Source organism: Rhyacophila brunnea, unplaced genomic scaffold (assembly GCF_057557595.1).
Source record: "Rhyacophila brunnea isolate RB1 unplaced genomic scaffold, BYU_Rbru_1.0 scaffold_13, whole genome shotgun sequence".
Taxonomy (NCBI): Eukaryota; Metazoa; Arthropoda; class Insecta; order Trichoptera; family Rhyacophilidae; genus Rhyacophila; species Rhyacophila brunnea.
The window spans coordinates 21,309,052-21,381,140 of record NW_028232785.1 but is presented as its reverse complement, the minus strand read 5'-3'; the positions used below and the strand labels follow the sequence as shown (position 1 = coordinate 21,381,140).

At 35.5% G+C, this 72,089-nt stretch overlaps 4 protein-coding genes and 1 long non-coding RNA gene across 6 annotated transcripts; 3 read left to right on the top strand and 2 right to left on the bottom strand.

Moving 5' to 3' along the window:
- The first annotated feature begins 7,225 nt into the window (after window positions 1-7,225).
- Window positions 7,226-11,181, top strand: LOC147076892 (uncharacterized). Its single transcript, XM_085941385.1, has one exon. It carries the CDS (start codon window positions 7,258-7,260, stop codon window positions 9,766-9,768), a length of 2,511 nt encoding a protein of 836 aa, XP_085797511.1. The 5' UTR covers window positions 7,226-7,257; the 3' UTR covers window positions 9,769-11,181.
- Window positions 11,182-32,097: 20,916 nt separating this feature from the next.
- Window positions 32,098-33,972, top strand: LOC147076891 (uncharacterized). Its single transcript, XM_085940941.1, has one exon. It carries the CDS (start codon window positions 32,171-32,173, stop codon window positions 33,392-33,394), a length of 1,224 nt encoding a protein of 407 aa, XP_085797067.1. The 5' UTR covers window positions 32,098-32,170; the 3' UTR covers window positions 33,395-33,972.
- A 5,341-nt stretch (window positions 33,973-39,313) lies between these two features.
- On the bottom strand, window positions 39,314-43,420 carry LOC147076890 (uncharacterized). Its single transcript, XM_085941384.1, has 2 exons — window positions 43,209-43,420; window positions 39,314-41,733 (listed from the first exon to the last, which is right to left on the bottom strand). The coding sequence occupies exons 1-2, from the start codon at window positions 43,404-43,406 to the stop codon at window positions 40,321-40,323; spliced, it is 1,611 nt and encodes a 536-aa protein (XP_085797510.1). The 5' UTR covers window positions 43,407-43,420; the 3' UTR covers window positions 39,314-40,320.
- Window positions 43,421-44,909: 1,489 nt separating this feature from the next.
- Window positions 44,910-51,720, bottom strand: LOC147076889 (uncharacterized). Of its 2 annotated transcripts, none has more exons than XR_015069729.1 (3): window positions 51,494-51,720; window positions 47,246-47,396; window positions 44,910-46,429 (listed from the first exon to the last, which is right to left on the bottom strand). It is a non-coding gene; the product is annotated as an uncharacterized LOC147076889 (long non-coding RNA). The 2 variants fall into 2 exon arrangements; XR_015069728.1 differs by having other exon boundaries at window positions 51,494-51,710.
- Window positions 51,721-52,375: 655 nt separating this feature from the next.
- Window positions 52,376-60,055, top strand: LOC147076888 (uncharacterized). Its single transcript, XM_085940562.1, has 4 exons — window positions 52,376-52,578; window positions 53,592-53,729; window positions 54,861-54,998; window positions 58,424-60,055. Exons 1-4 carry the CDS (start codon window positions 52,390-52,392, stop codon window positions 59,711-59,713), a joined length of 1,755 nt encoding a protein of 584 aa, XP_085796688.1. The 5' UTR covers window positions 52,376-52,389; the 3' UTR covers window positions 59,714-60,055.
- Window positions 60,056-72,089: the final 12,034 nt, after the last annotated feature.

Genomic DNA, 72,089 nt, shown 5'->3' with positions numbered 1-72,089 from the left:
ATAACTGACGTGTCCGGTATATCTTGTCAATAACTTTAGTTAAACTGTCATCACAATAATATGATACAAAAGAATCTATTGATCTCGTATGTTTTTTGGAAAATGTAGGTAGGTATGCATTTGTCATGTGTAATCCACTTTCAATACAAGAAAACCAAAATAAGGTGTTAAAGTAAGTATAATTATATTTTATGTTTAGTTATATGACGAAATGTATAATTACACAATGTGTAAAATTCTGAGTTTAACCAATATTTAACAATAATATTTGTTATAAAATAGGTAATCATCCATTTGAATAAAGTGAAGTCAAAATAATAGGTTATTATTAGTTACCTACTAGCAGAAATGCTTTGTTCTGCATGCTTTTTTATTAAGTCAAATTGAGACTACCTACTTTAAAGCGATTTTGTGGGCGATGGGGAAGAGGCATGGCAATATATTATGTTTAAGCTAGGAAACTCCAGCCAAGGATACCTATCCCAAATGTATGTAAGTATGTTTTTGTAACAATATGTCGGTAGATTCTTTCTTTTTTTCAATATTTTTGATAGCAAAATAAATTCTGCTGATAATGTGTTATGTTTATAATATTGTATTTCTGTGTATTTTTTAAAACAAAATAAAAACATGCTATATTTAACATAAACATACCTATCGCAGTTTTATTATTGTCAACATTCGCAACTTCATATTATTAATATTACACGTTTCATGTACCTAGGTAGGCACAGCTTAAGTGGATGGACGAGTATTTCAAACTTACCAATGTACATAACGAGTCCACTGACACCATAATCGATTGTGGTTACCCACCAATCATTCTATATTAATTATGTAAATATATGTCGCTGTACTTGGATGTTACAAGTACCTATTGTAATTTTAGTTGGTCATTCATTTACTTTTAGCGCTCGAAATAAAAAAAAAACGAACCGGAGCGCTTGACAGTTTTCTAAAAATATTTACATTATCAAATTTCATGGGTATTTCATAAAAATAAGTGTGTTCTAGTTTCAATTATATGGCCTATCTAGCTCAAACGGTCAAATTATTTTACCAATTTCACGATCAGGAACAGCGCTCCGGTCCATTTCGAGCCCTGTAATCAATTGTCATTTTAGTTGGAGAGTAGATGACGGATAATCATAGTAAATGCTCTGAGGACTCGTCAGTGAATTAAGTGATAGGTACCTGTGATAGGTACCTAACAACATTATTCATGCATGGGTTCGGTTATTACAACTTCCTGTACGATAGAATGTGACATGTTACTAAGTACTACATCTACCTACTAATATATGGTAAATTAATTTTAATAGATTTACCTCAAAATAGTACTAATGTTTTGAAGCAGGGTATTTTATGACGGTCAGGCCGTATAGCCCAAGTTTAACAAAGTATGCCGACGGCCGCAATATTGGAAGCACGTTACATTTACGTTGGCAATTTGAAAGCTTATTATTATTATCATACTATAGGCGCAACTATTTGAAATAACGTTTTCTTAATACCTACGTGTTTAAGTTTATGTACTTATTCCATATTTTTCCACACTACATCCGTACCCTTTATACAGCACCAAGTAGGGTAAGCCAGTTTCCGATATTTTTTTTTCGTTTCCCGGGATTTATATACCTAGGCATAGACCAAAATCTTATCCAAGCTTCTTTTTTGTTACAGTTTGTGGTGTTAGGTTTTGGTTTTTTTGTGGTCTCAAAAACTCACAACGATACGTAGGTAGTACCTAGTCAGTAGAGTACACGATTTGCCTAGCATGGTAACCAAACAAATTGTCAAGTGAAATAGAGAATAGAACTGGATCTAAATATTCAAATGATGGAATATTGTGTTCATTTGCAGAAACAAACATACCTCAGGCTGTCGACACGTGTATGGATAGGTATCAAATTGTTGTGTGCCCAAACTCCCCATATTATGTTGAGTCACTCCAATTCAATTCAATTTCGTATCAAATGCACATCGTCATTTTCTCTTGAATGACGGCAGTACATGCAACATTTTTTTATGTAACTTGCAAAACGGCTATTATTTATGCAATGTCCTACCTACATATCTACAGATAACGCCATTCTTCCTAGCCGTGAAAAGAACTTAAAAGGGAGTATTAACCAATATGACTTTTAACTGACGGTGTTTTAAACTAATTATTAGGGAGATAGATAATATAATAATATTTCTCTTAAAATTTTCAATTGTTATTAAACAGGTATAAATGTTATATTATTTACAACATTGTCAGTCAATACTTTAAGGAATAATAAATATTTAAAATGGTAATACCGTCAACAGCAATTTTGTCTATGGTAAAAAAGCTCGCGGTGACTGTTTCCTACAATTAAGTTTACATAATTCAGAAAAATGGACGTGAAATTTGAACCCGACGAATTGAACGCATATGATGCAGTAGACCAGCATGACGTGCAATTATTACATCCAAACTCTCCGGAAAACCAAGTAATAAAGCTAGAGGATGAGCAAGATGACAGTCGCACTTTTGAGGTTAGAATTTCAAATCGTATTTCAGTTTATTTTGCCGAAATGACCGATACGAAACAATCCGTCTTGTCGTCCTACCCTAGTAAAAGCAATGTACACATTGTGCAGTTAATAACCCATATAATACATAAATAATTTTAATATTATAACCGTGTTTTGTTGGGACAATTGGTGCAATCTAGGGCTACTATTTGGCATAACCCATCTCGGTATACATTTTATTCTTAACTTATCTTGGGACCGGTTTGTTCTTTCAATCAAGCTATCAAAAAACGAAGTAGGTTTAATGGTACCTATTCATAAACTTACTACCAAGTAGGTTGCTACCCACAATATGGATTTACAATTAATTTCCTAGATCAGATCAAATAATATATTTGTTCATATAAAATTGAAGATTGTATAATATTTGCCTTCGATTTTTACTTCTTCTTCTTCTTCCACGGTGCTACATCCCGGGGTGGGATTTGGCCTCTTCCAAAACCTACAGTTACCTCCACAACTATTTCAGTCCGATCGTAAATGTCGATTTTGTATGAAACTGAGCGGCCTACCTATAAACGAAGCTATAATGAAGCGACTTACAGCCACTCAGAGTGAACTATGGATTATTTCTTTCAGGTAGACCAAACGGTCTTGTAAGAAAAATATAAGTAATTAAAATGTCTAGAATTAAGGTTAAAAATAAACAATTATATGTAAACGACTTATGTTATATCATTAGCTAAATGTTGTAAACAAATGTCAATTCATAACTAATCCATTTTTGAATTATATAAAATCAAATTTTGTTCACTGCGATGTATTTGCCGCTGAACATTGTAAAATATCTTAAATAAATAAAATATGATAATCGTAATTGAAATCTAATGATTGAACATTGTCATTATTAGCTGCGCACACTAGATTTAAATAATAAATTAATGTTATTAATTATAATAAAGTCCGTACGAGTTTAGTACCTACTTTTGTAAAAAGTAGATAAAGGAATTTCGAGAATCAAAAATCTAACAATGTAAGTCTAAGGACATTATTATTTTTCTAATTTACAAATAAAAAATATTTCTTAGATCTGTCAATTAAGCCCTACAGATCATTTTCAAATTGTAAAAAGTTACTCTAAACAGGTAAATTTCAAACCTTATAGACCAATACTTGTAGGAATCTTACTTAGATCTAAAACTTTATCTCGAGTTTATAGTGCCTCATAAATGTCATTGTTTAAATTTGAATCGTACCTGCCCCCTGGCGGAGTAGAACAGGTGCGGAAGATACGGGTATAAAAGAAAAGACGAGATTGAATTTTGACTCATTCCTTTTACTATGATATGCCCGAAGAGTTGATTCTGTCATGCGTATTAGTAATACGCACCGTTTTAAACCGACAATTTTTCATTTTTCATTATTGTTATCCTGATTAATGAATCAGAAGATATTTATTCAATCTATGTCAAAAGTACCAGATGGACTTTTGCGATAATTACGAAACTTGTTTCACCTATAGATACCTGTGGGTCTATTCTATGCTTATCGACCGCTAAAGTGATAAAGTGATAAATATTATCAAACTTAGGGTAGGTTTGTATCAAAATATTAGCACTTATTGTAACAATTACACGAAGCTGGTTTTTATTGTTGCAATAAGTGCGATATTTTAACAGCAGCAAGATATGTGCTGTTAAAATATCGCACTTATTGCAACAATAAAAACCAGCTTCGTGTAATTGTTACAATAAGTGCTAATATTTTGATACAAACCTACCCTAAGTTTGATACTATTTATTAATTTAGTGTTCAATAAGTATAGAATAGACCCACTGTAGGCCGCTTATTTCTACCTTATTAAATACTCATAATTTTCCGAAAAAGCCGGGAAATAAACTGCTTTTCTGTAATTGGTCCAAGGATCTGGCTCTTGGTCTGATGGAGGAGGTAGAAAAACTGCCCCATTGGTCTACTTTTTGCGTGTGAACACGCCCCGAAAAGTCATGTACGACCTTTTCCTATCTTTTTCTGTATTTTAAGTTAATAAAATCTATATTTCAATGACAAGTATTTCTTAATCAAAATTATGAACGATTCTTGAGATAATCATTGAAAACATAAATTTAGAGTGGGTGATTTTTGCATCTGTGACGTCAATTTTCGGTGAGACGCCATCTGAAGGGTATAAAAAGACGTGTTTTTCTATACAAAGTCAGTCGTCGAACTTCATCATTAGAGGAAAGTCCTCTGAACCTGTGTAGCTGTTGATCAAAAACACAATAAAATCTCGTAGTTTTGAAAATTCATCGGGAATTTTCACACGAAAATAACGTCGCGTCATATTCGTGACGTCATCACACATTGTGACGTTCATCGTAAAACGCATCGGCGGAAAATATTCGTAGATAGACGGATACGTCATTAAGTACTTCGCGAATTATCTATAAATGGAACATGGTTTCCCAAACTTTATAGTCGGCGAATCATTTATATATAAGTGTGCAGCTATACACATAAATAAATATAAAAATAAGTACGATTAGTTTTTATATTATAAATTAATAAAATAAGTTTATAAAATAATTATAATAATTATTTAAAGTTAAAATATTATAATGTTAAAGCGTTTATAAATGTTAACTATAATAAATTGATCTATAGAAAGATAATTTAATAAATATTTAAAGCTGTGTTACCAAGGAGATTTATTTTGAAATAATTCCGCGATCTTTTTCACGGTGAAATAATCCGGTATAAGAACCGAGTGACAGTCAATCAGCTGTTTTTGACATTTCGTACATGTGGTTACGAAATAAAATTAAATTAGGAGTTAATAAAGTATTTAAAAGATCCTGGCGTCAACCTACTACTGGGTGGCGATTCTTTTTGGTCAATTAATTTAATAATATTGTTACGATGTGCTTAATATTGTCGAAAAGAACTTTAGTTGACTACTCCCTCCTACTTGAGACTGATCTAGCTTAAGCAAAGGTTCTCAACCTGGTCTAAGGGCTGGACGTATTTCATCACTATGTGTATGTATGTATTTGTAGAAGTTTATATAAAATATAAATCATTTTTTTTGACAATTTTAGAGCCATTTTGTGTGACAGAGGGAAAAACAATTACCTTTGTCTGAAAAATTGTATAATTATTACATCATATAATGTAGGTACTTACTAATGATTTCAGCGTGTACACCCATCGACTTTTTAGGCGGACAAACAAATGTATCAGCTTCTTGCGAATATTTGGTAAACGATTAGTTTTAGATCCGTTATTATGCATCGGCCTATAGCGTCGTGTGTCCCAGGTTCGAATACTGGGTCAATACATATTGTTTTTCAATTTGCGTATAGTTCAGAGTATAGAGCTAATAGGTTGAGCAAGTGGCTGACATCCATTCTTCGTAAAAACAAAATCTGTTAATACAAACCTTTACATTGTGGAGGCCGGTATGATCTTCTATAGGATCCATATGATCGGACATGGTCGGATAAAAATAATTATAAGTGCTTTCAAATGTAAGATCTCCAAAATGGGATAATCCGCGTTGATGGATAGTATCATCTAAATCGTGAGACCTCAAATACACAAATGAACGATCAGAACTAGCTTGAAATAAAAAAAAGTCTCTCGCCAAGATAGAATGTGAAACGGGATATTTAACATCATAAAGCAACGGTAGTAATTGCTGCACAAGAAACCCAATCTGCAGTCTGACATTGCGGACTGTTGCATTAGGGAGTGTAGGCTCTTTTCTGCATAATACATTTATTTCCCTTGGCACGCTGTGGGTGGGTATACTTACTCGCGACTTTCACCATTTGCTGACATATCAATTTATTTTCATTCCATTATATTTCACTAGTGCAGATCTGGCTCTCGAGAATTCATTTAGGAATAATTTATAGGTAATAAATAATATGTCATCTCACGAACTGGCGCTTTCAATATTTTTCCTTTTAGTTTGTCGCTGGAAGCTCAGTAACGGCCAGCATTGCGAGACGCAAATCATTGACGGAGAATACTGATGTACAAGACACTTGGGAGGACATACAGATTGACGAACAGGATATTAAGAAAGATGTCCGAGAATACATTGAAAGGTTTAGTGATATAAACGCCTGTCGGACTGCTAAACGTGATATTTTTCAATCGAATGTGGGAAACCCTGAACTATTAGAGGCTGTGATGAAATTGGAAAATAAATCATTTTATAAAAATAATTTTGTGTGTAGTATCTGTTTTGATTATTTCGGATCGTTCAAAAAAAATGCAAGACTGTTTAAATGTGACATATGCAATTATTCATGTGCAAGGTCAGATGCAATGAGTATACATAAAATGTGTCACTCTGGAGACAAGCAATTTAAATGTGATGAATGTCATTACTCCACTGCAAGATCAAGTGAGATGAAAGTACATAAAATGACTCATTCTGGAGACAAGCCATTTAAATGTGATGAATGTAATTACTCAACTGCAAGGTCAAATAACATAAGGATACTTAAAATGTCTCACTCTGGAGAGAAGCCATTTAAATGTGATGAATGTAATTACTCAACTGCAAGGTCAAGTAACATAAAAGAACATAAAATGACTCATTCTGGAAACAAGCCATTTAAATGTGATGTGTGTAACTACACAACTGCAAGGTCAAACAATGTGAAGATACATAAACTGTCTCATTCTGGAGACAAGCCATTTAAATGTGATGAATGTAATTACTCAACTGCATGGTCAAGAGAAATGAAGGTACATAAAATGACTCATTCCGGAGACAAGCCATTTAAATGTGATGAATGTAATTACTCAACTGCAAGGTCAAGTGACATGAAAGTACATAAAGTGACTCATTCTAGAGAGAAGCCATTTAAATGTGATGTGTGTAACTATTCAACTGCAAGGTCAAGTAACATGAAAGAACATAAAATGACTCATTCTGGATACAAGCCATTTAAATGTGATGTGTGTAACTACACAACTGCAAGGTCAAACAATATGAAGATACATAAACTGTCTCATTCTGGAGACAAGCCATTTAAATGTGATGAATGTAATTACTCAACTGCATGGTCAAGAGAAATGAAGGTACATAAAATGACTCATTCCGGAGACAAGCCATTTAAATGTGATGAATGTAATTACTCAACTGCAAGGTCAAGTGACATGAAAGTACATAAAATGACTCATTCTGGAGAGAAGCCATTTAAATGTGATGTGTGTAACTATTCAACTGCAAGGTCAAACAACATGAAGATGCATAAACTGTCTCACTGTGGAGACAAGCCATTTAAATGTGATGAATGTAATCACTCAACTGCAAGGTCAAGAGACATGATTGTACATAAAATGACTCATTCCGGGGACAAGCCATTTAAATGTGATGAATGTAATTACTCAACTGCAAGGTCAAGTGACATGAAAGTACATAAAGTGACTCATTCTAGAGAGAAGCCATTTAAATGTGATGTGTGTAACTATTCAACTGCAAGGTCAAGTAACATGAAAGAACATAAAATGACTCATTCTGGAAACAAGCCATTTAAATGTGATGTGTGTAACTACACAACTGCAAGGTCAAACAATATAAAGATACATAAACTGTCTCATTCTGGAGACAAGCCATTTAAATGTGATGAATGTAATTACTCAACTGCATGGTCAAGAGAAATAAAGGTACATAAAATGACTCATTCCGGAGACAAGCCATTTAAATGTGATGAATGTAATTACTCAACTGCAAGGTCAAGTGACATGAAAGTACATAAAGTGACTCATTCTAGAGAGAAGCCATTTAAATGTGATGTGTGTAACTATTCAACTGCAAGGTCAAGTAACATGAAAGAACATAAAATGACTCATTCTGGAAACAAGCCATTTAAATGTGATGTGTGTAACTACACAACTGCAAGGTCAAACTATATGAAGATACATAAACTGTCTCATTCTGGAGACAAGCCATTTAAATGTGATGAATGTAATTACTCAACTGCATGGTCAAGAGAAATGAAGGTACATAAAATGACTCATTCCGGAGACAAGCCATTTAAATGTGATGAATGTAATTACTCAACTGCAAGGTCAAGTGACATGAAAGTACATAAAATGACTCATTCTGGAGAGAAGCCATTTAAATGTGATGTGTGTAACTATTCAACTGCAAGGTCAAACAACATGAAGATGCATAAACTGTCTCACTGTGGAGACAAGCCATTTAAATGTGATGAATGTAATCACTCAACTGCAAGGTCAAGAGACATGATTGTACATAAAATGACTCATTCAGAAGACAAGCCATTTAAATGTGATGAATGTACTTACTCAACTGCAAGGTCAAATAACATAAGAATACATAAAATGTCTCACTCTGGAGACAAGCCATTTAAATGTGATGAATGTAATTACTCAACTGCAAGGTCAAGTAACATGAAAGAACATAAAATGACTCATTCTGGAAACAAGCCATTTAAATGTGATGTGTGTAACTACACAACTGCAAGGTCAAACAATATAAAGATACATAAACTGTCTCATTCTGGAGACAAGCCATTTAAATGTGATGAATGTAATTACTCAACTGCATGGTCAAGAGAAATAAAGGTACATAAAATGACTCATTCCGGGGACAAGCCATTTAAATGTGATGAATGTAATTACTCAACTGCAAGGTCAAGTGACATGAAAGTACATAAAGTGACTCATTCTAGAGAGAAGCCATTTAAATGTGATGTGTGTAACTATTCAACTGCAAGGTCAAGTAACATGAAAGAACATAAAATGACTCATTCTGGAAACAAGCCATTTAAATGTGATGTGTGTAACTACACAACTGCAAGGTCAAACTATATGAAGATACATAAACTGTCTCATTCTGGAGACAAGCCATTTAAATGTGATGAATGTAATTACTCAACTGCATGGTCAAGAGAAATGAAGGTACATAAAATGACTCATTCCGGAGACAAGCCATTTAAATGTGATGAATGTTATTACTCAACTGCAAGGTCAAGTGACATGAAAGTACATAAAATGACTCATTCTGGAGAGAAGCCATTTAAATGTGATGTGTGTAACTATTCAACTGCAAGGTCAAACAACATGAAGAAACATAAAATGACTCATTCTGGAGAGAAGCCATTTAAATGTGATGTGTGTAACTACACAACTGCAAGGTCAAACAATATGAAGATACATAAACTGTCTCATTCTGGAGACAAGCCATTTAAATGTGATGAATGTAATTACTCAACTGCATAGTCAAGAGAAATGAGGGTACATAAAATGACTCATTCCGGAGACAAGCCATTTAAATGTGATGAATGTAATTACTCAACTGCAAGGTCAAGTGACATGAAAGTACATAAAATGACTCATTCTGGAGAGAAGCCATTTAAATGTGATGTGTGTAACTATTCAACTGCAAGGTCAAACAACATGAAGAAACATAAAATGACTCATTCTGGGGAGAAGCCATTTAAATGTGATGAATGTAATCACTCAACTACAAGGTCAAGAGACATGATTGTACATAAAATGACTCATTCAGGAGACAAACCATTACAATGCGATGTGTGTAATTACTCATGTACACAGTCAAGTACCATGAAGAAACATAAAATGATTCACTCATGAGCTATGTAAATGTGCAGTTTTATTTATCCATATTGCGTACCGGCAGGTAGCATGTTCTTGCATAAACTGACTAATTCTGGTAAAAAGTCATTTAAAAATGATGTATTACAATTACAATGTGTATGGCCAACTAGCATTACAATGTAATAATTTAAATATTAAATTGTAAAGCCATTTGAATGTCAGGTATTCAATTACTAATCTGTATGGTAAAATTGGATCAATTTGGAGGAATTCGTACGTTTCAACAGAATATACTGTATATTAGCAGCGATCACTCCGAATTGTGGACATTAGAGCTTGGAAACTGTATTTTTCAATGCTCGTCGTCATAAACTATGGAGTGGCAAAAATCGGTTGTCCAGAAAACAATAAAATTAATTGAATTTTAAATATGCGTATGCAATATTTTGCATACGTAGGGTATTTGTAAAATTGATTATACTAAGACAATACGCGACTTTAGTCGTGTTTGGTCGTTTTGAATTTAAGGCTTTATCAATAACAAATATACCTCAGTAGATTAAAAATAACATGGCTTAACAATCTTATTGTTTAAATCGTATTTTAACATTTAAAGTAAATATATATATCGGTAGGAACCTTTCGATATTCGTTGAATTTGAGTCAGAACACACAGAACTATTGAGAATTGTGAATTTTCTGAAAAAGTATATTTGTTATTATAGTTCTCCTAAAAATATTTTACTCACATATAACTTGTCTAGATTTATAAATTTCTTTGATAGAATTTGCAATAGATCTCCGTTTAATAAAAAAATATATAAAATCAACACAGAAAAACCCAGTAATTGAACACAAAATCTTAATATTGAACATGAAAGAAACCAGTAAATGAACTAAGCATACTAAAATTACCTATTGAATCAAATTTCTTATATTATTAATAGTATCGACCGAAGCTACTTGATGGAATTTGAATTCAAATTGTAGGTAATACTTAATACAATTGGTTGCAATTAACTTTTTAATATTATATTTTAAATTTCTGTAATCAATATGTAACTGTTTGTTTTCCTTAATAAAAAAAAAAAAAAAAAACAAAAAAAAAATCCATTAGAATTCCAATTTCTTATGCATACAGGACTGGTCACACGAAAACACAAAATGAATAATTCTAGTGACAAGAGATGTATTTTTTTCTATTTATTATTTACCCATTGATTCGTTCTTTTTACCGGAAAGTTCAAAGAATGACCGTTCTGGTCAATAGCCGTTCGAATGTCTCCACACACCCTGTTGACACGAAATCACAATTTGCTCGACATAAAAAATAAACTTTAAATGCTATCACTACCCGGCAACGTAACTCAACTAACTAACATTAGTATATTGATTAATCCCCGTTAAATATCCATTTTTAAATGCATATTAAATACTTCTGACTAAATTGATAATAATTATGGAGCTTTCAAAATGGTTACTCATTCTAATGTTTGTTAAAACAAAGAACCAACTAGGAATATATTATTATCAATGATTTAAGTTAAACTGTCGACACATGATTCAAAGTATCTATCTGATTTTATTTTATTTCATTGCTTTTCTTATTTTATTTCTTATGGTATTAATTTCTTTTATTTTGTTAACTGTCAATTCATGGTGGAACCGCATTGTATTGTTGTTTTTATTTAATAAAACGCAATTTTTTTTTTTTTTTTTTAGTACTTATTCCACTTTAATTAATATATTTGGACCGGTTTCGTCCGCCTGTGATAATATTGTTTTATTTTATTGTTTATAAAATTTTTATTGTAAATTTTGACTAATCAGAAGTATTTGTTGATATTAATGTTATTGTAAGTCGCACCCCTAGTTTTAAAGTATGACAAGTCAAAAAACAGCATTCTGAGATAATTGGATTCAAAGATTCAAACCCCCTCAACTAAATCTAAAAATGTATGTATCAAACTGATTTTCTTGCTCAATGTGTATTAGGTCTTGTATTTTTGTATGAAATTATTATTATATTGAAAAATTATACAGAACACATATTTTTGGTAGTTTTTTTGAAATGTCATAGTCTAAAATTGGACTATTTTGATAAATTTTGAAATAACCCATCATGCACACAATACAAACTTATATGAAACAACATAAAATCTCTTCAATATATTATGCATATCAAGTAAAATAATAAACGAAATGGTTATTTGAAATTTTTATTTCAAAATAAAATAACTGGAACAGGTAAACCATCACATACCTACCGAATTTTTAAAATATATAATTGTATAAGATTATGATTACCTTTTCAACATTCTTGCATATTATGTAAAGCCGCGTTGACACGGTCCAAGTACGATACAAGTAGACTTGGATCGAGTGCCATCCAAGTGACAGCTTCATACTATTTATTCCTATCCAAGTTAACTTGGATGAGTAGGACGCGGTCCAAGTAGCTTGGATAGGAATAATTAGTATGAAGATGTCTCATCCAAGTGACAGCTTCATACTATTTATTCCTATCCAAGTTAACTTGGATGAGTAGGACGCGGTGTAAGTAGCTTGGATAAGAATTAGTATGAAGATGTCTCATACGAGTGCACTTGGATAGGAATAAATAGTATGAAGCTGTCACTTGGATGGCACTCGATCCAAGTGAACTTGGATCGGACGCCGTCATCCAAGTGCGCATCCGAGTAATTTGTATGAAGCTGTCTCATACAAATGCGTTTGGATGGCACTCTGTCCAAGTGTACTTGGATCGTACTTGGACCGTGTCAACGCGGCTTAATGAAAATTATTATATAATTTAGAATTAATCAGAGTAATTTCCATCACTCTCTTCGTGAACCAAGTCATTTCTTGCCACTTGAGTACTATTAGCGACTTTCAAATTATTGTAAAAATCGTGGTACGTCATCGGTATCAATTCTTTTGCATATAGTTAAAAGATCTTGCCTTTTCTGCATGGTTATTCCTGGTGGCTCATTATAAGCTTTCTGTAAAATTATCATATTCATGTGAACCGGACGACCCGTCATGCGATACATTATAATATTAATTTCCTCGTATGAAGAATCAATAAAATTGGAAATAATGAAAAAACTATACGGTGATTCTTTTTTCAAATGCATGACTTTGATTGCTTGCCATGTTACCTTCGTACCTACGGTGCTTATAACATAATTTTGTCCTAGCACGTCGGACAGCAATTTCAGGTCAAATATATTATCAGTTGCCATTGCATTAACTCTATAAGGTTCATCATTATTTTCACCCATGGCTATAATGGGTATCCATTGAGCTGGTATGAAGACTAGAGCACTTTTAGCATTCTCTTTTTTCTTTTTCAATGAGTGAGTGCATCGCAATACACTGATTTTGGGTGTGACCCGTGGTCAAATATTTTTGCGTTATAGACTTTATATTTTCTGTTTCCAATAATAAATACAATGCAACTAAATATTTATTATTATTCTGTCCAGCACAATTATCGGACCAAAAATGCACATTCTTATTATTTAGAATTTCTTTTTCAATTAATGGTGTGTAAATACAACTACCAATTTCATTAGATTTTTTTTTAGGAGTCACTTCGTTCCAGATACAACAGAACCCTTTTTCTCACCAATATCAAAGATAGTGAAATATGTTGCAAGTTTTCTGGTGTAATAGAAGTTTGAGACTTCACCACAGGGTTATGAGAGAACTGCAAATAATTGTTTTGCTTTTTGTGTATCATTTAAATTTGTATAGGTATGCTGTGCTGACCATCGATCGTTTTTTGACTGAAAGCGCCTAATATTAAATTCTGTATTAAAGATCGTAGAATACTGAGATAACTTCACGAAAGGTCGATCATTTTGTCGACACTTTCTTTTGTATAGCCTATAGTGTTGCTAAATTTAAAGAGCCATCAATAAATTGTCTGGTAGTTAGTCTGGTGTAACGTCGTGGGTCATAGATTCAAATCCTGGGTCTGGCAAGTACACATATTGTCTTTAAATTTGTGTATGAGTCAGTATGAACCTAATAGATTGAGCAAGTGGGTGACATCCATATCTCGTAAAAAACAAAAATCTGTTATTACAAACCACACGTGGAGGCCCATATGATCTTATTAGATCGGACATGGTTGAAAGTTTGAGCTCTCAGGAAGTGGGAGTCTACCCTAGGAATGCATTCGATGTGATCTCTAACATATTGTTTTAATTCGGTATCAATTTTCTTACGATTTCACGTGTTCCTATGAGATCCTTTTCTATGATTTCATCACTGTTTGTTTTATTTATTATTGTGTTTATCAACAAACTACTGTCAAATTGTCAATGTTTTCAGAATGGCTAGTCACCAGTGTGACCACAACACAAGTTTTATTTACTTTGTCCATTCCTGACCTATGATAATTCAAGATGTCATAGTCTTAAACTCGCTAAAAATTTGAATCCTAATTTAAGACTATAACAACTCAAAATATCATAGTCTTTAAATATCACATAATACTATTTATAAAAATTATAGACTATTCTTTCTGTCCTGTATTTCCGTAGAATTCATTTAGACTTTTGATAGTCTTTGACCAGATAAATAATGAAATTTTCAACCATTCTGCATTATTAACTCAAAATGTCACTTTTTCGACTTGTAATAGTTTAAAACTAGGGGTGCGAAGTGTAGATTGTTTCATATTTTGTGGTTTGTTTATATTTTAAATAATTTGTTTAATGCCTCTGACGTAGTATGAAATATTAATGTCCAACCTCATTTTTTTTAAATTAGTCTGTTATTGAGAAGGTATTATTGGACGGATAATTATTGTGTACCTATTGTTATGTTATTTCTATCGCTTTGAATTTTGTTTGATAAATATTGTTTTAAAAAATGTATTCAGTTGAAAATGTCCCACTGAGGCGGACGAAACTGGTCCTAATATATTAATTAAAGTGAAATAAGTCTTATTGTATTATATTAACTCACACTTCTCTGTATTTTTATTTTTAAAATTATTAACACTTATTTTATGTCCTGTCGTGAACGCTTTGAATTTATAATTTGTTATGTACATTATATGTAAAATAAATAAATTTGATTTGATGTGATTTGATCTCGTATGTTTTTGGATAATGTGCATTTCTCATGTGTAATCCTTTTTCAATATTAAAAAAAAAACAAAATTAGGTGTTTATATTTTTTATGTTTAGTTATATGACAAAATGTATAATTACACAATGTGTAAAATTCTAAACCTTTTTTAGAGTTAAACCAATATTTAACAATAGTATTTGTTATAAAATAGGTAATCATTCATTTCAATGAAGTGTAGACAAAATAATGTTTTATTAATAGTTTCCTACTAGCAGAAATGCTTTGTTTGCATGCTTTTTTGTTAAGTCAAATTGAGACTAGGTACCTACTTTAAAGCGATTTTGTGGGCGATGGGGAAGAGGCATGGCAATATATAATGTTTAAACTAGGAAACCCCAGCCAAAGATACCTATCCCAAGTGTACATATGTTTTTATAACAATATGTCAGTAGATTCTTTCTTTTTTTTTCAATATTTTTGATAGCAAAATAAATTCTGCTCATAATGTTTACAAAATTGTATTTCTTTGTATTTTTTAAAACAAAATAAAAACAAGCTATATTTAACATAAACGTACCTATCGCAGTTTTAATATGGTTAACATTCACAACTTCATATTATTAATATTACACGTTTCATGTACCTACCTAGATAGGTACAGCTTAAGTGGATGGACGAGTATTTCAAACTTACCAATGTACATAACGAGTCTACTGACACCATAATCGACTTTGGTTACCCACCAATCATTCTTTAATAATTATGTAAATATATGTCGTTGTACTTGGATGTTTCAAGTACGAACCGTGCTCGACAGTTTTCTGAAAATATTTACGTAGTTATCAAATTTTGTGTGTATTTCATAATAATAAGTGTGTTCTAGTTTCTATTATTTGGCCTATTTAGCTCAAACGGTCAAATTATTTTTTCCACGAAACTAAGGTATAATTATACCAATTTCACGATCAGCAACGGCGCTCCGGTTCATTTCTAGCCCTGTAAATCAATTGCCATTTTAGTTGGAGAGTAGATGACGGGTATACATAATAAATGCTCTGAGGACTCGTCAGTAAATTACGTGATAGATACCTGTAATAGGTACCTACATTATTTATACATGGGTTCTGTTATTACAACTTCCTGTACGATAGAATGTGACTTAGTACTAATACTACAGGTACCTACTTATATGAGGTAAATTAATTTTAACGGATTTACCTCAGAACAGAATAATAAATAATAAAAAAAAATGTAGGAGCCATCGCAGCGGACTTATTTTTTGAATCAGGGTATTTTATGGCTGTCAGGCCGTATAGCCCAAGCATAACAAAGTGTGCTGACGGCCTCAGTATTAGATGCACGTTACATTTACGTAGCAAACTTGAAAGCATATATTATTATCATATAGTAGTAACTATTGGCAATAACATGCTCTTAATACCTACCTACGTGTTTAAGTTTATGTATTCCATATTCTTCCACACAGCTTTTATACCGCACCAAATAGGGTAGCCAGTTTCCATTCTTTTTTTTTGTTCCCTGGGATTTATATATACTTAACAAAATCTTATTCAAGTTACTTTTTTATGTTGGGTGTTAGGTTTTGGTTTGTTTTGTGGTCTCAAAAGCTCACAACGATACGTAGGTAGTAGTCAGTGAGTATAAGATTTGCCTAGCATGGTAACCAAATAAATTGTCAAGTGAAATAGAGAATAGAACTGGATCTAAATATTCAAATGATGGAATATTGTGTTCATATGTGGAAAGAAACATACCTCAGGCTGTCTACACGAGAATGGGTAGGTATTAATATAACATTTGTGTATGCCCAAACTCCCCATATTATTATATAAAGAGTCACTCCAATTCAATTCAATTTCGTAAAAAAAGCACATCGTCATTTTCTCTTGAATGACGACGCAATGTGCAAGTACATGCAACATTTTTTTTTATATTTTGCAAAACGGCTATTATTTATTCTATGTACCTACCTTACCTATCTACAGATAACACAATTCTTCCTAGCCTTGAAAAGAACTAAAAAAACGCGTTTTAACCAATTCGGCATTTAACTGACAGTGTTTTAAACTAATTATTAGGTAGGTAGATAGTATAATAACATTTCTCTTAAAATATTCAATGATTATTGAACAGATTATAAATAATATATTATTTACAACATTGTCAGTCAATACTTTAAAGAATAATAAATATTTAAAATGGCAATACCGTCGAAAGCAATTTTAACTATAATAAAAAGCACGCGGTGGCTGCTTCCCATCATTATTTAAATAATTCACAAACATGGAAGTGAAACGTGAACCGGACGAATTGAACATATATGATGCGGGAGACCAGCATGACATGCACATATTACATCCAAACTCTCCTGAAAACCAAGTAATAAAGCAAGAGGATGAGCAAGATGACAGTTGCACTTTTGAGGTTAGAACTTCAAATCGTATTTCAGTTTATTTTACCGAAATGACCGATACAAAACAATCCATCTTGTCGCCCTACCCTATTTAATAGCAATGCACACATTGTGCAGTTAATAACCCATATAATACATAAATAATTGCAATACCTATTATAACATAACCGTGTTTTGTTGGGACAGTTGGTGCAATCTAAGGCTACTATTTTGGCATAGCATATCCTGGCATACATTAATTCATTCTTCACACATTGGGACCGATTAGTTCTTTCAATCAAGCCATCAAAAAACAAAGTAGGTTTAATGGAATTCATAAACAGCTATAAATACATATTATGTAGCGTTAACGCCCCTTGTGGGCGCTGGAGGCTTTCAGGGGGGCAGTAGAAGGCTCAAAGAAAATTAGGGTGCTTTAAGCAAATCTAGAGGGGTATTGGGACCGATTAGTTCTTTCAATCAAGCCATCAAAAAACGAAGTAGGTTTAATGGTATTCATAAACTTAATACCATGTAGGTTGCTACCCACAATATGGATTTACAATTAATTTCCTATATCAGATCAAGTAAGATATTTGTTCATATAAAATTGTATATTATAAGATTGTAAAATAACTGCCTTCCATTTTTACTTCTTCTTCTTCCACGGCACTACATCCTAGGTTGGGATTTGGCCTCTTCCACAAACGCTCTCCACTCACTCCGGTTTCTCGCCACCTTCTTCAGTTACCGGGTCTTCCAATATGAAGCCAGTCCACTTCTACGGCGTCAGCCCATCTCCTTCTTGGTCGGCCTCTGGTTCTCTTCCGCTGGGGTAGCCACTTCGTCATGATCCTTGGCGCTCTAACTTCAGGCATTCTCTCCACATGTCATGTCCATCGTAATCTTTGGCCATCATTTATTCCCGCAGATAAGGCGGATTTTTATCTCCTCTGCTGTCTTATTATGGGTATTTAGGCTGGATCCGAGATACATGAACTTGTCCACCCCTTCATATGCATGCTGTCCTATGTCTATATTCAGCAGCGGTACCTGATCGCGTGTGCTGACCATATACTTAGTTTTTGACTGGGTTATTTGCAGCCCAGCGTTTTCTGCTATTATTTTCATAGTGCCACCATGGTCGATCATCCTCTGTTTGGATCTACTTGTAATTACTATGACGTCAGCATAAGCGCGTTGTACTATTATCTACCCATCCTCTTATGTTGGTTTCACGAGCTATGGATTCCACCACAAGGTTAAATACCATAGTGGATAGTGCATCCCCTTGTCTCACATCTTATTCGATTTTGAAGCTTTCAGTTTGCTCATTTTGCACACTGACAACTCCTTGATTATCCGTCAATGTGATCTTTATTAACCTTACTAGTTATAAGGGAATTCCCAGTATTTTTAGGCTTTGCAGCATCTTATCCCTATTCACGCTGTTAAAAGCTTGTTTAAAATCAATAAACAGTTGGTGGAGTGTCAGGTTGTATTCGTTATTTCTATTTTTACTTCCTATGAAAAAATATTTCAAATGTTCTGATACATATGTAGATATTGTCATGTGTCTAAACTGAGCATTGCAGATAAAGAAAGGCAATCAACCTTATCCATGCTCATTCACGCTGGATTTTTTAAAGTTTCTGTCCCAATTAAGCGACGTGATTTACTGTAAGTTCCATGATTTGGTTTCCATTTATTCCGGATATTTGGTGAACAATTTATTTTAGATCCGTTATTATGCATCGGCCTATAGCGTCGTGTGTCCCCGGTTCGAATACTAGGTCAATACATATTGTTTTTTATATTGTGAAGATACATAAAATGAGTCATTCAGGTAAAAAAAAGTTTAAATGCGATGTATGCAATTACTCATGTGTACAGTCAAGTGGCATTAAGAAACATAAAATGACTCATTCTGGAGACAAGCCATTTAAATGTGATGAATGTAATTACTCAACTGCAAGGTTAAGTGTCATGAAGGTACATAAAATGACTCATTCTGGAGACAAGCCATTTAAATGTGATAAATGTAGTTACTCAACTGCAAGGTCAGATAACATGAGAATACATAAAATGTCTCACTCTGGAGACAAGCCATTTAAATGTGATGAATGTAATTACTCAACTGCAAGGTCAAGTGTCATGAAGGTAATTAAAATGACTCATTCAGGAGACATGAAATGACTCATTCTAGAGAAAAGCCACTTAAATGTGATGTGTGTAATTACTCATGTGTACAATCAGGTAGCATGAAGAAACATAAAATGACTCATTCTGGAGACAAGCCATTTAAATGTGATGAATGTAATTACTCAACTGCATGGTTAAGTGTCATGAAGGTACATAAAATGACTCATTCTGGAGACAAGCCATTTAAATGTGATAAATGTAGTTACTCAACTGCAAGGTCAGATAACATGAGAATACATAAAATGTCTCACTCTGGAGACAAGCCATTTAAATGTGATGAATGTAATTACTCAACTGCAAGGTCAAGTGTCATGAAGGTAATTAAAATGACTCATTCAGGAGACAAGCCATTTCAATGTGATGTATGTTATTATTCATCTGCAAGGTCAAATACAATGAAGAAACATGAAATGACTCATCCTAGAGAAAAGCTTTTTAAATGCGATGTGTGTTATTACTCATGTGGACAGTCAAGTATCATGAAACAACATAAAATGACTCATTCTGGAGAGAAGTCATTTAAATGTGATGAATGTATTTACTCAACTGCATGTTCAGACAACATGAGAATACATAAAATGTCTCTGGAGACAAGCCATTTAAATGTGATGAATGTAATTACTCAACTGCAAGGTCAGGTGCACATGAAGCAACATAGAATGACTCATTCTGGAGACAAGCCATTCAAATGTGATGTATGTAATTTCTCATTTGTACAGTCAAGTGACATGAAGAAACATAAAATGACTGATTCTAGAGACAAGACATGCAAGTGTATTTGTTAAATTTATTATACTATGGTATTACGTGACTTCAGTCGTGTTTGGATTAAAAATAACTTGGCTTAACAATCTTATTGTTTAAATTTTATTTTAACATTTAAAGTATAAATAGTTTGGTAGGTACTTTTCGTTGTTCGTTAAATTTGAGTCGCATGTAACGATGCGACTTCTAAAGCAGGTTTTAAGCAGGTAAAAGTCTAGGGTTTTTCAGTTAATATTTTAAATTATCCTATAATTAATTTTTTCCAAGGGCTTAAAAATGTATTTATGATTTTAAAAGTAATTTCGCTATAGCCAGATGTATGGCTAACATATTTTTTTATGCCATAAGGCCCGCGTTCAATGAGAATTGCGTTTTCTAATTATTTATTCAAAAAACATTATTTAGGTAGGTACCTACTTTAATATATTTTTTTGATTTAAAATGTCATGTGAATAATATATTAGATGACATCCAGCAAAACAACTACCAATTTTGTGTATCAAAATTATAGGTACAATTTTAAATGTAATCTTTAAATCAATACCATAGACACACTCCATAACTTAATAGAACTGCATTTAAAATACGGAGGTTTTTAATAAAAAAAACTATTAGTACTCGCAATTTATAATATTATTATTTTGATCAGAAAAGAATATAAATTTTTGTAATCGATTCAGAACGAGCTACTCTCTAGTTTACGTTAGTTAACGTAAATTTTGTACCTATATTTGTAAGATCGATTCACTACATGAAATATAATAATTTAAGCATAATAGTTATGTGTTCAAGACGAACTGGTGACCCTGTTATATTTAGTTGCTAAACTTTGTTGAACGTTTTTAAATATCACTTAGAACTCTCAAAGTCATATAAAAAAATGAAAGTATAAATAAATATGTAATGAAGACGTACCTAGTCAGCAAATCTAGACAACGCTAGAAAGATAGACAAGCATATGATATCTGTTGACAAACCACTTAGTAAAGAATATGCCTAAGTAGAATCATCTAAAGATGGCGGTGGCTGAAATACATCAAAACATAATGTGTTGAATCAAAGCCGACTCAAGTACTATCAAAAGTTGGTGCTGGTTGAATTCAAAACGATTTTTTATTATAGAGTTAATCGATTTTTTAACAATATGATATGTTTTAAAATAATCATTCATTTAAATGAAGTGAAGTCAAAATAATATGTTATTAATAGTTACCTACTAACAGAAATGCTTTGGTCCACATGCTTTTCTGTTATATTGTATTAAGACTACCTATTCTAAGACTTCGGCCACATAGGCAGGTGCTTCGCTAGTCCATAGCTAGATGCTATGCTTGTCTACTAAAAAAACTACTGCCACATTGCATGCTACTTGGTTAGGTACAAATTCATTTGACATTTGGGTGCGCTCAAGTTAACAACGTTTATGTCACTCTCAAAACTAACCACAAAGCTACTTCTCACAGAGAATTTAAGTTTAAAATTTCGAAAGTCTCAAATTCGGAATTGTTGCGTGCGTACTGTCAATTATTCATAATCTCAAAATATAAGGTGCTTGACGTTTCGTCGCTGTAGGGGTTTGTCGAATAGTCCAAATGCAAAATGTTCAGGAGATGAAAAAACAATTACATTATCCTATTTTAATTAAATACATGGAGGTATTTAAATTGTTGTTTTACAGCATATGAATGATGTTTTCATTACAAAGCAATTTAAGGGGACGCTCTACAGAATTGCCCTTGAGAATTGAAAATATGATTTTTTTACATGTGGTCCGGAATTGTTGCTCTACTGGTAATATGCAAAGGTCGCCGACAATGCTTTGGTCTAAAGTAATAATAATGATCTCTTATTTAATTTAAATCATAACACTGTCAAAGTGTATAAAATATGGGGTGACCAAAAAATTATATCTTCTAATATACTTACGTAAATGTTACTAAATTCAATTTGGTGGAAAACATTGCAACCAATATGATGGATAGCCACGATATAAACTTAATAATAATATATTAATAACGTTTTAACCTGAAATTGTCCGAGAGCTAAACATACGAAGGATGTTGAAATACATATCTACCTACATTTTTATTTCATGTGCTATCCAAAAAACATTATTAATGAATAGTATTTATTTTGAATATATAAGACCTATTACATAACTATTAAAAAAAAATAGGTACATATTGTTTAATTCTAATGCATATTTAAAAAAAATTAATATAGTGATGTCTGTTTATTATAAAAGAAAGTGACTTTTTATTAAAAGAAATGAAAATATAATTAATTATATTTTCATTTCTTTTAAAATGGAATTCTACCAAGTAAATTCTAACTCAATTAATGACTTTTTATTACTTACCCGATTAGTTTAATTAATTTAGTCTGACACTTTTACAAAGAAGTAACGCAACTTTACTTTTAGTTGGTAGGTACAATAATTATTAATTAATAAAAGCCAATGCAAGAAATAATTTATACTCATAAAAAATGATTATTAACGTGGTCACCCATAGATTTTTTTTTTCAAAGCTAGCGATCGCAGAGAACAAGACAAAAAAAACTGCCGACTTTATCGAATCAATCACCCAGGGCTGTCAAAGACGTCTTACTTGTTTTTAATTGTGTGCAATTTGGCGGGAAAATATAATATATACAGTTGCTTACCATTCGGTTATCCCATGAGCTGGGTTTTGTTTACTCTTCTGCTGACATACTACAGTTTTATCCGATATTATAAAAGTCACACAGTACAACAGTGTTTAAATCTAATATGTAATTGCACCGGGTTAATTAAAAACTATAACGAAATTAAAATTTTAATGATTTACAGATTTTCCTATGTTATATCAACTTAATAGCAGTTTTAATGAGACCAGATACATATTACGATATATCCAAAATACACATCATCAGATAATATGTGAAATATTTTGATAAGCAAAAAAATAAGAACAATACAAAAATAACATAACATAATCAGCTAGTCTTTTCATAATTATTTTAGATGAATGTTGTATGCCGTTTGACGCTTGGAAGTATGTAATTATTCCATCTGTACAGTAAGCTATTTTTAACTTTAAATTTTTTGACAGCCCTGTATTCCGTCGGCCGGCACCAGGCTACGTCGCATATGTTATGTTTGGAGGTAATAATAATAAAAGTAATAATGATATTCATTCGACCGAGAATTGTAAATAATAATTATTGCGTTCCTTAAAATAAATCCCCGATGGTTAGAGGTTTTTGAGGTTAGACTGAATTAAAATGACGTCCTTTCAACGCTGAGATTAGTCTCTGAATGAACTATGAATGACCTTGTTCCTGTTCAGCTCAGTCTTAAAGAAAAGGATGATTCTGGTCCATTTAGATACTTACAAAAAATCATTCTGCATTAAAATGTCGATTCCGACAAAAACGGATATTCGACAAACCAACCTATGGTGACGGTTTGTCGTACTGAAGAAACTTCCGCACTTTTGCAAAATCTATAGACAATGTTAAAATCACTAGATGACAATAAAAATAACCAACACGTTCGCCGGGAGACTCACAAGGTGACTCATAATCACGTAGCGAAGCGTGTAGGTGGCCATTGCGATAGAATAGTGTGCGTTCGTTCACTAGAATATGTCACCTAGCATGTAGCCACCAAGCAAGGCACCTGCCTATGTGGCCGAAGCCTAAAGCAATTTTGTGGGCGATCGAGTGGAGGTATGCCAATATATGAAAATTTTATTTATGCTTAAACCAGGATTACCCATCCATGGATACCTACCACAAATGTATGTAGGTTTTTATAACAATATGTCGGTAGATTATTTCTTTTTTATCAGTTATTTTTATAGCAAAGTAAATTCCGCTCATAATGTGTTAAATTTGTAATATTTTATTTCTGTGTAATTTTTAAAACAAAATAAATGGCTCCATTAAACATGAACGTGATGAAGTTTTATTGTAGTCAACTTTCAGAACATAATAAATAATATTACACGCTTTATGGACAGTTTAAGTGGATGGACGAGTTTTTAGAAGTTTCCTTAGTAGGTATACAAATAAATGATATTACAATGACAAAAAAAAACTATAGATAGTTCCGTTTATTCTCCTTTTCTGTACCTATAAAATCAACGAAATTAGGTATGAAACCATGCTAACGAGTATGTCACCCAATAACAAAAAATATTGTTTAAATGTTTCTGTTCTTTCATCTTCAGTCATTTTATACACTTTTGTGAGTAAGGTGATTTTAAACGTCGCTCTGCAGCCGTATTGTGTTTCCAATTTGAATACGATTGTCAAGAATTACATTTTGTTTTAAGAGCATACTTCAGTGTAACGGCAAATAATTTTGAACTATATATGCGACGAAATTTCGGATTCGTTGCCTGTCGGAGAGCAAAAGTCGAGCTGTGAACACGTCAATTTGTTTTGTGATGGCGTCGGAGGAATGAATACTTAAATTGTGTAAATATGACTAAAAACGTTACCCATTTAAGTGCATGAAAAAGAAAACATGTCAATGAGTATACTATTATTATTAGTAATAAAACAATAAACATAACATTAAATGGACGCATGTTTAATTTGTATGACAAATTATATTTCGTTCGGCACGCGTCATTTGCATAATCCACGCATCGCCTAGCCACGATCTTTTTAGACTGTGCCCCAGCTGCAGTATAGCCTTAATAACGTACCTTCTCCGCTCCACTGGACTTTTCTTTCGTTGCGAGATGATGAGGATTCATCGTGATCATCATTACCTATATTGAACACATACTATTCAGACCTATTATTTTCGACCACAGGAGATTTGTGACACATCATAGTCATAGTCCTGAAATTCTATGAATCGAATACCGTCAATAAGACGTCTTCAAGGTGATTCCCGAATAATATTATCTTATTTCCCAATACTATCATCAAATCTGCGCAGTAATAAAATGTATGGGGAAACATGTATTATCCTGCAGTTGGCAAGATTGCGTGCATAAATCAAACAAGTTTAGAAGGTACCAAATTCAACGCGAGTGTAAGATTATTTTCGATCTGCGCCTGCGCAATAGAGCGATAGAGAACATGCCGGTAAAAAAACGAACTACTTATTTTGAGTTTCTGATTTTCAATACGACCTGTCAGATAGTAGTATAAAATGACAACCTCGCGTCTCACTTACTCTTGAAGAATGAGATTGGAGAGACTGTCAGCACTTTTACGTGTAAACAATTATTGTGATGACAGTTTAAAATAAGCACAATTGCCGACAGTAATTTTCCATGCATGTGTACAGGCTCTATAACGCATTTGGGATTAATTCCCACTATTTTAATTAATAAATAATTATTACCTTATTATAAATAATTAAAACGTTGTTATTATTACTAGTGGCAACATTCTACCGAAAATTTCTCTTTATTCACTGTCTATGATCGCCATTATATTGCTAGCAGAAGCAAATTTAATAATCTCTGACACATTTACGGACATAATCTGTAATATTACCCACGTAAAATGAATGTGAAACGCGAACCAGATGAAAGTCAATTTGACGCAGAAGCCCAATGTTATAATGATCTGGTAATTAAACAACCAAACAGCCCGGACGCCACAATTTTCATAAAGCGAGAGAATAATGATGATGACGTTTGCACTTTTAAGGTTAGTTTTTCATAACGTATGTGGCTATCAATGTTTCTGTGAGAACCAGGCAGTGTCAGCAGTATAATGCTATTCATTTAATTATTGTAAGTAGGTACGTATTGCAACTTCTTTGTATATGTTACACGGAATGTGTGAAATTGCGTATTACACGAAATCCGCAAATATTTACCTAATTCATGAATAAGGCAACGGGCTTGCATTATTCATGAATTAGCCAATTTATTTGCCGAGTGCGTGAATTTGGCAGGGTATGGAATTCTTAAAACTGTCAACATGACAGTGGAAAAAGTAAATTTAATACGGATGGTTTTATTAGTTATACTTGGACATACTTAATATAATATTATTATTATTAGGTTATGTTGTTTCTTAATTCCGAATTCAATCGAATGTCCATTTTGAGGTTAGCTAACAAATAAAATTCTTTCGTTATCATATCATAGTTCTAGATTTTTTTGGGCATAGTAAATGTATATGAACGTCATTGTAGTTATTGATTGGTTTAATTTTATATAATCAATGACGTTTGACACATTTGATTAGTTTGATTAGTCGCAAAAAACACCACCGGAGCGCGACCATCTATTTTGACCAATGCATGAGCATTTGACACATTTGGTTTAGTTGCAGAAAACACCACCGTAGCGCTACTATCTAATTTGCCCAATGCATGAACTAGGCAGAAAAATTACTGCCGAATTCACGCACTCGGCAGATATTTTGCCCAATTCATGAATAAAGCAACGGGCTTGCATTTTTCATGAAATAGGAAAATTTTTGCCGATTTTATGTAATACGCAATTTCACACATTCGAATAACTACTTAGTAAGCATTTTGTTTACCACATCGTTATTTATTAAACGTTTATTATATTTTCTCGACAAATGTCTGGGACACTGAGGTAAGCATTTTCCATTGTGACAGGTTCAATAAAACGCTGTCGGGAGGAAACAAGCTAGTCTCTGCGTAATATTCAATCGATAAACTTGTATCTTGCTAGAGAGTAAGTGCCTCGGAAAATGATACCTACGTCTCTAATTCATGGCCCCACACATCCTGAAGCGGGCCCCAGGCTTAGATGTTTGGCAGGCCCCCCTACCTATCGCTAAGGGTAAAGGCAGTTTGACGCGCTGCAGTAGCGTTTTCCAAATGGTGTGCGTGGTAAAATTAAGGTGTATTTTTAGCGATTTTCTGTATTTTTAATATGTACATCCATTAAAATACAGTTAAAAATTGCATGTACAACCAAATATTTTTAATTGTTAATAGCAATGTAGTAAAATAGCGCCGCAGGCAATTTTTTTTTACTATTAGAGCAAATTTGTGATCTATGTTTAACTCACTTATCTGGTCGACTCGTCATGCCGGGCCCTTCCTGAGCCCTGTCAGCCCCCCCCCCCCTTGTAGGGGCCATGATTATTTTGTACCATTGTATAACTGTAAACTGTATCTGCCATCTGTCGAATAACCTCGCCATCTCTACCAGCTTTCATACTTCAGTTCTTCACTCCTCGACATCAACCACATCCCTACACGTATATGTCATATATTTTGGTCGGACGTTTCCCAATAGGCCCACGAAGCCGATAGATTACACGACTGGTCCTACTTTTTGCCCCTCCCGTTGTCTATGTATGGCCTGTCATTGTCTACAGAGTATTCTTAGTTTCAGATTTCTTTCAGATTATTTTAACGTATCTTGGAGACCTTGGAGTCCATCTGATTTAGTGGTTATGTGTTATTAATAATTGGAAGTGACGATCAAAGTAAGTTTACTTCTTCTGTGTATAATAATATCATAATACACTAGGACGTTTGTCAATGTGACAGTCGATTCTAAACGACAATACCTAACTAATAACTTTTTTTTATACTCTTCAGTCATTATAGAATACCAAACTCTGCTTGCAAGTACGTTATCAATAAAAAGTATGGCAGTGGACCACTCATTGATTGCGCAAAAAGTCATGCTGAGGCTTTATTAGTCTAAAGATGGCGCTGGGTCGGCACATTCCTGGTGAAAAGGTTATATAACAGACTTCGTGCGTCAGTTTTACGATAGATGCACAATATATTATATAAATACATATTTTGTAAATGGAGACAGATATTTTTGCAGGTTTTCGTGGATTGACATGACGTTTGATAGGTAATAATATTGTCAATTATTTAACTCAACAAAATTACGGAGCCATATAATATCCTGCAGTGGCAAAGGCTCCATACTACGCGATTATTTAAAGCCTACCTTCAAGAAAACTATATCTTCAAGTATTTATTTCAAATTTAAATACATTAATAAAATGAAGAATATTTTAAAATACTGAGTCATCTATGGTCAGAATTTGAATTTAGAATGGCGACTGTTTATTAGTCAAGCTTAGAATCAACAAAAAATTACACGCGAGTAGCGACATCTGTTTTTGTTCTTTGAATGACTATTATTGACATCATAATCGAAAATTGTTTTCTATAATTATGATGATCTCTTCAGGCAAGTCTACAAATTTTGTCTCGTTTGGTAAGCGCTCGATACACCGCTTATAACTTTTTATGCAAATTTTATTATCTATGCCTGCCGCTTTATACAAATAATAAATAAATAAGATAACTGTTTTTGTTCTTTGAATGACGATTATTGACATCATAATCGAAAATTGTTTACTATACTTATGATGACTCATCTCTTCAGGCAAGTCTACAAATTTTTTCTCGTTTGCTAAGCGCTCGACACACCGTTTATAACTTTTTATGCAAATTTTATTATCTATGCCTGCCGCTTTAAACAAATAATAAATAAATAAGATGATTTTAAAAAAAAACGTCTATTGGGTTAAATCAGATATAATTATTAATTGTTTTTAAAATAACAAATAATTGTATCTCGTGATTATTATTTAGATTAGTTCAGTCATAGACAAACATAAATTATATCTTTTTAATTCAGTCAGATTGTTGTTCCAAACACGGTGGTAAAGTTTTATTTTGTTAGAAAAAATTCAGTGATTTATTGTGTTCTAAATGTGGATAGATTATCTTATTTTGTACCCTAAGCCATTTATTTGTCAGTGATTTAAATATATAAGAATTTATTAAATGTCCAGTTTCCGATTGATTTTGAAAATTGTTATAAGTACAACAGACCAAATTTTAAGAATATCATTCTCGAGTTTGACGTTTGTTAAAAAATCATATATTATCAAAGCTAGAAGGTCAAGGGTTCATTTAGATTTGCACAGAGCAAAAAAAACTTATATTAGATATTATCACAACAATTTATATGACAAATATTCGTTTTTAACTTCTTATTGTGCCATCCCCTAGCGGAGTTCGGCCACCATCAAGGCGATCTTATCTCTGTCGTCTGCTACCCGGAACAGTTCGGTGGAGCTGCACTCGTACCAATCACGGAGGGTCTAAAACCACGAAATGCGGCGCCGTCCTCTGCTACGCTTCCCATTGATCTTTCCTTGAATGACAAGTTGGGGAATGCTGTATTGTTGTCTTCCCATAATGTGGCCGAGGTATTGTAGTTTCCTGGTTTTTATACTACGTAGAACTTCTCGGTCCTTCCCCATTCGGTTGAAAACTTCAACATTTGTCACCCGGTCAGTCCAAGGAATTTTGAGGATGCGTCTATACAGCCACATCTCGAAAACTTCAAGTCTCCGTGACATCTCTTGGTTTAGCGTCCATACTTCCATACCATAGAAAAGAATTGAGAGCACATAACATCGTACCATACGCAGTCTCAGACCTAGGTTAAGATCTCGATTGCTAAGGAGGCGTCTCATTTTGAGAAAGGCGCTCCTTGCGATCTCAATTCTCGTTTTTATTTCCTGAGACTGGTCCCATTTCTCATTGACCCATGTACCTAAATATTTATAATGGGTCACACGTTCGATTGGTTCGCTGTTAATGACAAAATTTGTGTTGGTGTCTGGTGTCGCTGTTTTTGATACTAGTAATAGTTTTGTTTTCTTGAGGTTCGTTTTTAACTGGCAGTTGTAAAATTATTCAGTGTGTCGTTGTCATTTTAGTGTGCACTTATTCATCAGTAGTAATATCGTAGGTAAGTATTATACCTGACAAGTATGCTCTCTTTCTCTGATCTCCACTGCCTACCTCTTTCCAAAAGTCACCCTTCGCCACTGATATCCTGTGATCCCAAGTAATTATTGGAACTGAAATAGGTACCTAACTGTTGTGCAGATAATCGATCTAGAGCGTTGGAAGAATACAGGACAACAGAAGGTGCGACCAAATGTATCACTAGTCGCCAATCGGAGACTGACAGTCGATGTGTTTGCACGTCGGTTTATTTTGTCATGGCGTCGGATGAAAATATTCTTAAATCGTGTAAAGATGACTAAAAATTTTACGTATGTAGGTACTTAAAAAAGAAAACATGTCAATGAATATACTATTATTATTAGTAATATAACATTTTAAACATAACGTTAAATGGACCATGTTGGATTTTTATGACAAATTATATTTCGTTCGGCACGCGTCATTTGCACAATCCGCGTATCGCCTATCCACGATCTTTTCAGACCATGCCTCAACTGAAGTATAGCCTTAATGTCATACGTCGAATACTGACAACTCCTCTCAATTTATGCATTGACACTGGCAATATTGGTGCATTGATGGTTGAAACACACACTATTGCATGTCTATAATACGTGAGTCATTTTCATAGGATACACAAATTAAAAACTCTGCGTCACAATGTAGTGTATTGGAATTTAGCCTATCGGAATTCTATTTATTAATTTGTTCTTTGTGTTATCCGTTAAATCCGACATTTAAATCGGTTTACTCAACTTGCTGACAATTTATTAATTTTTTGTATTATTTTCGTTACAGAACACATCCATTGACAATGCAATGACTTCTGATATTAGTGCTGTTGGATTGACGATGACTTTTTATGATGATGAGAATTAATTGCGTGGCATAAAGAAGGAATTGGTGGACAATAAAAACGTTATGAGGATAATATAATATCTTTGGCTGGTGCATCAGATTCTGGATGCAATGAGATTGATATTTATGAAAATCTGCACACAAAAAGAACACCTGATTTTAGTTCTGAAATTCAATCTGTGTTGCCATATACAGAAATTCAAATCGACGAAATGGAAATTAAGAAAGATATAGTGCTGTCTCCCGAAAAAGAAATCCAACTGAAGACAAATAGTATACCTTTATTTGATGATAAGAACTTTCCATGTAACTTATGTTTTGATATTTTTCATACTAAAGGCAGTTTAAAGGAACATAAAAAAGAATGTGACAATTCAAAAAGTCCAATTAATCATTATTCAATCAAAGAAAAAGTGGTCCACAGTGGCGAAAAACCTTTTAAATGCAATGTGTGCGATTACAAATGTACCAGATCTAGTACGTTGAAAATACATATAAAACGTCATAATGGCGAAAAACCTTTTAAATGTAGGAACTGTGATTACAAATGTATAACTAGAAGTGAATTGAGCAAACATGAGAGAATTCATAGTGGCGAAAAACCTTTTAATTGCAATTTATGTGATTACAAATGTGCCAGATCTACTACGTTAAAAGAACATAAAATGCGTCATATTGGCGAAAAACCTTTTAAATGTACAAAATGTGACTACAAATGCATAACAGCAGGTGAATTGAACTCGCATGAGAGAATTCATAGTGGCGAAAAACTATTTAATTGTAATTTATGTGATTACAAATCGACTAGATCTACTACATTAAAACTACATAAAATGCGTCATATTGGAGAAAAACCTTTCAACTGTAGTGAATGTGATTACAAATGTACAACAGCCGGTACATTGAGGATACATGAGAGAATTCATAGTGGCGAAAAACCTTTTAATTGCACTTTTTGTGATTACAGATGTTCAACGTCTGGTTCTTTAAATCTACATAATATGCGTCATATTGGCGAAAAACCATTTAATTGTAATGTATGCAATTACAAATGTACAACATCTAATGGGTTGAAATTGCATAAAATGAATCATAGTGGCGAAAAACCATTTAATTGCAATGTATGCGATTACAAATGTACAACATCTAATGGGTTGAAATTACATAAATTGACTCATAGTGGCGAAAAACCTTTTAATTGCAATGACTGCGATTACAAATGTACAACATCTAATGGGTTGAAATTACATAAATTAACTCATAGTGGCGAAAAACCTTTTAATTGCAAAGTATGCAGTTACAAATGTAAAACATCAGGTAGGTTGAAATTACATAACATGATTCACAGTGGCGAAAAACCTTTTATTTGCAACGTATGCGATTACAAATCTATTTATTCTGGTGATATAAAGAAACATGCGATGCTTCATAGAGGCGAGAAACTTTTTAAATGCAAAGTTTGTGGTTATAAATGCATAACAGCAGGTACATTGCAGCCACATACATGTTATAATGTCACGTTTGAAAAACAGAATGAATCTAATATAAAAGAGTCACCGTTATTTAAAAACAACGACGTAACTATTCAAAATTCTGATGACTTTGGTCCGGTTATGTCAGAAACATTAGACAAGTATAAGGTAAGCTTAGAAAACCGTAGTGAATTGAGTGAGGTGACGTCAAGGATAGTGGACAATTATGACGTCACCTTTGACAAAGATCATCCATCTTGTTCGGCGATGGTTGGTGAAGTGAACGAGCGGAAACAACAAAGTGATGTTAAGTTATTATCGTGCGATCAATGCAGTTTCATATGTAAGGTTCCCAATCGACTAAAAAGACATACCATGACACATAGTGGCGAAAAACCTTTGCAGTGTGATTTGTGTAGTTATAAATGCATACGAAGTGACTCACTGAAAACCCACAAGGTTCTTAAGCACGGCGGAGAGAGGATTTTCAAATGCAGTTTTTGCGAATACAGCTGTCATAGACCAGATCTTTTGAGAGTGCATCAAATGAATCACACTGGTGAACGTCCATTTAAATGCTCACATTGCGAATATGCATGTAAACGTTCTAGGGAATTAAAACGACATTTAAAGATACACTCAGATGAAAGACGGCATAAATGTGAAATGTGTGGCTTCACTACAAAGGCCTCTAAAACCTTGAGAACGCATATGTATATTCATATGGGGGAAACACCTTTTAATTGTGATTAATGTCTTTATAAATGCACTACTTCTCACAGTTTGACATTGCATAAACTTTCTCATACTGGAGAAAACAGTGCGGGTGTGATATAAATGACTCGAAATTCAAGAATTCGCGTCAGTGAAGACGCACAAAAGGATTCACTTTGTATCATTGTCGGCGGACGTTGATGATCCACTATTGAATAGAAGTCGCCTGGTGATTTTTCCGTAATTTAAATTTATACCGATAAAGAATCTGGAATAAATTCTGAATTTGCAACGCCGTATTTAGCCTTGCATTGTATTTTAAAATTTGTATAAAGGAATTAGCTTGTGTGGCGAGTGTAGTGATTTTATTGCTCTGAAAGGTCAAACAGACAAAAAATGTAGGTATGCCAATTCTGATCAAGTCTTCTTCTTCTTCCACCCTGTCAGGTGCCAACATTGGGGCATAGGGCAAGCACAAGTTGGCGCCACTTCCCTCGGTCCGTCGCCAACTCTTGCGCCTCCCGCCATGTCAGACCTGCAGCACGTAGGTCGCTCTTGTAGCACCGCTGCAGGATCAGGGTGGGCCGGCCACGGCGACGGAACCCTTGAAGCTGTGCCACAAGGGTACGAAGTGCCGCACTCTTTGGCGGCATCCGGAATACGTGTCCTAGCCACGTAAAGCGTCTCTTCGTGATAACTTCAATCACCGAAGGCTGTTGTGTCTGCTCACAAACTCGGGTATTTGTAACGCAGTCGTACCAATGTACTCCTAAGATTCAACGGAGACATCGATTCTCAAAGCTCAAAAGCCGAGACTCTTGAAGCTTAGTAAGATGCCATGTCTCACAGCCATACAGGAGCACAGGTAGCACGCACGCGTTAAACAAATGACATTTGGTCCTCACAGAATACAGCCTTGACCTCCATGCGACTCCAAGTTAGTTGAACGCAGATCCCGCCACACCCATGCATATTCCAAGCTCACTAGACAGCTCTGATCAAGTATACATAATTCCAAATCTCCAAATCAACAACTTTTCCTTCAAGTGATAGTTTTGTGTACCTGGTAACCAACAAGAATAATATGTTAATTTGTAATTAACTATTTTTTTATTCAACGAATTATTTACAAGGTTTAAGAATGTAAAATTCTAAATATTGAACATACATAATTTTGAAAACACTTCTGAGAAACTATATTATAACCAACATAAAGAATCTTTTTAAAAAAAAAAAGTAAGACACCCCGGAGGAATCGAACCTGTACCTCTCGGGTATCGCTAAAGTATCTGTCGGCGCATTTTAGTGGACTGTAATATGACGGAATGATTCGCATGCTGGGGGGTTATAGCTATATTAGATGCCAGGCACTGACCTTTAATGATAATGAGGCTGGTTCCGTGGTCTGGTTCGCGTTCTTGTGTATTGAGTTACCCTGTGCGCGGCAATTGACGATCAAAACCAGTGCACGTAAATGACGTCTTAATGCTTTTACGTGTTATTGGTTTTCACAAGCACACGGTTGCAGAATGACTCGCTGTTAATAGTGTAGTAAGTGTGGCAAGGATAATGATTTCAGGTGGTAGGACATTTATATTGTATTTGAGCTGCCATAATTGGTCCAACCAGTGTCATTCTTCAAGAATAATTCACAAAAAATCAATAGATGTTGAATTCTAAAAGGGTGCATTGCAAATTGACTTTTGGAAAATTCGGTTGCTGGAGTTTTTTTTTCGGATATAATATATTTATTATTAATATTGAAATACAAATTTCAACAAAACAATCTTTATATTATAAATTATTTCATATTGTAATAGTTTCATATTATTTATAATACAAAAGTTTATCTGTTGGATAGGTATGTGATTCATTGCATTTCATACTAAAGTTGAGTATTTACTTGAATAAAATGTTAAGTATTTAGGCATGCATTATGATGATATGAGTTGATGGACTGCCTTCTATAGTGGGCAATGGTTGTTGACAATTATATACTCCATTAATGATAGTTTTGATGGCATCAATTTTTCTAAGAAAATCGTCAGAAACAAAAACTAATATGAGATCCCAAACAAGAGGCTAGACAGCTATAGGTACGGATACTGAAGATTATGGCTCCCACATTCTGAATTGGGCCTCCAGGCTAGAATCTTTAGCGGGCCGTCCGACCTATGAAACAAGCATTTTCCAAATGGTTTTCTAGGTAAAATTATGGGTATTAAGGCCCTCCTCCCACGGCGCAACTGAAATCTGACAGAACTGGTTTGTGAAGGATCTCATAAACTGGCCAATGTGATGCTTCGCACACGGAGCTACTGAAACTCAGTTGAAATAATAATCACATAACCTCAAACTGTCAAACTGGACTATCAGCTGTGTTGTACAAAACACGCGCGGTTATTAGGTTATTTTAATTTAAGTTAATATTTAACAAACAATGTCTTCGAGCGGGTCAACCGACGAGGAGACTTTGGTTTTGTATCAATACAACAGATACAGGAGTCAAAATAAAAGAAAATATTGGATTCAACCTTATATAGAAAGGAACATAAACTGCAGACTATTTGTTGCTGCAAAGGAACTGCAAGAAACCGATTCCAAATTTCTGGCTTTCTATAGAATGTCCAAGGAAAGCTACCTCGAGCTTGTTAGGATCATCACTCCTGCTATACAAAAAGAAAGTACAAACATGCTCGCTTCGCTCATCTTGTACTTTTGAGTTTTGACGTCTCTGGTTGTTTCGGTTTTTACGATATGACGCTAGCGGCTTTACGAAGTGCTACCAATTTTGGTAAGAAAATATGATTTTTCACCGAAATCTAATGATGTTGGTACCACTGTTTTACGGTGACTGGAAACTTCAGAGACCGCGCGACTAGCATGTCGCATCTCTTCGCGACCGTTTTGAAGCTGAGAGATTCCGGTCTCGCCGTCAGCGAGCCGCCATTGATATACATTAGTTAGATACTGGCTGGAATTTTAGTTTCAGTTCCGACGGACATAAGTTGCGCCTTGGGAGGATGGCCTAAGTGTAATTTTAGTGATTTATTTTATATTTTTGAAAACATCTACTTGAATTATGGAGTTGTCTTTTATTGACACAATAATCAAATATTGTATAGCATAACAATATAAATTTTAATGGATTTAAGTTTTGTACTATTCCATTTGAGTCGTTTTTTGCGACCCGGGTTTCGCCTTTCGGCATCTTCATGCGCTGTGTACACTCAACAAAGGCAAACACACACTGACAACGAGCACTCTTAACTCTAACATATATATCAATACAATAAAATAGGTAAAATCTTAATTTCCTACCTATCAAGTGAAAGGTCACAAAAAAAAATATAATAACCAAATTATGAATAATTGAAGTGTTAGTAAAAAAAACCCCCTATACTCGATAAGCATATTATAATAAATTGTCAAACCTATTAATAGATTATGCAGTCAAACTCGATTATTACAATCTCGGACATAGCGAGATCTCGGATGTAATGAGGAAACATTCGTTGACATTTTAGTTTATGATTTTCTCCATACATTTATTTACTGTTATAGCGAGCAACTTATCGGATATATCGAGCTAAAATATCGTCAAAAATTCTCTTAAAACTGTTAATGTGTCAATCATTTAAAAACATTTCGACCCTAAGCAATAAAATCCGACCGGACAGGATGCCGCCGGGATCGCATTATGTTTATGGCACTAGTTAAGTGTCTAAGCACCTTCCTAATTGATGTTTTCGCAGACAGTATTGAAAAAAGTATCCACGCATATGGTTGAAATAAGTAAAAAATGCAAGGTTTGTGAAGACAGTAGGTACCTACTAGCGTTCATTACAATAAACAACTTCTTTTGTAGTTTATGAATGCCATGGTTGTTTGGGGATTTTTACGATGGTTTTCTGATTTTTTATTTTCGACTTTTTGTGTTATGTGACCGCTCATTTAAAAATACCTATTCTGTGATATTACGACTAACCATTATAATGAGAAAAATCAGTCGGTCCCATCTTCCTCGTAATAACCAAGTTAGACTGTAGTTAACTCCATTAATTTCCAATACGCTCCATTGGTCTTAGAATGGACGATTTTACACCTATTGAGTGTTGTATTTTTATTGTTTATAAGTAGGTAATAACTAAAGTACCTTCGGTCGATGTTATTCATATTATAACCATATAAATTTTAAAATATTAATGTTTTTAAAGCAAAATAACGCATAATAATGCAGCCTGTTTTCATATGTATTTGCTGTGTTGTTTACTTTAAGGCCTTGTCCAGATGGCATGATTTGTCTATCGCGCATTCCAAGTACATGTAACCTTATTGAGCCGTCCATATGTGAACTCCGCCAGTCACTTCACGCTCGTGGTCGAGGTACAGGTGCCCTAATTAACCTATCCACATGCGCTCGCGAAGAGACACGCGTCATCTGAACAAGCTCACCAGCGTGTCTACTTCGTGGACTAATCAAAGAAGAATTTGAAGTATCCCACCTGCCGCTTTTAGGAAGCACATTTACGAACAATATCAATACGACGCTGTAACAAAAATTTCGACAAAATTATATTGTACCTACCGAGTTTTTTATATCCTACAATAAATTATTACAATATGAAGAAATTCAAAAATTGTATGTATTAAATTAATTAAAAAACCGTTCTTTATAAGATAATATATTAAAAACTTGGAAGGGTATTGCCTGTATTATTTCTCCTTATTCCTGTATACACTCTTACATCCATGATGGCCGCAAGGCTTAAGCGTATAACGTCATAGGTCTCAGGTTCTAATCTTGGGTCTGCCAAGTACACATATTGTTTTTCAATTTTTCTATAAGTCAGAGTATGGACCTAATAGGTTGAACAAGTGGCTGACATCCATTTCTCGTAAAAACAAAATCTGTCAACACAAACCTCCACTCTGTGGAGACCCATGTGATCTTATTAGGATCGGACATGGTCGAAGAAGAAAAGATCCCGTATGTATATATTGGCCGAACGCAGCTCACTGTGAGCCGTTGTATCGGAAATAGATGATCGGATGATCAAAAGCATGTGCAATACGACACTTAAAAATACATAGGTAATTAAACTGAATAAAATATGTAGGTACTTAGGTAAGTAAATTAGAAATACATTAATATATACCTACTTATATAATATTTTGGTAAATGCTCGTAAGAATCAAGTTTTACCTAACAAATATCTGGTAATAATGAGTGTTATGATATTAATGAATACCAAATTAATATTCTTATTAAATCTAATAAAATTTGAATATTACTGTCTAAATGCTCTACGAAAACGCGTAAGTATTTTTTTGATCTCGATACTATATGGCCATCTCTTTCCTAAAACCCGATAAAATGTTACTCTGTATACCTAATTACAACGTTTTTCTTAGCTCGTATTCTTATTTGTCCGGTACAAATCTTGCAAACAATTTTAACTAACTTCCCGACTAGCTAGACATTTGAAACTTTTAGAATATATCAGAACACGATACCAATGCATTTTTTTAATACTTTTGGTTATCTTTAAGTAGAAGTGATTTCATTTTCGGTTAATTCTGTTTTGTATGAAAAGTTATTTCGGAAGAAATCCGTAAAAAGTAAAACTATTATCGGTTGCTAAGTGGGTCCTAGCAACTAACTTATTAATATATACGTGCGTTACTATGGAAATCAACATGAAGTGTCAAAATAACATTTCAGTAGGTACCTATATTTATTCAGTATTTCTATCAAGTACATTTTTTTTATCGTTTAAGCTAGTCAAGTCAAGTTTATATGATTCAACAGAGAATTTAAAAACGTATATAAAAAGTTCTTTTTATCTTGTAATTATTTTTGCACTTATATTGAGTTAAGACTCAAATGGTACTGGGGTTTAAGATGCTTTGCGAAGAATGGTAGAAGGAACTGAATACAATATTTATTTTGAAACAAACACATATTTCGGTTCTAATTTTAAATACACATTTGGAAAAATCACATTCATATGATAATTATCTCGCCTAGAAGAAACTAAGCCTAGAAAAGTGACATTTTAATTGGAATGCCTGTCCGTGTTCGCAAAGGTGACATTCAGCCGACCTTTTTTTCAGATATCTCTGTTTTTTAACTTTGTATTTTTTTTTTCTCATAAGGAACGTGCGCTTTCAAATAAAATCAAACCGGCTGTGATTTGGTCAATCGAATCACACGTATGGTGGTAAACAACTCAGTCCATGTCAGCATATTGATCGGCGATATTAAATATATTACCGGAATTACAAATTCTCTAATAATATCAATTTCCAGGAGTATCCAATTATTGTAAACTCAAGGAAATAGCTTATTGCTGATTGTTTCCGCGATATCCATTTGTTCACATAGTGAGCTATATTCGATGACACAAACTCGATATAGTAGCTGACTCAATTACAATAATCATTATTTACTCAATATTCTTTTCAAGGTATTATTTTGATTGTGAGTACATCAATAAATAGCGGATCATAATTCATTGTCCTGTTAGAATCTCACTCTCTATATCGCTCCGCACAATATCTCATCCTACCGAGATTCGGACCTCGGAACCGTATCATAAGTATATTAATATAACTACTCTTTTACCTACTGACTGTTTACGCTGCAAATAAAACTCGCTCCAATATCCATCGGAGCAACCACCAAATCTCGACTTCTCACCTGTCCTTCTGACAAACTTCATCTACAACACCATGCCCCCCACACAGGTATCATCGATATATTATTGCGATAGTAACACCATAATATAACCAGTCACGATGGAGCCAGCAAGGCATCAGTCCACGAAATATCTTTCGGTTTGGTCTGGTGTAAGGCTGAAACTCCGAAGAAGGTATCACACTGTGGAACCAAGACATACTTATGATGATGACATAAAGAAACTTTAACATAAATTATTGACTGTTAGCGTATTTTGTATGAATTATTGCGTTTTATAATGAATCAAAGTATGTCTCTTTAGTTTACTATACTCTGCAAAATTACATGGACATAAATCGCATTTGAAAGCTTTTTCCCCTCCGTGCAACACCGCAAAATGAATTCTCAACTTGCTAATCTGTACGCATCTATAATCACATAAATCGCATTTAAACGGTTTTTCTCCGGTATGTTGCATTTGGTGGCGCTTTAGACTGTCAGCTCGTTTACAAGAATACTCACATATATTGCAATTAAATGGTTTTATGTCACAGTGAAATAGCTTCATATGCGACCTTAAACTGGCCGGCTGAGCGCATTTATATTCGCATAAATCACATTTGAATGGTTTTTCTCCAGTATGAGTCATTATGTGCGCCCTCAAGTGCGAGGCCTGTTTACAACTGTAACTGCAATCATTACACGTGAATGGTTTTTCATCGTTGTGTATTAACTGATGTCGTTTCAGAGAAGAAAAACTAGAAAATTCAGCAATACATTCTTGACATTTGAACGGTTTTAAACCGCTGTGTACTAATTTAACATGTCTATTTAAATACCACGTATTTATACAAGCATATTCGCAAGAGCTGCACTTAAATGGTTTTTCACCTGTGTGACCCATTTGATGGGTTTTTAAAGCACTTGACGAATTACAATTATACTCGCATAAGTTGCAGTTATACGGTTTTTCTTGACTGTGAATAAAAAGATGCTTTTTTAAATTACCAGACTCTGAGAATCGTGTTTCACATATTTCACATTGAAAAGGTTTCTCGCCAGTATGAACCTTCGAGTGCCGTTTCAATTTACTTACTACGTTACTTTTATAGTCACACAGATCGCATTTGAAAAGTTTTTCTTCGTTGTGAGACATTTGATGTTTCTTTAAATTTCCGGCTTCCGTGAATTTTTGATCGCATAACCCACATTCGAAGGGTTTGTTGCCGTTGTGAACCATCTGATGTCTTTTAAGTTTGCTCGGCGAGACGGATTCATGGCCACATTCATCACATTTGAAAATATTTTCTGCGTTTTTTGATGTCTTGTCTGTTTTATTTTTGTCGTGCATCGTACGCTTGTGCTTTGACAAAAGACTCTTTGACGAAAAAAAACTGAAACAAAACTTGCAGACAAAGTTTCTTTCAAAAAATAAACTTCTTTGCAATTGAAGACATGCTTCTTTGTCATCTATACAAAGCAATTCTTTTTTGACATCATGATGAAGGATATCTATTTCACCGTGAGATTGTATATTAAATTGTGCACGTTTTGAATTTGACTCGGCTCTTCCGATTATATTTTCCTGGTTTCCAAATTCTATCTTGATGTCCTTGTTACTAATTGTAGCCATGTTAGTTGATAGTAATATTTCGTGAGTTACAGCCATATCTTTCACGTGGTCTTTATTAGTGAACTGGAAATAAATAAGAAAACAATGTAATCGATTTTAATTAAGTTATAAAGTCTTCAAGCATCAACGTCTACATTATACGGTCGTTAACCACACTTGTCACCAAATTATGTAGGTAATATCTACTTTGCAAGAGTATTGTTCAGATTCGATAGCGGCTACTACTTCATTGTTCATCTTCAAATACCTTAAAATGAATGCCTTAATATACGAGACCAAAGTTGCAAAGTTATTTGGCATTGCCCTGTTTCTAGCATGTGTATTATAGCTAGGATATTATAAGTGCCCCTCTATAATACCCATTTAATTACACCAATACGTTATAACTAGGTACATTTATATAATCACGGTGTCATGAAAATGTGTAAGCGAGAGAGTGAGACAGACAGAAGGATTAACGTAAATTCTAAATTTGAAAAATCGGAGGAATCGTTTATTTTAATCGGGTCGTGAAAGAAAACATACGATACTCTCATAATAGTTTAACAGATGCTTACAGCTCGGTAATATTATTAGAGTATCGAGATGTGGGTGTGTTATCCAAGAGATTTAAGGATAATTGTAATAGGGATAGGATGCTGAAACCTACTTTAACTTAGGCAACATACGTAATCAATCAAAAAAATATGAAGAGATAGAAGCATTGACAAATGAACGAGTTCAGCGATGGCATGCTCCGCAAATTCAGACTATGAAACTCCGCCAGGCTGATGCTGCACCTCACAAACAAATCATTGAGTCTCAAACACCGGAAGAAAGACGGAACATACACGTTAACGTATGAGAGACGGAAACATATGAGATTGTTGACAGGTGGTACTGCCATCTGGAAATATCTCCTTCCCCCCCCCCCCCATACTCTGACGCATACACAAATTGAAAAACAATATGACGTGTACCTACTTACTTGCCAGTCCCAGGATTTGAACCTGCGACCCACAACACTACACGCCGACACTTAAAGTGCGGCTACACCGGCAACAAGTCGCGCGACAACTCGTAAAATTTTACGATAATTATCATAATTGCTTAAGAAATTTTACGATAATTATCATGCTTATCGTAAAATTTAACGAGTTGTCGCGCGACTTGTTTTCGGTGTGGACCCGGCATTAGACACGCGGCCAACACTGTTTACTACCTTAGTTATTAATATTACATTATTATTAATAGAAAATATCAGAGCTACCATGCTTCAAACTAGATTAGATCATGATCCATCCGTTGATCAGTTAATATTATGTAGCTATAAGTAATTATAGGTTTTATTTTAAACAAGATCTCGACAAGCAAAAATCACCGCAAGCTACTGGTGTGTATGTAGGTACCTAACGTACACTTTACAGACTCTCTTGGGTTGAACAGGCTCTATGTTGGTACCTCTATGTATATACGTATGTTATTTGATTCTAAAATGTATGTCGTCTTAGTGGAACCTGTAATGCTATATATTATTGTCGAATATATTAGGTTATTACCACTGCATGGTCTTCGCCGTTGTCAGAATCGCCTTCCTCTAGCTTCACACATAATAGGTCATATGGATTGACAGTTGTTGCAAAATGGCTGTCATTTTGGCTTTTATTTGACGTATTCCATTCATGTGATTTATCCACGCTTGCACTTTCAGCCGTGTCAGATAATATTGTATCTTCTGGCTCTGTTTTGATATCCATTTCAATCCATCAAATATTAGCGGTTGAAATATGTACCAGACGTGTCACACACACAAGGTTTAATGTCTATAGACTAAAATAATATTGTAGGGCAGTGTTGCCACATGATTTTTTCAAAAGTCATTATTTTTTATTTATTTTATGCAGTAGATTAACCAAAATGTGTGAAAAGTATTTTTTTAAGTTGACAAATTGTTATAATTTCAGAAGTCTCTTTATAACAACGTTGTAGAAAGTGACTTCCGAATCGAATGCGCATATCCTTACGGTCATAGTTATTATTAAGATCGTTTGTGTCCATTTGTGTCGTCCGCGCTGTTTTATCTTTTTGACATGCCGCATCTGAATATTAAAGCAAACATTGAATGCCTCTTATCAATTCATAAGTGCCACGAGTTTTCCAGTGGCCACAAGCCTTGCGTGTCGTAGAATGCTGAGCAGATGTAGGTAATTATGAGACACATTGTTACCTGCCTTAGAATGGTTAGACGCCGGCTTACGACCACCTCATGGGGCACAGAAACCTGGAAGAGGTATCAAGAACCAGCAACCCTATGAGATCAATATTGACGTTGCCAGCAGACGTATTTACTAAAAAGCTAGAGTAGATATGGATAAACACAACACTAATTATTGTATTATATGATTATTTTTATATATTGTCTAGGCGCATCTTTCGCACGGACACAATTATATGATTTAAAACCAACTAGACGTCAGAACAAAGGTACACAGTTAGTTCGATTTTCTATACTTACCTATTGTGAGTACTTAATAGTCAGTGAGTTTGCTCCGCCAGCTATAGTACAGTATTATACAAAAAGTCATAAAATGCAAAGGTGATATTATTAAGACGGTACTTCAGTGAAACGGCAAATAATTTTCAACTATAGGTGCGACGAAATTTCAGACTGGCTGGCAATCGGAGAGCGAAAGTCGAGCTGTGAACACGTCAATTTGTTTTGTGATGGTATCGGGGGAATTAATTCTTAAATCGTGTAAAGATGACTATAAAACGTCACCCATTTACTTGAAAAAGAAAACATGCCAATGAATATATTATTATTAGTAAGAGAACAATATACTTAACATTAAATGGACGCATGTTGACTTTTTATGACAAATTATGTTTTGTTCTGCACGCGTCATTTGCACAATCTTCGTGTCGCGTAGTCACGATCGTTTTAGACCGTGCCCCAGCTGAAGTATAGCCTTAACCGTGTGAATCTTGAGCCGTCGACGATGCCCAAGTGATAGAAGGGCGTGGCTGCTACCTTAGCATCAGGTGAGTGTCCGGGTAGTCCGAGTGCCATCCAATACAGTCCATTTACTGATTTTCCACCAGAGTTTTGCCAAAAATACAAGGTTTTGTTGAACATGCACTATTATGGAAAGTGTCCGTAAAATAAAAATTGAAACAATCCATATAAATAATTTATTTCAGAATAATTACCTAATTCAAAAACAATAAATAGCTAAAACAAAATAACATAGAATATCATTCAAATTTACGGTTTTGGATTAGAGTTGGTTGCTAGGTAACAATATCAATTATATTTACTTGTGAAATAATGTATTCATTTAACAAGTGTGTTCATGTTGTCTATATATGTATGTATGTGTATTAAATAGATCGTGTGGAATGTACTTAAATAATACATATGTAATGTTTTCTAATAAAATACAATATGTCAGGCGCGCACAAAGAAAAATGGTTAGGTTATTTTTGTGGGGTGGGGTCTCGGTTAACTATATCTAATGCCGGGTCCACACTGGCAACACGTAGCGCGACAATTTCGTTAAATTTTACGATAATTATCATAATTGCTTAAGAAATTTTACGGTAATTATCATACTTATCGTAAAATTTAACGAGGTAGTCGCGCGACATGTTGCCAGTGTGGACCCGGCATTACACATACAATTGACTTCCGCATATACCCCGCCTATTACTTACCGCTTCTCGAGGCATTAACCGCGGACCCCCGTACTTTTACGGGTACATTTTCCATACCCATACACTTCGTTTTTTGAGTCTAGCTACGAACACCTTGCCTGCAGCTATGAGTTATTTCCACCTGTAGCATCCACGAGTGGTTATCCAGCGCGTTTTTGTGCCGTATGCGCAATGTTGTCTATAATTATAATAGGTACTAGATCAAACATTGGACGTCTCAGATGGTTTCGCTAATGAGTTCCACTGACAATACCAAGAGTAAAGGGGTCAACATGTTGAGAAAACTATTCGATAGTCAAATCATCCGGGTCGCAATACTCAGCCATGAAGTAGAGAAGGTGAAGATGGTGTAATATTCTATTCACCTAAATAATTCGTAGTTTTACCACGTTTTTCTTAGCTCGTATTCTTGTTTGTCCGGTGGTTGTTTATCCAGTACAAATCTTGCAATCGATTTTTAACTAACTTTCCGACTAGCTAGACATTTGAAACTTTTAGAATATATCAGAACACGATGCCAATGCATTTTTTAATACTTTTAGCCATCTTGAAGTAGAATTGAATTCATTTTCAGTTAATTCTGTTTTGTATGAAAAGTTATACATCTATATTCACATAAGTTACACTTTAGAGGCTTCTCTTCGCTATGGATTACTTTGTGACTTTTCTTGACTTGACAATTTTTTGCATTTTTAGTCACATGTATCACACTTAAAAGGTTTTTCAACGTCTTGATGTGTCTCCATCGCACCCGGCTGTTCTGTACAGTCATTTGTGTCTTTAGTAATAATAATTTCGACTTCAGGCGTTACTTTTTTAGACATCTTACTATGGGCACTCAACTTATTATCATCAGCCGATATTTCTGGGGTTGCGATTTGTTCTCTTGCCTCACTTGCTTTCAGTGGATTTCCACTACAGCAGGTACTGGGTATTGACTGTCATATTCAGTTATTTCATTTTTTATCACTTTGTCTTCGAATAAAACCTCATGGTTTGGCAATACTTCTTTTGTTTCAAGAGCATTCAATGAAGAACTGCTGACTTCTGTTTTAATAAATGTTCTCTAAAACAAAAGATACATTTTAATTAATCATTTAGAATAACCCCACAAACACAACTATTATACAAGTTATTAAGTGGAACAAAATCAACTGTTTGTAACACACTTAAGTATAGTTTAATTACAAAAAAAGCATGATCTTATTAACTCAGTCACGAAATGACCCGGGAATCCAAAAGCACGAGCTGTAAGAACATACAATATTGTGTGATTTCTTAATCTTGATTTTTCATGGATTACGCAATGTTTATATGAATTTTAAAAACTAACCAACTCTATATTCAAATTGTATTATTAGTTCAATGAAAACAAATACGTATAGCGCCTGTACACGTGCATGGTATTACTGTCGGCAATAGTGCTTATTTTAAATTACCGTGACAATTACTATTTACACGTAAAAGTGCTGACTGTCTCTCCAATCTCATTGTTCAAGAGCAAGCGAGACGCGATGTTGTCATTTTATACTACTATTTGACAGGACGTGTTGAAAATCGGTTAACGTCAAAATGAGTAGTTCGTGTTTTTACCGGCGGGTTCGCCATTATCGTTCTACTGCGCAGACGTAGATCTTACTTGCGCATAAAAAATCAGCATAATTCAGAAGCTTCTAAACTTGTTTGATTCATACACGAATCATGCCAACTGCAGAATAATACATGTTTCCCCATACATTTTCTTACTGTGCACAGTAAATCCATGCACGTGTAAATGGGGTATTATGTCTGAGTAAGTTTAGTGTGCACTATTTATGTCGAATCTTAACAGACTACCTCCACCCTTCACCACTGGAAGGTACCTATAAAATACTTATAATACCTGATCTGTTAGCATAGGCTTAGATGAGGAGTTTTCTTCGACGTTCAAACGTTTTTTCATGTTTTACCAGACATGCATCTTTTGTCATTTCCTCTTTTCAATGTTGCCATTGCAAATCTTCAGATTTGATGTTGGGGCCTGCTGTAGTTTTCTAAAAAAAAAAAAAACAATAAGTACGAAATAAAAACAAACAGTATACAACAGAAAAATAGAAGAAATAGGTAGGTAAATAAATTAAAAATACAACCACATTGTATATATTTATATAAATAATAATGCTGTCCATATTATCAGATATTTGATAGGTACGACTTGATACTTAGGAGCCAGGTAACTCAGAAATAAAGGAAATGCCTAGTGTGTGGAATTACAAGCAACCCATCTCGAATGTGGAATAATATGGGATAAACTTAAACACGTGTCAAGAATGCGTCATTCTAAGCTGTCCTTCGTTCTGACAACTGCTCTCGTTTTATGCACTGACACTCATTCAATATTGGTGTACTTGAAGGTTGAAACACACACTATTGCACAACGCGTGGTTCATTTTCGTAGAACACTCACAAATTCAAAACCCTACGTAAAAATGTAGTGTATTGGGGAGCCTATCAGAATTCTATTTATTAAACTGTTCTGTGTTCGGAGCACTTATCCTCTGTATACCGGTGGTTTGTATAAATTATTTTTAATGTTTTATTTAGACATGAATTTGATCTCAATGTTATAATCCCATCAGTTTCTGTTACAACAGAAAACTGTGTTATACGGAACATACAAATTTCCAAACACAACTAAATTTTTGTATAAATACAGCAGGTACCTACTCCATTCGTCAAAAATAACTTCAAAAATGACCCGTAATTCACACTTTTTAATGTAAAATACTATGCAAAACAATTAAAAATCATAATTATACAACGCCCACGATGTTCGAACGGCTTACGCGTTGACTTAACGTCGTGGGTCCCCATACATATTGTTTTTCAATTTGTTTTTGAGTCAGAGTACGAATCTAACAGGTTTAACAAGTGGTTAAGATCCATTTCTCGTAAAAACAAAAATCTGTTAATAGAAACCTCCACTCTATGGAGGCCCATATTATGATCTTCTTAGGATCGGACATGGGCAATATCGCACCCCCAGTAAAATACTGTAGTAAGTCAAAAATTGGCATTTTGCAGGAGAGCCATTTGAAGTTTCAAATATTCTTTGTAAATACAGGAAAAGTCTGAATGTAAAAATTATTACTCATTTTTATGGAAAAACATGATCTATTTTCAACTGTATTCATCATTTTTCTCTAAAACATATACAAACGGAGATATTTGAATATTTCTGAGTTACGACTGTATTTTATTAGGATATTTGACAATTTCATGTTAAAATTTGAATCAACTCAATACTTTCTATGTAAATTTCCCTACCATCACTCTAATAATTTCAACTAATTTGTTGGGCACTGTAAAGGAAGGTTTTCAAAATATTAAGTTATGGTACAATCTTTAAAGATTTATTGAAAAAAAAAGAAAAATACAATTATTAGTTCAAAACAACAAAAAATACTTAATTATTTAATTTAATGGGAAAATAAATTTTTTACACACGATTTTTAATTTTTAAACATCACTTGGAAGAGAAGCAAAAAATCATAATAAAATTCACGATGTTTAGCGGTGCAGAGGAAAGCAAATCCTTCTTTTTAATTGTCGTTATTTTTGGCCACTCTTGATATGCTTTGGATATATTGAGACCATCCATTGGTAACGGTTTGCCTATTTGCTGTTGTCGAACATTCAATTTCCTACATTCTTCATGATAACTGGTTTTAAAAAAAATAATGTATGGATAGTCTCTGTCTACTTTTATAACTTTAATCTTCTGCCACAAAACTTTTTCTCCATTTTCATCCGTGTTGTAATTTTTACCGATTTCATCTGCTAGTTTTTTCATGTTGAGAAAATTATTTGTCGTCATGGGTTTAACTATGTATGGTTGTCCTGTTTTCTTACTTGTTTGTACAATGGTAATCATTTGGCTGGGCACAAATATTGGTCCACTTTTTAGAGCCCTGGTCTTCTGCTGCTCAATTGTAGAATGGACGATATCGCCTTCATTTTGTTTATGCCCGGTGACCAAAAACTTATGAGAGATCGTTGTATTTTTTTGTGAATTCCCGGTGGCATATAAATACATTGCAGCAATGTATTTATTTTTATTCTGCCCGGCACAATTGTCACTGTAAAAAATAAAATGCTCATTGTGGTGATATTTTTTACATGCATTGTAATCGAGTACACAGCTACCAATTTTATTGGATCCTCATGCAGCTTGACACTCGTCCCACATGTATCAGTTTGCAATATTTTCAGTGATATTATAGACTGTACGATTGTACATTGCCAAACTTTCGTTTATAATAGAAAGTTGACACATTTCCGCAAGGAAACGGTAAAACAGCCTGCAAATCATATACAGCTACATTAATGACGCTATTTTGGCCATTAGTTCGGGACTCTGCTACGTCTTTGATCTTTTCATCCCTTGCCTCTTTTTTCCAGGTTGATGTGTCTCATATTTTTCTTGAAGTTGTTTTTTTTCATCTGGTGGTGAAGAATTATTGTATAGGTCGCATTCAACGCACAAATCTTTTTTTAGGCTTAAAGAAGCCAATATTAAATTCGTCATTAAATATAGATGCGTATAATAGTGTTCTTTTCCAAATGGCATATTGCTGTCAGCTTGTTGTTTTTTGTATAACCGATACATTTCAGCAATTGTTAATTTACCATCTAAATACAATTTGGACGTCTGTGCACGCAAATAATGTTACTCGATCACTGGGAAAGACTTAATGTGAGCTCTTATATCATTTTTTTAAACATCACTAATTTTTTTGTGATTTTTGTGATCTCTTTGTTCTGGAATTGGCGTTCCGGAAAGAAGATCTCTTGTTTTCCATGCAGTGGAGCAGTACCTTTCACTCACCCCAAATGTGTTGATAAAGTATTTTGTGCATACTTCTTGTATTTTACTTCCATTTAGTTGTTGATAACAAAAATTGTTGCCTCTGCTGCTTCCAGTTTTTTTTGTTTGAATACTTTAGAACAATAATATCCATGCAATTAGTGAGAAAATTACGCTGTATCTCAAGATTTTTCTGTAGTAACAGAGTTACAACAGTATTTTTTTGAAAAGTATTGTTTTAGTTTTTTAGAAAGCTTCTTGTAAAATACTGTCGTAACTTAGTTACAACACTATTTTATTATCTATTCAACAGTTTTCGGAAAGTAATGTACTGTATTAAGTGCTTTCTCTCCGACACTATTTGAGTTTGAGATACGATAGTATTTTATTAAAATAGCAAAAAAAAATACGAATCCAACCACATCCATAACTCGAAAACGCCCATTTCAGACTTACGACAGTATTTTACTGGGGGTGCGATATGTTTTCATGAAAACTAAACATGATGACAGAAGTCATCGAAACAGTTAGCAGACGGTAGGATTGCGTGTTTTTTTCTATAAACAATCTTGTATCTGTGTCCTAAACTTGGCTCGATGACATCGAGCTACTTTACAAGCTACAAGCCAGCGAATTTACAATCTGCTTGTAAATTCGCCCAGTGTCATCGTCGAACAAGCTAACAAGCAGATTGCAAACAATCTACCGAGAAAAGATGAAAGCCGGACTACTTTACACGCTACACGCTGGCGTGTGGGCCGATATGCGTCTGCGCAGTAGAGCGATAGTGGCGATCTCTCGGTTAAAAAACGAACTACTCAATACGTCCTGTCAAAATAATACAAAAAATGACGGTTTCAAATCGTTGTCTGTCGGTTTCTGAGCTAGTGGAAAGTTTTGTGTATCAATATCACAATCGCACTAGCTGACTCACCCGCTTTTAAATTCGCCAACAAGCAGCTTGTAAAGTATCTCAATTTCATCGACGTTTTCCTACTGAGAAGCCCAGAAACAAATGAACACATATATGCCTTGTAGGGTTTTTGTTTATTTCTGGGTTACAATAAATTTTGTTATGTTTTACATCTCAATTAGAAGACATCAATGGATAAATTCTGACAACCGCCATCGTCTTGTTTGGATGTCGTGGATAGCTTGAGCAAATATATTTTGTATTGCGTAAACTGGTGTGGTATACATTCATTGCGATTTCTACGTTTAAAAATATCAATTACAAGGTTTTTTCAACGATACGTGGTACTAAAACTGTTTTTAAAAACTTACCTCAAACGTAGCTGTGTGAATGCCGTCGACGTTCTCTTGTTTTATATAAACATGTCCAACGGGAGAGTCCGAACGCTTTATCGGCACATCAAACCAAGTTGGACCAGATCGCTGGACTCCTACAAGACATTCCTCGGCTTCTTCTTTTATGTCCATATTAACGTTTTATAACGATACATTACTTCACGTCTGCGTAACAACTGCCAGACAAATACGATGTTTGCGCCACTTTCAACCATAGAGCATATAAATAGAACAAGATCATAATATTATTTCATAGACAATCATATTTTATAAGTGTATATTGTATTTAAATTAGGTATATTCGTATTTATTATATGGAGACGACATGCTTAATAATCATATATTTATGTACAGAATACCCAAAGAACAGTAAAATAATTTTAAATTGATAATATTATTTTTTCAATAGTATTAAAACAAAATATTACATACCATAAACATTGTAAGAAGTTTTGCCTAAAGCGCTATTATGAATACAGACAAACATACTTTTGTTAGTGATAAACACCTTATCTGAATATATTTGAATTAAAAAGTAAATAAATATAGTTAAATATATAAAATTATAAAGATTTTTTAGAACGACAGGCGTTAAAAGCTAGAAAAACAAACAATTAAACGAACTCTTTTTATAGCTTTATTAAATTTTTCTATTTTAGATATTTTTTAGCAGAGACAATGTAGTCATGTGATAATAATAAAATTATCGATGAATAAAAAAACTTATTAAAACAATTTGATTTCACAAGACGTATATTATTTGAAATTTATTATAAAAACAATACCAAAATCAAAATGAACTTTTTTTAAATTAGTAAAACAATAATAATAAACGTGTTTGTGGCAACTTCCGACCACGGAAAAAAATAACAATGTCAAAATATTCATGGGCGCTGCGCAACGTCAAAATTATGGACATAAAACAGGAACCGTTGGACAATTACGATTGCGAGACGAATCAAAATGTCCACAATGCTTTGCAGTACGACAGAAATGTCGAAATTCCCATTCTCAACCAGTATGTGAAGGAAGAAGACGAATATTTCATGCAGCAGTACGAAGTAGGGTTATGTTTTTATTTCACAGTTTTTGCTTTCCCCCTATATTTTACGATATTAAGCGACCTAAAATAGTTTTAATTTACGCTACAATTAGAAATCAATTTATCAATTATTGAATGTTGCCAAAAATTTTAATATTAATCATGTTATTTGATAAAACAAAACTCACTTGCAAAGAATATTCATTTGTATTACAAAACTAATAATCTTCCTAAAAACAAACTTTGTCAAGTAACTTAAACCTTGCTTACTTAACTTAAACCTCATGCTTGTTGAGTAAATAAGGCCTTTCGCTCACGGAGAAACTAAAATCCGTCGAAATGGTTGCTGACGGAACTCATAACCTGGCCAATGACTAATGCTTCACATACGGTGCTACTGAAACCCACTTTCAATAATAATCTCATAACCTCAACTGTCAAACCCATTGTCTTTCCTATTTCATTCTAAGCTTTTTCCGTAATATCTTTACGGGAATATTCTGGCAGCCTGTAATTATACAGGCAAGAGTATTTCTCAACATCTGCCACATATTTTAAATTCAAAACCGGTTCGCCTATCTTTAAGTTTTGACGTCTTGACTTGTTATTGTTTGTTCAATTCAGTTCAGTGCTACCGATTTTGGTAAGAAAATATGATTTTTCATTGAATCTACTGATATTGGTACCACTGTTTTATGGGAGACTGGTAGACTAGCATGTCGCATCTCTTCAGTTCAGTCGCAAACGTTTTGAAACAGAGATTCAAGTCTTGCCATGAGCGACCCACCATTGAAGTACAGAGGTGCTGTAAGTGCTGGTAAGTAGAGAGGTGCTGTTAAAATATAGCACTTATTGCAACAATTACAACCAACTTATTGTGATTGTTTTAATAAGTGCTAATACTTTGATACAAACCTACCCTAAGTTTCATAATATCTATCACTTTAGCGGTCGATAACTATAGAATAGACCCACTGAAGCGACTTAACGTTGATGCATTTAAATATATACTTTTAATTATTCTTATTGTAGGATGGTCTGCAAGAAGTTGATATCAAATCAGAAAGACATAGCGACATTGAAGATGGATTCTGCGAAGAGGATACTGTACACCGATATGGCTCCGGTGCCGCTAAATTCGGTGAAACTTCAAGCTTGAAGAAAACACAGGTGACCTTAGTGAATCTTATCAAATTCAGAGTCGAAAGTTTTCTTAATCCTTTCTGTGCCGCAATTAGTGAATTGGTGTAATTAACGTACAATTAGGGCGCATAAATCTGGCGCATAGGCCTGTCTGTCCCTCGGTTGGACCAGTCGGCCTTTGCAACAATGTTTATACGACATCAGTGAAAACTGCTTGAAATCCATAAAATTTTAAAAACCCACAGACAATATAACATTGTCCGAAAACATGTAATTGTATCTATCAATCGCAGTTACAAGTAAATTCTACGTGAAACATTTCACCGTGGCACAGTTCGCCGTGAGCTTTCTTAGTGGAAAGAGATGACGTATGCGTATACCATACGGTCTCCAATTTTATTAGATTCAATATGAACAATAATTAAATTTTCATAGCTGATTTTGGCAAAATTCATGAATTCAAGAATAAAAACCTAACCTAACAAATAATCCAGTAATCAGCTATATTCAAATACTGCTAGCTTCCTATAAACCGACAAGAAATGTGTTTTATTTAGACCTGAATTTTATGTTAATACTATACGACCCAAAGAGGTTGGATGGTTGTTAATATACATCCATATATTTCCGATACAACATTTAACGGTGAAGTGTGATACGGCGAACTGCATACGTACAAGTTTCCGGACACGATCAATCGCACTGTAGAAATTGAATCGTGAAATTTAAAATGTATGTACTTTCAGTTATTATAAGGTATAATATTATGATTTCATTGAAATTCTCTAGAGACGGCATTCACTATTCCTTTTTTATAATTATTATTAACCATGATGTAGACTGTGTGACTTCGTCGTATCACTCGATTTGTATCATATCACTCACCGCCTGCCGCAGAAGTTAAAGAATAAGTAGGTGTGAATCTCAACGCCTTAAACCAAGGTGTAGTTCCTCTTACCATCGCGCAGTAAGCTCTTTGCATAGTAGGATATAACACATTTGATCAAGTTAAAGAATGACAATGGGAAGTGTGGTAGATCACAGCCTGATTGAAGTTATTCATGCCTCCCATAAGTCTTAGCTTTATGACATGAGAGTTGTTTGAAAATCATTGTTACTAAATTTGCTACAATAAAACATGTTTGTGTTTTGTTTCAGGGCGACACTGATCCGAAAGTGAAAATCAAAATTGAGTACGGCCAGAATGATTGCGGCCAACGTGACACTGCCTACGATCGCTCCATCACTGATTCCGGAGAGCATTCCACCACCAGACTTCTTCATAACAAGCCAAAGGTATATCATTTGATTTTATGTCCCTCACTGTTACAAAACCATTAATTCTTTTAAATGTCATAATTATGTCTCTCCAGTGATTCCTTCACTCCGCCGTCCACATAACTAAAGGTATTGAGAGACCTGTAACGTTCTACACTCGGTCGTACCATCATGCAACTGACCTCCCTCTTCTGCATTGACCCTAGATATTTCCACTAACAGAACTATTGTTTTTTTTCTTCTGACTATATCCAAAAAACTGCAGAGCTCTCTGGAGATTCACGTTAAAGAGCTTAATAGCCTGATAAACAGATTTACTGGCGGCAGTACATATTGTCACAACCATAACGTGCAAATGTAAACGCGTGTCATCGTGCATGTTGCAAGACTGCAAGCATAGATCAAAAAAAAAATTGTGGTTTCTGAATTTTCATGCGATAGTTGCAATTGCATGACGTGTGCTCGTGGGCAGTAGAACGATAGTGACAAACCTGACGGAAAAAATACGAACTGCACCACGTAAAGCATTTTGACGTTTACCAATTTTTACAACCTGTCAAATAGCACCATACAATGATCAACTTGTCTCACTTATGCTTGAAGAATGAGATTGGCGAGACAGTCAGCACTATTAAATGTACATAATTATTGTCACGATAGTTTAATTTACACACTATAATTGCTGCCAGTAAATCCATGCACGTGTACAGGCGCTATTACTTATATTTCATCCAGAGCGGAGATAGAGTATTATCATTCTATTAGGTTACGTGTAAATTGTACATATTACATTTCACCGTATCACATACTTGAACTTCTACTTTGTGAAAACCCTATATTTAGTAACATTGAAGGAATATTCTCAGGCCAAGTTACAGTAACATGCAAAAAGGCCATGCCGTTCACCCCGTATAGGAAAATACACCGTGTGTGTGTGTACTGAATGACAACTCAAAGGAACCCCACGGCACCAATGACATTAATATGGACGAAGCATCTAGAAAATAAAATGACACTCACTTTGTGTCGGGTCTGCCGGATGGCGAAATTCATATTTTAATATCGGTATCCTACGCTCAAATGAACATTCTGCTTGCAAGCGGTCTGGCGACACCGCTGGGTCTGCCCATAGAAAATTTCTGACTGTCAGGTTTCGACTCCACCGTTATTATTGTGTTACAAAATGCCAATGTGCCTAGTTAAAAATTGTAAAAAAAATCTACTAAACACTCCAAGAAAGATGGGATATAACTTTTCATGTGTTAGTATTATTTATTATTTATAAAATGCCATTTTAAGATATTGATGAATGTTTATTCAATGCAATTGAATGACAGAAACCATTGGACAGTCGCCTGTGATGCGCTGGGCTCACTTGCGTCTAATCTCCGAGAAGTCGTAAGTAACCGAGAATCTGTTTCTAACGCAATGAGTCATGACACTAATACGCCATTACAATAAAGGTTATATTACTATAAATTCTCGAAGCTTGTATCGCATAATGGAAATGGATACATCATATGGTCACGTGACATCTACCTATACATCTGTGAATGACTTTCATGCACAATTTCTCGTGCGCGCCGGTATGAAGTGAGTTGTCCATTTAATATGTCATTGCACGGCACCCACAACGTAACTTTGTGCCGGTCACCGGTAACCTCCACGGCGATCGAGCACTTAATGCATCCTTAAGTTTATCCCATTTTTCTTCACACGCACGCAACAATCAAACCATCTTACAGCTTCACCCAGAAGACAACCCACTTCTCTTATTGTTGCGTTAACTGCTTCACTTACTTCCTGTATAAAGGCTCGGGCACACGTATATGCACATAAGAACATCACAATGGCCGTGATATCTTTGTGAGCGAACCAGTATTGTGGTTGCTTCCCAGCGGGTAATTCAGACGAGGAGCAACTCTTTTATTATTAGCCCTACAAATTAATAGAAAAAAAGACGATGTTTGGTACTTGACCAATACGAAAAGGGAAAGATTGGGGGAGTACCTACCACCGCCTTTGTATTGAACTTCAATCTCATGAAGATAGATTTTTTATATACCGTCGAACTCGGTTATTACGAGGAAGATGGGACCGACTGAATTTGCTCGTTATAAGCATTACTCGTTATATCAGAGAATAGGTATTTTTAAATAAGCAGTCACATAACACAAAAAGTCGCAATTCAAACAAAAATACACAATTAGAATTTTTCCCCGAATCAAGCATGGCATTCATAAACTGCAAAAGACGTTGTTTATTGTAATGAATGCTGGTAGGTACCTACTGACTTCAGCTTGGATTTTTTACATGAAATTTCAACCATTTGCGTGGATACTTTTTCAATGTTGTCGGCGAAAATACCAATTAGGTACTTAGACACTTAACTAGTGTCATAAACTTTATCCGATCCCGGCGGCATCCTGTCCGGTTGGATTTTATTGCTTAGGATCGAAAATGTTTTTAAACAATCGACATATTAACAGTTTTAAGAAAATTTTTGTAGATATTTTTGCTCGGTATATCCGATAAGTAGCTCGATATAAAAGTGAATAAACGTTTGGAGAAAATCATGAACTAAAATGTCAACGAATGTTTCCTCATTACATACGAGATCTCGCTATGTCCGTGATCGTAAGTAATAACCGAGTTCGACTGTATTTTCATATATCGCGTTGATACCAGATGATGGTCTCCCACAGGAGACCACCTCAAAGGGCGGATCGAACCATCAACTTTCCCAAAACACCACAGCCTACGTCCACTCTTCGCAGCTTTCGGGACCCTCAAGAAGCGGAGCCTAGCTCCACTGAAATTTCATAACTTTAAATTTGTCTGCGCCCCCGCCAAAATTCAAACAGACTTGACACAAGCTACCGAAAACGGTCGTTCGAAACAGCGCCGCCACGAGACGAAGAAAGCCATTTTGACTATTCGCGCATCACCCTCGAGCCAGCAGCGTACCTATGATCCAGCCAAGCCATACACCTACTGCCGTGGCCATCAACATCATTGACTTCCTTAATTGCTTGACTTAGAACTTATAATAAACCAGCATAAACAGCATACACCGTGCGTTTCCGTCCCCCACACCCGCTTTTTGGCCATGACATTATCACGGTCTGCCATCTCCGCCTAAGCGCGAAGAAGGCCGGTGATAGCGTGTAAGTTCCAAGGAACTACATGACTTGATAAAACCGAACATTTTTGATAAATAACTCCGTTTCTTTCGCCATAGATCGGGTGGTCGATTTTGTAATTTTGTACAACCGTATTGGCTGCCCGCTGCGATCACGACTGGCTCGCTGCGACAGATCGCCCTGTGTGTAGCGTAGATGATGCAATCTTGTGTATACAACTAGATTGCGATCTGTATGCCAGGGCCATTAATGCTCAATTTCCGTAGAATTTTTATTATTTTTGTTTTTTTATTATTCCAGGAAACCAGTCACCTCGATGTTTTGGAGACAAAAAACAAAATGGAGTCTGACGACAGTAAATTGATTGAAATACACGTCATAAAAGAAGAAATTATCAACGAACACTTGACCGGGATACCGTATAACGAATTGCCCAGCCAATCGTCGGGCTCTATCAATTATAACAATACAAATTTACTCTGCAGTTCTTGCGACGCTGAATTTGACTGCGAATTGGACTTAATACGACACGAATATAACCACGAAGTTACGTCGTTGGATCGTGAAGGAGAAAACTACTGTTCAGAAGATGATTACATCACTTTGGACAGTTTAGACGCGGCCAAAAAGGGCAAGAAATTCACATGCGAATACTGCGACTTCAAATGTAAATGCATGAGTCTGCTAACAACGCATAAAATGATTCATATAGGAATGAAACCGTTTGAATGCGATTTGTGCGATTATAAAGGTCGAAGGTTGAGCGATTTACGAATGCACAAAATGGGTCACAACGAACTTAAACCGCACGCCTGTACGCAATGTCACTATCGCTGTAAGACTCTAAGCGACCTTAAAAAACACAGTTTGGTTCACTCCGATGAAAAACCGTACAGTTGCGATATATGCCAAATGAAATTTAAACATTTTAAAGCGTTAAAAACGCACGTTTTGATTCATTCAAATGAAAAACCGCTATCGTGTGGCGAATGTGCGTTTAAATGCCGTACGACGTCGCATTTAAAGACGCATAAAATGATACATAACGGTCAATGTCCGCATGTTTGTGACGTATGTCAGTTCCGGTGTCGTACAGCGAGTCATTTAAAAATGCACAAAATGATTCATACGGATGAACGGCCTTTCGCGTGTGACCTGTGCGAATATCGGTGTCGTACTTCGGCGCATTTAAAAAAGCATAAAATCAAACACGAAGTTAAAAAACGTTATCCGTGTCAAGTTTGCAATCAATCGTGCAGGACTATGATACTTCTCAACATACACATGAAAAAACACACGGAAGACAGAAGATTTTACTGTGATATTTGCGAGTTTACCTGTAAGAAGTCATCTAACCTCAAAATTCACAAGATGATTCACACGAATTCGAAGCCGTTTGCGTGTGGGGAGTGCGATTATAAATGTCGGACAGTTAGTTATCTAAAGGCCCACCAGATGGTCCATACGGGGGAGAAACCGCACCATTGTGATCTTTGCGACTTCCGTTGTAGGACTTCAAGCAATCTCAAAAAGCACAAACTGAAGAATCACAAAGATAAGATGCTGAATTTGGTGCAATCTAGTCGATAAATGGAGCATATAGCGATGACATTGTGATATTTTGAAGGTTTTGGACAGTTGTTAAACCTTTGTATTTGATATTTCTATGGTAACCTAATCGTATTTCAAACGACTCGACCAATAATAACTATCGTTAGTCGAAAATGTGAGGTGAACTGCTTTCAAGGTTAAGATGTTTAATTTGGACAGTTAACGGTTAGGGTCCAATTGTTAAACCTTGTGGCGCACCTTTATATTAGAATATCAAAGTATTCTTAAGAATCGCAAACATAAGATGTGCAATTTTATACAATCTAGTCAATAGATAGCCGTTAATTTAACGTAAAAATGTGTGGTAGAGTATCATTTGCCAAACAACATAAAAAATATGGGTATCTAAACATACCTCATACGACAGTAGCGAAGGGTGGAGGTAGGCTGTTAAGATCCACCATAAATAGTGCACATTAAACTTTGTTAGTCATACGTATTTTTTTTTATTAAACTAAGACTACAATTTACAGATGGTGATGGTTAGTTTTTAAAAATCAAATAATCCCTGCCTAAACCAAAACATAATAATTTTGGTATATTTTCGGAAAAATTGTGCACACTTTTTCATTCATACTTATCTGTTTTCGTTGGATTAAGAATACATATTACAAATATTGTTGGTTCGTTTTCTTAAATTCATTAAGCCCTGCCTAACCAAACTATAATAGATAAAAAATATTATTCTATCTAAAATTAATATATCCAAAGTTATGTATGATTTAATTGCATAATTTTAGATATTTAATAGATAAATGAGTATTTGTTGACTATTATCTATTATGGCTTGGTTTTGCAGTGTTTAATTGAATTTTCGAAACTAACTAACACCGTCTGGAAATTGTAGTCTTATTTTAATGAAAACAAATACGTATTACTGACAAAGCTTAATGTGCACTATTTATGGTGGATCTTCACAGCTTACCTCCACCCTTCGCCTCTATCGTACGATGATTGGGTGTTGGCTATTCACTGAATACATTTGATTCATGCCATTAAAAAAACATGAGAATATGACTCGACTATGACCGCGAAATTCAAATGCAATGTTTTGAGTGTATTACTATCAACCAATTCCTGTAAAAAATATCTGGGAAATAAAACCGCGAATTACACCAACAACAGACAGTACCCAGGTGGAGCATATGGCCTCTACAAAACACTTCACTGCCAGTACTCGTATTTAACTAGTACTATAATTAATTAATACTATCGAATTTCAATTCTAATTGATTTAAGTTTTGCACTATTCCAATTGAGTCATTATTTCATCTAAAGCAAAGTATATACTTACCTATTATCATTATAAGCAGGTTACATGTAAATTGTAAGTATTGTACTTTCACCGTATCACAGTTTACCGTGAGCTGTCTACCAGAAAGCGATGACCGTATAACATGAAAAATAACGTGTTGTTCATGGAGCTTTGCAGACAGTAATGTTACAATTTTATTACAATCAATAAGAATTTTAATTTGGTAAATAACTCATTATTATCAAATATTTGATAGTTACTACTTGATACTTAACCTGATAGCTGCCCGTAACGTAACGTTTACGTCATGCACAGCGGCGATTCAGGCGCCCGTACCGTACGATATACGCCGAGCCGTTCTACGCGCTTGTATGAGTCAAATATTTATTTATTTAATTTTAAAACGTGTAACTACATTTCTGATCAGACCTTGCAAGCAAAAAACATTTGTACGGCGCATACATCGCGATGATACCTCCACGTTTCTACGGGCATGGAGGACCCCTTAATAGTAAATCACGAGCGAAGATATGGATGCCACATTCATGTTTCTCATATCCCGCCAAAATCCTTCCATCGCCGTTTTATGCATAAAATGCTCTTTAGTAATCAACTATAAATGTTGCTTCTTTTGGGCTCAATTCTTAGAAATCTCTGTAACTTTCAATCTGCCTGCCAAAAAGGTAGCTTGGACGACCCTTACGGTAAAACCCAGGCAAAGGCCAAACATTCGCCGCATGCAAGAATGATAGAGAGGGGTGGTCGTTCAGGGGTAGATTGAAAGAGACAGCGATAAAGCTCAAAAGAAGGAGAGCTAGCCGCAACACGGCAGGTAGGGAGGTAGTTAGTGGAAGTCTCCGAAACGCGACGGGCTGTGTGCCCTGTTGAAGCTTAATTTTTAATTGATACAGCCCACGGCGCCCTCATTACTAAATTTAGGGCTGTTAAAAATTTATAAATTGTGAAATTGTTAATGTGAATTGTATATTGTGTTGTGAATATAAACTTTGTGCTACGAACAACGTGCGTTCATCATTTTACCCTCCCGTCAATCCTGCATTCATCCCCAACTGTCAAGACCTACCGTACACTGAACGTGCTCTACCGCCTTGAACTATTCTGAGCTAGTCGAAGGGTGGAAGCTGGTCGTGTGGCTCACGCGTTCTGCCGACGGCACGCTACGAGGGCCTCATCGACGCCCGGTTGACCGGAGAGTCGAGCTCGGAGATCGGATCGGGCCGTGTGGCCCCGACTCCCCTCCCTACCCGGACTTCCGGGGTGTCAAGCTTGGCGCCCAACGTGGGGCTGTGACAGTACCTGTCATTTTGACAAGTACGTGTCAGAAATAGGGCAGTGAAGAACCGAAGGAGCTTCACCGAACCGATATCCTGAAATGAAGAGTCAGTGCTAAATTTAGTGTGCTTAAAGCGTTTGACAGTTGACGTGGACAGTGACATTTTGACATTTGTGACAGTGGGAGGACGGTTGTTGTGGTTGACGACTGTAATTTTGACGTTGGTGGTGTTGTGATAGTCCGCCATCTTGGGACGGCTGAGTCTGTTGACATCCGCCATCTTGGATCGGCTGTGAAGGTTGTCAACTGTCACTTTGACGTTTGTCGTGTTGTGATAGTCCGCCATCTTGAAACAGCTGAGTCTGTTGACATCCGCCATTTTGAATCAGCTGTGAGTGTTGCCATTTGTTGCTTTTGACAGCTGTCATCTGTCAGTTTGACAGTAAGACATTTTTTTTCTCGAGTTTATATTTTTCTGTTGATTTTGCAATACGAACAGTTGCCAGTGCGTGCAAATAAGGATCAATGACACTAATAATAAATTTTAAATACTAAATTTATTTTTAACTATACGATGGATAACTGCGATACGGACTTGATGGAAGTTATTGAGTGTACCGTGCAGTGTATCTGCGAGAAGACGGCGCGGACCAGGAGGGATGCCGGCTACGAAATGTCCGTGGAGAGGCGTGGTACGCCAGCGCGGCGCGGACGACGCGGTAACAGACCGCCACACAGCCGGTTAGCGCCTATAAAGCTCTAACTGGAGAAGATGACGAGGAAGGAGACCCCCTACGGAGGAACGACCAGGCCAATATAAAACTTTCATTTTAATTCATATTTCATATTGTTGTTTATTTTCGTATTGTAATGTTTGTGTATTGTTATCATTGCAGTGTATGTCTTATTGATGTGTCATTTTGTTGTTAGACCTACAATTTAACTACAGTATATGCCGCAGTTTGGTACTGCATTAACCTATGTTGTCGAACACGACGGAATAAAATAGAATAATTAAATATTAATGACCTTATTCACTCAATTAAGATGAGATGAAAAATGTTGAAAATGAATCTTAATTCTCATTTATAAATCTACCTTGGCCAGGTTGATGACTCTGTATTGCGTATTTAGTACGGAGATTAGTGTACTAAGTATGATAACCATGAATACTTATTTTAAATTTTGAATTTTGTTTTGTAAGCACATTTTGTTAATTGTATCCCTTGAATTTTGCCTAGGTTAATTTACTTAATGACGACTCATGTATGAGCGTGTGACGAGAAGTAATAACGGTCGTTAGCGAGGAGCGTTTGTTAAGGAGGAATGGAGGTATTGGGATGAACTGCCGTGGACCGACGGAATAGGTTTTAGCTACGCGCATCTTCTTACGGGGCGGTTGACTAGATGATGGCGCCGTCGGCTGGTTGGTTGACTCGTTGAGGTAGGACCATGCCTCTCGATCGGGGATTGATCGAGGAGGCATCTGTCGTCTCTCTGTCAGGATTAAGGCGAGCCCATGAATGTAGTGACATTGAGCACGAGTGCCAGTGTGCGCGATAGAGTAGTGAGGCGGAGGGTGTCGGTGTGTAACGAATCTGTTCGCGCCAGGTACGCCGTAATTGTGTTTGTATTTTATTTGTATTTTCTTTGTGTCACGAGTCAACAGTCGATCGCGGCCGGATATTCTAGTAATGGATGGTGTGTGTCCCACAACTATCCCGTGAGTTGGTGTCGTGTGATGGGGACAGATTTTTGAGGTCTAACGGACGTGAATTCGCAGCATCTCTGTGATAACTTAGCGCGCGTGGTAGATAACGATATGCCTTCAGCCGTGTCAGAAAGGACGCATGTATGTACGCATGTAGATACAGGTGATGAAAATAGGGTACGATTTTTAGTGTGCGCATTCGTTAGGTAGGAATAGTTGTGTTAGGATGAACTGCCACGGGTCGACGAGATGAGTCTTAGCTACGCGCCTCATCTTGCGAGAGCCCACTGTGGAAGTAACCTGCATCTAGGTAATGGTACCGATCGTGAGCGGGAGACTTGACGTGTCGTGTGTGTTGAGAGGAAGCCTAGATCGCGAAGTGTAGTGCCGGCCGAGTGATTCCGCCGTGCATGAATGGGTAGCGAGGCGAAGCTAAATTTGTTTTTTTTTTTTTATTGTGGCACCTTGGTTTTGTCTTCTGTCGGGAGTGATTGACTGAGAGGCGCCGTTCGTCACTCCGGCGAGTGTGTGGGAGGCCGGCTCGTACGCCTTCGGTAAGACCCTCTCACCCTTGTGTGAGAGTCCGTTGGTAAACCCCTGTCGGCACAGACCCTCTCACCACCGCAGGGGCCGTTTGTCGACTCTTCGTCAAGATACGACTGGCGGAGGGCGGTATTGAGGTGTATTTTTATTATGTGTTGAGGGTCCCTTATCGATCGGTGGCCGGATATTCTAGTAATTCGATATGCAGGGTCGGAATGCCACAACCCTCTCGTGAATTGTATGTCGCTGAGTGAGGATGAGTCTTGAAAAGCTAGCGGACGTGAATCCGAAACATTGTTGTGATAACTTAGCGAACGTGGTAGATAACAATGGGCTTTCAGCCATGTCAGAAAGGGCGACACATCAGCATTCATTCGCTTAGCCGCGAGACAGAATGGCGTCGTTGTGTCTACCCGAATTATCAGAAAATCTAATTTCATTTTAATTTTTTTTTAAATAAGTAGTGGAGAGGTGAAGTAGCGAAGTAGTGCAGTGGTGTAGTGTTGAAGTAGGCGTTGAGGATAGGCCTTCAGCGGAGCTAAAACGGGCGATGCTCCACCATCTACTCTTTCGAAGAAGAGTGGATACGGGTGCTGTGGAATCTACCCTTATAGTTAGAAATTCAAGGTATTTATATAAAGGTGCAAGGGGAGGCCTTCACCAAGAAGTATATAAATCGAGGAGGTTTCAGACCACGGAAATCGGTTGGAGATAGCCACCGTGGACTACGCGACCTAAAACGGTGCGTAAAAATAAACAGGTAGGTACCGAAATAGCACGGACTGCCGCCATACGAGCCGAAAACGTCATTGACGCAATCGCTCGCAACCTAGCGATGTGGGTACTTCAGTTACCCGCCTTCTTCTTGCGGTTCGAAACGTAGGTAGGAAGCTTGCATCAGGGTCGCCTCATGGCGGAGGGACGAGTTTTAAAGTTTTATACTTTGTTTAATGATTGTAATTGTGGTTTTCATCCTAGTTTTGTCTTGAATTTCTGTTGTAATTAAAAAAATATGTTGTTACTAGCGTAGTGAGGCAGGAATGATAGAGTTCCAATGAAAAGTTGATTGCTGTTAAATTGTTTTCTTTTTCTTTTATTGTAATGTGTAATAAATGTTGCTTTGGGATTATGTCTGTCCAAAAAGTAATCCAGGGCTCGCGAATGTAGCGTCACCGTGTAAGAATACTGGTGTGCGTAATTGGTAGCGAACTGAAGGTGATGGGCCTGTAACGATGTCGTTCATGCCAGATTCCACCTTGTAAGATTGTGTTTTGTTTTTGTAACCGCTACTTAGGTGACAGGATATACTGAGGCTGGTTATCACTGTCCACCGCGGGGGCGCTGCAGCGAGGTATACTCTGCTGGTGGTTGAACGATGGGGGGGGCGATGTTCACGCTCTGAGCATGTGGGCGAGGGATCGACCACGCAAAGGTCTGTCTGAACCACTCGCCTCAGCTAGGGGCGTCTGTCGACCCTCCCTCGGGATATGAACGGTGGGGGATAGTCTCGTTGGTAAACCCAGAGTAATGGTAAACGGTTGGGTGTCCGACCAAATGGCAAGAACCCAGGATAACCGTGTATGAGTACTGAGAGTGCTTGTTTATAACCATAAAAGTTGTAAGCCAAAAATAGAAGTCGCGAATGTAGCTGCGTCATGGAGACTCATGGCGTGTGCGAAATGTAGCGCAAGGCATTGTTTAAAAATTTATATTTGTAATAGAGGACGATTGTTATTAATAAGATAAATTAATAAGCTCTTCAAGCAGGATATAGGTGGACAATGACGTCCGGTCTTGTAATGTAAATTTCTTATACGAATTATATTTCATGTCTGAAAAAAAACTATGTGAACTTAGGTTGCTCATGGCGACGCCCCGATGCCTTTCTTGAATTGTAATGAATTACTTGCGAGAATATAATTGTAAACTGACCCTAAGAAGGGCCCGTTATATGTAAACTTATTGAGTTTGGTCATGTCACCGTCAATAAAGTAAATGGGGCAAGGAGCACACCGCTGTGTTGCGGTAATACGAGCGAGGATGGAGGGACGATGGCGGGAAACAGAATGGGCACTTCGCTCGAATCTGAATGAGGCCGCTTGATACCTCCACGTTTCTACGGGCATGGAGGACCCCTTAATAGTAAATCACGAGCGAAGATATGGATGCCACATTCATGTTTCTCATATCCCGCCAAAATCCTTCCATCGCCGTTTTATGCATAAAATGCTCTTTAGTAATCAACTATAAATGTTGCTTCTTTTGGGCTCAATTCTTAGAAATCTCTGTAACTTTCAATCTGCCTGCCAAAAAGGTAGCTTGGACGACCCTTACGGTAAAACCCAGGCAAAGGCCAAACATTCGCCGCATGCAAGAATGATAGAGAGGGGTGGTCGTTCAGGGGTAGATTGAAAGAGACAGCGATAAAGCTCAAAAGAAGGAGAGCTAGCCGCAACACGGCAGGTAGGGAGGTAGTTAGTGGAAGTCTCCGAAACGCGACGGGCTGTGTGCCCTGTTGAAGCTTAATTTTTAATTGATACAGCCCACGGCGCCCTCATTACTAAATTTAGGGCTGTTAAAAATTTATAAATTGTGAAATTGTTAATGTGAATTGTATATTGTGTTGTGAATATAAACTTTGTGCTACGAACAACGTGCGTTCATCATTTTACCCTCCCGTCAATCCTGCATTCATCCCCAACTGTCAAGACCTACCGTACACTGAACGTGCTCTACCGCCTTGAACTATTCTGAGCTAGTCGAAGGGTGGAAGCTGGTCGTGTGGCTCACGCGTTCTGCCGACGGCACGCTACGAGGGCCTCATCGACGCCCGGTTGACCGGAGAGTCGAGCTCGGAGATCGGATCGGGCCGTGTGGCCCCGACTCCCCTCCCTACCCGGACTTCCGGGGTGTCAGCGAGAATAAGGGAATTTCCCGAGAGGCCAAATCAGGGTTAGCTCAAAATTCCCCTGCACACTGGGCTATCTTGTACAATAGGCAGTTGGTATGATTCGATAGTGATGAGTCAGTTGTCGCCGGAATATCATTTAGTCGGGATGCTAATTCGGAATGCTTTCTTATTCAGATTTGCGTTATAATTGGAATGTTTTCAATGTTTTTACATTGAAATTTAATTTCTATTGAGTGACCAAGTGTTTTTATTTATATTTCATATACAATTTGCGTATAAAAAAGTGTTATATTTACGAGTTTTGTTTTAGATTTTACCTACTAAACTTGAATGAAAAGAAAGATTTTCGATGTTTTTAGATAGAAATTGACAAAGAACTAAGTGTTGTGACTATTTTTCATTTGTATTTCGGATTCGATTTGCGTATACAAAGTGTTTTATTTACGAGTTTAGTTTTACAAATTTTATTATTCAAAATGGATGAGATCGACGAAGTTGGTGAAATCGATAACCTTATCGAAACAGTTGAATCTGAAGACGATGGAAGTGATGATTCGGATGTCGAACTTGAGGAAACTTTGGAAGTCGATGAAAGTGAAATTATCACACCGGAATCCACTGAAAGACCGACATTTGAGTGGAAATCGGATATGTTTGAGCCACGCGCATTTTCCTTCGATGCTAACGTTTCGGGATGCAAAGCTGATAATTTGACTTCGGATGCACTCGAAATGGACTATTTCAAATGTTTCATCGATATTTCTTTTGTTGAAATGTTAGTCCGAGAGACCAACAGACAATTTGTATTTGCCACAAAAAATATCACAGTTTTGAGTGATCGTCTACGGCGATGGGTAGACTGCACAATTGATGATATGTACACATTTTTGGGGCTGTGTATGCTAATGTCAAGGAATTCACGGAATAAAATATCTGAACACTGGTCTATCCACAGATTGTTATTTTCACCATGTTATTCCGAAACCATGTCCAGGAATCGTTTCGAACTGATGCATCGAATGTTGCATTTTTGTGACAATGAAACGCAGGTTCCCGGAGATCGACTATATAAAATTAGACAGGTCCTGAAGGAACTGAAAATTTCTTTCAAGCAGTACATGTGTCCATATCAGAACATATGTATTGATGAGAGTCTTCTCCTTTTCAAAGGCAGACTTTTATTCCGCCAATTCATCAGGACGAAGGCTAGTCGTTTCGGAATAAAAATTTTTGTAATGGCTGATTGCAAAACTTGTTTTGTCTTAGATGTAATCATTTATACCGGAAAACAAACTGAAATTGAGAAAAATAATTACATCGGTATATCGGGCAACGTGGTGGTAACGATGCTTGGACCATACTTGGAACTAGGGCATACATTGTACATTGACAACTGGTACAGCAGCCCAACGTTATTCAAGTATCTTTATGATCACCGGACGAATGCCTGTGGAACCGTAAGGAGAAACAGAATTGGGATGCCCAAATTTACTAAGAAATTGAAAAAAGGGGAAACCGATACATTCCATACTGACGAAATTATGGCTTTGGCGTGGAAGGATAAAAAGGATGTTACAATGTTGTCCACAATTCACAACAATACTTTCAAACCTACTGGAAAAGTAGACTATAAGACTAAAATTCCGATTTCCAAGCCGGAATGCATTGTTGATTACAATAAAAACATGGGTGCTGTGGATCGTAGTGATATGATAATTTCTTCTGTAAATTCGACAAGAAAAACTGTCAAATGGTACAAAAAACTTTTTTTCCATTTGATAGATTTATCTCTGCTGAATGCCCATGTATTGTTCCAACAAAAAACTGGAAAAAAACAACCGCTGGGTGAATTTCAATTGAAAGTCATCGGACAACTGATCGAAAAACATAAGTTAGAACCAAAAACTCTTTTGAAGCGAAAAGCACCCTTACCCTCTAGGCTAACAGAAAGACATTTTTTGGGTAAAATACCACCTACTAACAATAAAATTAATGCGGCAAGAAGATGTTATGTATGTGCCAATACAAAAAATCAGAAAAGACGGAAAGAAACTAGGTATTTGTGCAAGCAGTGCGACATTGCTCTGTGTTTTGAACCGTGCTTCGAAATTTTCCATACACAAGAAAGTTTTTAGTGATTTTAATGTGTTTAGTATACTTCTTAGTGCTATAAGTATTTATGGTGACATTTTACAAAAATACTATAAAATTTATTTTTCAAAATACTTATATTAAAAAAAAAAAAAAAAATCAACTAATTCATGTAAGTGCAGTGTTGTGACAACCCTACCATACCTGAAAATTTTCAGACATTTTCACGAAATTGTGTATGAAAAACTTTTTCGCCGAACTTCAATTGAGGTCTCATATATGTAAGTGCATTATATTGGACTTTTCACTATTCTTTTAATTTTTTTATAATATAATTAATTCCTGGGCCCTGGGGAGTATACCTAGTACTTTCAGCTGGGCTGTTAAAAGGTTAAGAGCACCTACTTGCTGACTTACTTTTGAATCTTTCAGATATATAAACATATTGCTTAATTAACCAACCAATTAACTATAACGGAGGTCGGGCGCCATCAATCTTTGCATTATCATCTGCTACCCGGAAGCTGCACTCATACCAATCACAATATCAGAATTTCATTTAAATATAAGTATACGATATGATTGTATTTTTAATTTTCTTCTGTCTGACCCTTGTATTCCGGTGGTTATTACATATTTTCAAGCGTTTTATGTACACCTCAATATATTATGTTGATCTCAATATTATACGGCCATCTATTTCCAATGCAATATCTCATGTGTTACATCCGCATACGTATATATTTCTGTACTCAAGAAATGTGAAAGCCAGTCGCTATAGAAGCTAGATTTCGTTTACATATTACTTTACGACGGTCGGATCATAAAGTCCGTGAACTACAAAGCACGCCAAGTGTCCTAAAATATTACCAATATTGAAGACGCATTTACGTTATAAACTTAAATGCACTTTATGAAACATGCGTAATTATTGATAATAATATTTTCTTTAACACTTTAATTTGATCTCAATGCTATGCGCCCAACGGTTTCCAAAATAAGATATCACGGTAGACTGTGATACGGCCAACTGCACACATATAATTTTCCGGACACGAAATCGATGTATACAACTGGTATTACCCATTTACCAAAGGCATGGCCCCCACATGGGGGGGGGCTGACAGGGCTCTAGCCTGCGGGCCCGGGCTCAGGAAGGGTCCGGCGTGACGAGCCGACCATACCTCGATAAACACGGATCACGAAATTGCTCTAATAGTAAAAAAAAGTTTACTTTGTTGATATTAATACCTAATTAAAACTTTTGGTTGTACGATGTAATGTTTTACTGTGTGCCGATACTCGATAAGTCTATAAAAAAATGCTAAAAATGCACCATTTGGATAACCCTACTGCAGTGCGTCACACTGACTTTACCCTTAGCGATAGGTAGGGGGGCCCGCCAAACATCCTAGCCTAGGGGCCCGCTTCAGGATGTGGGGGCCATGACCAAAGGACAGGACAAGGCCTGAAGATGCTGTATGTCGAAACCCGAATCGCAAAAAATGATTCAAATAGAATAGCACTAAACTTAAATCAATCAGAAATTTAATTAATCTCCATCATGCGACCACAGTCAATAATAATATTAATTTTCAAAATATATATATCCCGGATCACCCAATTGACCCACTCTAAACCCGCCTGATTCGAACTAATGAATCATAATATAGGAATTTTAATAATTGATTTAAAATGCATTACCATAATATGTATATACTTCAGTGGCGAAGAGTGGAGGTAGGTCATTAAAATCCGACACAAATAATGCACAATAAACTTCTTCAATCATAAGTATTTGTTTTCATTGAACTAAGACTACAAACTATTGTAGATCGTGTCTGGAAATTTGTACGGTTGCAGTTTGCCGTATCATAATTCACTGTGAAATGTTGTATCGGAAATATATGGTCGTATGTTAAAGACTGTCCAATCTCTTTAGGTTGTATTGTACTGAAATAAAATTCATGTCTAAATAAAACACGGTTTTTGTCGGTTTATACTTTGCAGGAAGCTAGTAGCAAACAAAATATTAAAATAGCCGATATACTGGATTATTTGTTAGATTAGGTTAGGTTTTCATTCTTGAATTGATGGATTTTGCCAAAATCTGCAATGAAAATTGAATTAATGTTTATATTGAATCTAATAAAATTGGAGACCGTATAGTATACGGTCATCTCTTTCCAATAGAAATCTCACGGTGGACTGTGCCACGGTGAAATGTTTTACGTACAATTTACATGTAACCATTGTAGATAGTGTTTAAACCATGTGTAAACCAAGCCATAAAAATAGGTCAAAAAATATTTTGTATATAGAAGAATGCTACTCACTACACATGTATGGTTTTATTCAATGAGATTGTTCAATGTTTCCGGTATCGGAGCTTTTATTTCTGTTGATATATATAGCCGTCTAATATAATAACATAACTAAATATTATAAGTAATAATATAAGAATATTATAAATATGTTTAACTACGGCACTGGCTGTCAGTCAATGCTAAATACTAATTAATACTAATTACAGTTAAATGTTCACTTGAG

Bases quoted from the DNA above. Each gene is read 5' to 3' on its own strand.
- LOC147076892 (XM_085941385.1), top strand. From the start codon at position 7,258: ATGAAGGTACATAAAATGACTCATTCCGGAGACAAGCCATTTAAATGT.
- LOC147076891 (XM_085940941.1), top strand. From the start codon at position 32,171: ATGCGTCATATTGGCGAAAAACCATTTAATTGTAATGTATGCAATTAC.
- LOC147076890 (XM_085941384.1), bottom strand. From the start codon at position 43,406: ATGGATATCAAAACAGAGCCAGAAGATACAATATTATCTGACACGGCT. The intron at 41,734-43,208 runs GTAATAACCTAA...ATTTATTTCCAG, and splicing joins ACGGCGAAGACCATGCAGTG to TTCACTAATAAAGACCACGT.
- LOC147076888 (XM_085940562.1), top strand. From the start codon at position 52,390: ATGTCAAAATATTCATGGGCGCTGCGCAACGTCAAAATTATGGACATA. The intron at 52,579-53,591 runs GTAGGGTTATGT...TTCTTATTGTAG, and splicing joins ATTTCATGCAGCAGTACGAA to GATGGTCTGCAAGAAGTTGA. The intron at 54,999-58,423 runs GTATATCATTTG...TTATTATTCCAG, and splicing joins TTCTTCATAACAAGCCAAAG to GAAACCAGTCACCTCGATGT.